A 72,089-nucleotide genomic window follows, 5' to 3' on the forward strand; every position below is an offset into this window, starting at 1 on the left:
ACTCCAAATCCTCATCCTATGGCTGGAGGGACTCTAAACCAACCTCCAAGTGGAAGGATTCCAAGGCCAAGGATACAGCAAGATTCACCCCTAAGGCCAAGGAGGAATCAAAGCCCAAGGGTGATGTTGGTAAGAAACTTGACTCTAAAACTTCTTCTATTGATAAAACCTCTTCTCTTCAATGTTTTAGATGTCATGGAAAGGGGCATATTGCTTCCAAATGTCCCAATAAGAGAGCCATCATTATCAAAGACAATGGTGAGTATGACAGTGAACATTCTAGTGATAAAAGTGATGATGACATGCCCTCTTTGGTGACTGACTCTGAATTGGAGATTGACGAAGCTGAACCTGTTGCGGGAGAAGCATTGGTGGCTAGAAGAGCCCTAAATATTCATGTAAAGGAAGATGATGAGAAAGAGCAGCGAGAGCTTATCTTCCACACTAGGTGTTTCATAAGGAATAAGGTATGCAACATGGTTATTGATAGGGGTAGTGTTACCAATGTTGCTAGTACCTTACTTGTTGAAAAGCTAGACTTGCCTACTATGAAGCATCCTAAACCTTATAAATTGCAATGGTTGAATGATAGTGCTGAGGCTAAAGTCACTAAGCAGGTTTTGGTTTCTTTTTCTATTGGGAACTATCATACTGAAGTTCTATGTGATGTGGTTCCAGTGCTTACTGGACATCTCTTACTCAGAAGGCCATGGCAATTTGATAGCAGAGCTCACCATGATTGTTACAAAAATTGTTATTCTATACCATTCAATGGAAAAATCATTGTATTGAAGCCTCTTAGGCCAAAAGAAGCTTATGAGGACCAAGTGAGAATTGAGCAGGATTGCAAAAGAATGAATGAGTTGAAAGAAAAAGAGAGTAGAAAAGAAAGAAACTAAAGAGAGAGAAAAGAAAAAGAAAGAACATGAGAAAAGTGAAAAAAAGATAGAGAGTTTAATTTCTGGAAAAAAGTGAGGTTAAGAGAGCACTGTTGAGTGAGCAAGTCTTGGTGCTTGTGTGTAAGGATGCTTATTTTTCCACTAACGATCTTAACCCCTCTTTGCCCTCTAGTGTTGTGTCTTCGTTGCAGGAATTTGGTGATTTATTCCCAAATGAGATACCTGATGGGCTTCCTCCCTTAAGAGGAATTGAGCCTAGGATTGATTTTATTTCTGGAGCTTTTCTACCTAATAGACCTGCTTATAGAGCCAATTCTGAGGAAACTAAAGAAATTCAACGCCAAGTAGATGAGCTTATGAGGAAAGGCTTTGTGAGAGAAAGCTTGAGCCCATGTGCTGTTCCAGTACTCTTAGTACCTAAGAAAGATGGTTCGTGGCAAATGTGCATTAATTGTAGAGCCATAAACAAAATAACAGTTAAGTATCGCTACCCCATTCCTAGATTAGATGACATGTTGGATGAGTTGCATGGTGCTACTTTATTCTCTAAAATTGATCTTAGGAGTGGTTATCATCAAATTCGCATGAAAGAGGGAGATGAATGGAAAACGGCATTTAAAACTAAATTTGGATTGTATGAATGGTTAGTTATGCCTTTTGGGTTAATTAATGCACCAAGTACTTTCATGAGCTTGATGAATAATGTTTTTTGTTCATTTATTGGGAAGTTTGTGGTTGTCTACTTTGATGATATTCTTGGGATATGAGGGGGGACGGACCGGCTAGAATCAAGTTGACAAACCAGATCTAATCACCTCATCATCACTACTATCTGCTTTGGATATCTTTAACTCTTCCATTTCCATCTTGAGTTTGAGAAACTCATCTCTCATAGCCTTCATGAATACTTTGATATCTGTGTTGAATTCTTCATTATTGGATTCTTTCCCGCTCATCTTTAACCTGAGATGTTAGTTGAAGCAAAAAGAAAAAAGAAATAGAAATAATGGACCTCAGCACTCTGCTCACGTGTTCCACTCAATCAATTTGGTGCCACTCGTGTTTCTCTCAACTTTGGCTTTTATATCAAAGTAAAACACTCTTGCCTTTTACCACTCGAGCTTGTCTCCTATAGTATTCTTGATTGAAACTCAACAAAAACCAAGAGACAATATTAGAAAGTGGTAACCTTCACAACCAGAAATTGTAAGAGCCAGCAACTATGTGAAAGAGGGGAAAAGATAAGAGATGAAAGAAGAAGGATAGGCCAAACGTGAGGATAGAACGAAAGGAGGGGAAAAATGAGGAGAGAAGAAGTTTATGATAAAAAAAATGGATAGGAAAAAAAAAACGTGAAAAAGGGAGGCTGAAATTGCAAAATGAAAATAAGGTTGTGAAAGTAAAGGAAAATAGGAAACAAAGTAATTAGGAAAGGTACTACCTTGAGACAACTTTAGGAAAGTGAGTACCTTGCAAGAAAAGAACTGAAATTAGGCAAGTAGTATGAAAAGGAAGGGAAAGGAATAGGAAACAAAAGAAAGAAGAAAACTTGAAGACGGAAAATAGGAAAGTAATATGAAAAGGAAAGGAATTCAAAATAGGAAACTAGATAAAACAAAGGAAAGTAGAAATAGGAAAGTAGGAGTCTTACCACCCAAGTATAAAGATTTAGGAAATTAATTGTGGCTTGCAATGGAAGCTCTTTCAAATTAGGAAACTTGCCTCTTATGGTGCAATCTACAAAATCTGAAACTCTTTCCCCCTTTTTTTTTTCTTTTTTTTTCAATTTTCGAATTTTTTTTCAGCAATTCTGAGCTCTTTTTTTTTGCTTTTTTTTTGTTTTCTTTTTGTTTCAACACAACAGCTCTTTTTTTTCTTTTTTTTCATGAATTTTTTTACTACTCAAAAGAACAAAGCAAGTCAAATGAACAAAAGGGTGGAAAGGAGATGAAAAGGGGAAAAAAACAAAAAAAAGGAATGGAAATAAGGAGGAAAGGAGGAACACAGAATGAGGAGAATGGAAACGAAAGGAAAATAGAAGCAACAAAGAAAGAAAAAAATTAAAACACCAAAAGATAAAACTTGAAATCTAGCAAACCTTATCTCTGATACCACTTGATATGAGGGGGGAACGGACCGGCTAAAATCAAGTAATGAACGGATGGTTGATCTAGGTAGGACCTTAAGAGAACCTGTCTCTTACAACCCTAGCCATGAAGACACCACAAGGTTGATCAATCCCTTGATACTGTCGAGTATTCTCATGAGAATACAAGGATGCAAGCAAAGCTCACACTGAGAGAAATAAACTCAATTCTCATTCATCTAAATCTTAAATTCAATTACAAAAACGTAGCCTATATATAGGCAACAATAGAACACTCTAGAATCAGCATCCTAAGACATAAATGCTAGGAATGATATCTCATTAATGATTATTTGACTATGGGAGGCACCATTTGTTAAGAAGCATGTGACATTTAAATGGGGTGAAACATAAGAAACAGCTTTTAATACCTTGAAAGAGAAATTAACCAATGCACCACTTTTGTGTTTACCTGATTTTAATAAAGTTTTTGAAGTTGCCTCCCATAGTTAAATAATCATTAATGAGGCATCATTCCTAGCATTTATGTCTTAGGATGCTGATTCTAGAGTGTTCTATTGTTGCTTATATATAGGCTACGTTTTTGTAATTGAATTAAGATTTAGATGAATGAGAATTGAGTTTATTTCTCTCAGTGTGAGCTTTGCTTGCATCCTTGTATTCTCATGAGAATACTCGACAGTATCAAGGGATTGATCAACCTTATGATGTCTTCATGGCTAGGGTTGTAAGAGACAGGTTCTCTTAAGGTCCTACCTAGATCAACCATATATTCATTACTTGATTCTAGCCGGTCCATTCCCCCCTCATATCACATGATGTTTGAATGTTGTTTTGACATGTATTAGCTACTATAATTACTATTTATGATGAGTAGATTATGTCTCCATGGCCATGCATCAAGAAGGTAGCTTTAGGTATGCTAATATGTCACTACCTAACAAGAGAACAAGCAAATTGCATGTAGTGCATTAGCATCCATCTAGCATGATTATGTGGTATTGTTTGGTACTGGGATTCCCCTGAATCTCACTCCTCCCTAACCAATTATTTAGGTCAATCAATGATGGACAGTAATGGCATGAGAAAGAAGGAGAAGAAAGTGGAGAATTATTGATGTTAATGAATGAGATTCATTTTCAATGTATAATTCTCCTATTTTTTAAATTATATTTATGGATGCCAATGATGTGATGTAATTAATTAGAATGTCTGTGGCATGAATGGAAATGTATGAGAATGAATGGAAAAGAGTAAGCCCAAGTTATACATGCCAAAGTAATAAAAAGAATTAAAGCAAGAATTGTTAAGGGATAAAACGTAGGTCCTGGAGCAGTCAGCTTTGAACTCCACTTTGACCTACCAAATGAATGAGTTAAGTCACAAAATTTGGCAGGCTTATAGTACACATCCTAAGCTTTAAAATGAGAGGTAGATCACCTCAATTGGATATGTACACAAGGAGATATGAATTTTGAAAATTGAGGTAAGAAATTTGGAAGTTCCAGAATTGACTAAATAAATAGTAAAGTTTAATGAATAAACTGTATGAATTGGCAAGAGATAAGCTGAATTTGATTTTTTTTTTTCCCCTTAAAGAGCATTGAAAAAGCTTTCTGTATAATTTTGAAACAACTTCATATGATTTTTCTAGAATTAGTTATGATTTTTCAAAATTGGACTTGTAATATGAAAAATGCATGGTGAACAGTGTTCCTATAAATCAACGTCCTAGTTATGTTTTTATGAGCTTAAGGCCATCCAAAGTGGTCAGAAATGGCTTTAATTGGACTCTAAGATATACTAGAAGTAAGGTGTAACACTTCTCCCTTGGTGGCCGAAACTCTCTCCCTTCCTTTTTTGTAAGATTTAAGGTTTTGATGATAACAAAGTAAGTAGTTAAGTTTCTCTGCATAATTGTTAAGCTGTTATTCAATCATCTATTGGATCATTGAGTTGATTGAATACGTGTTAGATAAATGACTGAATATTTGTAACTTTAAATACTGTTAAGCTTTATTGATAACATGTTACATAACTACTCTTCCAGACAACCTGTTAGATAAATGTATTGTTTAATCACCTTATCGATCATTGGTAAACTTGCTTGAGTATGGTTATTGTAAGGAAATTATCAATCACTTGATTGATAAATCAAATGATCGATAAGCTATCAGGTGAAAAGGATAAGTTTCTCTCTGTTGACAAGCTTTTATTGATAACCTTATGATGCGATACAACAAGCTAACTCCTCAACTTTTAATGATTCATTGAGTGGGCTAGTGCAAGAATTAAAAGAATTAAAAAATTTGTAATTCATACTAATCATCAATCTTTGAAGCACATTAAGGGTTAAGGTGAGCTGAACAAGAGACAGGCAAGGTGGCTAGAATTTATTGAGACATTTCCATATGTCATCAAATACAAGAAAGGTAAAGAAAATGTGGTGGTTGATGCATTGTCAAGAAGGTGATGATTCGAGGTCGAATCCTTTTCAGGAGAGAGGGAATGATGCGATACAGCAAGCTAACTCCTCAACTTTCAATGATCCATTACAAATCCCAACTGGACCAATCACAAGAGCAAGAGCTAAAAGAATTAAGCAAGCTTTGAGTGGGCTAGTGCAAGACACCTTGACAAAGCAAATGGTATTTGTTGGAGCATCAAATCTGGATGAAAATGCTGAGGACGTCACTGACATCATTTAGGCTGAAAATGGAGCTGCTGATCATATCTTGGGCTTGGAGACTTCAATTTAAGGAGCTTGGATCAAGTACAACACATGAGAAGCCTCACTTAGGCCTAATTAATCATATTTTGGGCTTGATATGCTGATTATATTTCATTAAATGCATTTGAGCGAAAATTCATAATTAGTTGGCAGATTTGACTTTTGAGTTTCCAAGTTACCTAAATCAAGTCCATATGATTCTATTTGAGTTAGTATTTTATATTTTGATTTTCTAGATTGCATTTAATGCTTTTTAGGTCAGATTTCTGAATGTATCCTCTATAAGATATTGTAACCCTCATTCTGGAGGTAGATTTGGAAGTTGAATGAAAAGGTTGTATTTTGCAATTTCTAACTTGAGAGGGATTCTCTCTAGGGTTCTTCATTGAACTAACAGACTTATTAAGGCTTGATCAACCTTGTGGCGTTTTTCAACACTTTGGGTCCTTGTTCTTCCGTGTTCAAGGGTTCAAGTGGATCACTAGACCTTTGTTTATGTTCTTGGGGTGTGTATATTCAGATTGGTTATGGGTTCATGGGATTTTCCCTTGTGGGTTCTCACCATCTTGGTATTAGAGCTTTGGATCTAAACTCAGGTCATATCTTTCTGTTAAGCTTGCCTTCATTTTCATTCTTAATTTGGTGCCTTTTCTTGTGTTTGTTCGTCTTCTATGTTTCTATCTGTCACTAAAATTGTCGTCCTTGTTCATTCACTTTTCCATTGAGTCTTGTGATGTTTAATAGCTCATTCATAGTTTGGAATCCCTTCTTTCTATTTGTTTTGGTTTTGTCTAAATTTGACTTTTCTAGGGCAAGTTATACCCATTTTGAAAGGACGCGTTTTCTAGAATTTCTAGGTTCAGATTGCTTGTTCTGTTCTGTTTATGGTATTTTTGTAATTTTCTTTGCATTATTCAGTGGAAAAAAACAAAACAAAAAAAGAGGAAAGACAAAAAGAAAAAAAAAAATAGTACAAAAAAAGAAGAAAAAATTTGTTGTGCTGGATGTGTTTTGAGCAAATCATCTTCATACCCAGAATTTGTTTTGGCTTTTGCAATATTTGTGTCAATTGAATTTCTGATTTTTCTTGTAAGTCCATATTCAATACTCTTGATTTCTCAAAGTTCTCAAGTGTTGGCTAATTCTGCATATTGTGATTGCTTTGTTTAAATTGCTTAGTTCTTTAAAGAGCCTCAAGAGGGATTCAAGAGTGGAAAAAGGCAAGAGTGACATAACTCAGTTTAAAAGCCAAGTTTGAGTGAAACACAAGTGTTGAGTGTCATTCTTGGGGGAAACACGTGAGGAAATTTGTGAGGAACTTTATTTCACTAACACAGCTATTTTTCTTGAAGTCACAATGTCTAATGCAGATGGAACATTTGGTAGTGGTGGAAATCCAATGAATATTGAAGACACCCTTAGGGCAATGTAGCAACATTTTCAACAGATGAATGTGGTTTATGGAGAGATAAGGGATAGAATGGATAGACAAGATGAAAGGATTGCAAATCTGCAAAGAGCTCGACCTAATCCTAGAAGGCATGAAAGACAAAAGGAGGTTTCTATGGATGACTTTGAATTTGAAAATAATGAAGTTGGTGGCAATGAGGGTGAATTTGATTCTGAATCTGAAGTTGAACTGGTAAGGAATAGGCGTAAAGGGGACATATATGGGAGAAGACATGGCAGAAATAACCCAGGGGAGAGAGATAGAGTAGATGGGAACCTTGGGAGCATCAAAATGAAGATACCATCTTTCCAAGGTAGAAATGACCCTGAAGCTTATTTGGAGTGGGAAAAGAAAATAGAAATGATTTTTGAGTGCCACAATTATTCTGAAGCTAAAAAGGTGGAGTTGGTAGCCATAGAATTCACTGAATATGCCCTTGTTTGGTGGGATAAATTGGGTCTTAATAGGAGGAATAATGGTGAGAGGCCTATAGTAAGTTGGAGAGAAATGAAAACTCTAGTGTGGAGGAGATTCATTCCAAGCCATCACTATAGAGAACTTTATCAAAAGTTACAGAGCCATACACAAGGCTTTAAGAGGGTGGATGAGTATTATAAGGACATGGAATTAGCTATGATGAGAGCTAATATGCAAGAAGATAGAGAGGCTACAATGGCTCGGTTTCTAAATACGCTGAACAAAGAGATTGCTAACATAGTGGAACTACATCATTATGTGGAGTTAGAAGACATGGTGCATATGGCAATCAAGGTGGAAAAGCAACTCAAGCATAAGGTACTTTAAAACTCTTTTCTAGCTCAAGCTCTTCAATAAAACAGAAATGGAAGAAAGAAGAAAAAACTATCCAAAAGGAGACTACTAAAGGCAAAGAAGAAGCTTCATCAAAGAGCAAAGGTAAATATGATTCCTAAACTTTTAGAAATAGAGATATAAAATGTTTCAAGTGTTTGGGTACAGGTCACATAGCTTCTCAATGCCCCAACAAGAGAGTCATGATTTTGAAAAATAATAAAATTGTGACTGAAAGTGAAAGTGAAAGTGATCATGATTCCATGCCCTTACTTGAAGATGATAGTGATGAAGGGGTTGAATATGCTGTGGAAGGAGAATGCCTTGTGGTTAGAAGAGCCTTGAATTGTCAAGTGAAGGAAGATGAGTTGAATGAGCAAAGGAAAAATATTTTCCATACTTGCTGCCTCATTAATAACAAGGTATGTAGTTTGATAATTGATGGTGGGAGTGTTACAAATGTTGTAAGCACTACAATGGTTAAGAAATTGAATTTGCCCACTGTTAGGCACCCTAGACCATACAAGCTGCAATGGTTGAATGAATGCGGAGAAATTAAAATTGCTAAGCAAGTTCTTGTTCCTTTTTCAATTGGGAAATATTGTGATGAAGTATTATGTGATGTTGTTCCCATGCATGCTGGACATATACTTTTGGGAAGACCTTGGGAATTTGATAGAAAGGTAAAGAAGGATGGGCTCACAAATAGATATTCTTTTGTAATGAATATCAGACCCATTACTCTTGTGTCATTGACCCCAAACTAAGTGTATAAGGATCAACTTAAGATGAAAAAAGAGAGTGATCTGAAAAATGAAAAAAATATCAGAGACATCAAAAGAAATGAGAGTGAAAAAGAGAGAAAAGCTGAGAGTTCAAAAACAGAAATTCAGAAAAAAAAAAATGAAGAGAGCAAAGAGAAGAAGAAATTGAGTTTTTATGCAAAAGCAAGTAAAGTGAGGAGTGCTTTCTTGGCTGAACAACATTTGCTTCTCCTTGTTTACAAGGAATCCTTTTTTAATACTAATGACATTAACTCTTCCTTTCCAAGTATTATTGGTTCTTTATTGCAGGAATATGATTATGTGTTCCCAGAAGCAATTCCACCTGGATTACCACCCATTAAGGGAATTGAACATCAAATTGATTTCATTCCAGGAGCAACAATTCCTAATAGGCTAGCCTATAGAAGCAATCCAGAAGAGACAAAGGAGCTTCAAAAGCAAGTGGAAGAGCTCATGGTAACAGGATATGTTAAAGAAAGCTTAAGTCCTTATGTTGTTCCAGTACTTTTGGTGCCAAAGAAAGATGGAACTTGGAGGATGTGCATTGATTGCAGAGCTGTGAATAATATCACTGTGAAGTATCGCCATCCCATTCCTAGATTAAATATATGCTTGATGAATTTCATGGTTCTATTGTCTTTTCCAAGATTGATTTGAAATCTGGATACCATCAAATTAGAATGAGAGAAGGGGATGAATGGAAAACTACTTTCAAAACAAAACATGGTTTGTATGAATGGTTATTATGCCATTTGGGTTAACTAATGCACCTAGCACTTTCATGGGATTAATGAATCATGTTTTGCATGCTTTCATTGGGAAATTTGTTGTGGTTTATTTTGATGACATTCTGATCTATAGCAAGAATCTTGATGAGCATTTGAATCAATTTGTATTGTGTGCTTGATGTTTTGAGAAAGGAGAAATTGTTTTCAAATATGAAAGAGTGTGATTTTTTATGGATAAAATTGTTTTTCTTGGCTTGTGGTGAGTGCTAAAGGAATAGAAGTTGATGAAAAAAAAGATCAGAGCTATAAAAGAATGGTCAACACCTAAAAGCACAACTGAGATGAGAAGTTTTCATGGTTTGTCTAGTTTTTATAGGCGTTTTGTTAAAGATTTTAGCACACTTGCTGCACCATTCATTGAACAAGATGTTGCCTAACTTTAACAAAACTTTTGAGATTGAATGTGATGTATCTGGAGTGTGAATAGGAGCTGTTTTGATGCAGGAAGGAAAGCCAATTGCTTGTTTTAGTGAAAAGTTAATGGAGCAGCCTTGAAGTATCCCACATATGACAAGGAGCTCTATGCACTTAAGAGAGCATTGGAGAATTGGCAACACTACCTTTGGCCTAAAAAATTTGTAATTCATACTAATCATCAATCTTTGAAGCACATTAAGGGTTAAGGTGAGCTGAACAAGAGACAGGCAAGGTGGCTAGAATTTATTGAGACATTTCCATATGTCATCAAATACAAGAAAGGTAAAGAAAATGTGGTGGTTGATGCATTGTCAAGAAGGTGATGATTCGAGGTCGAATCCTTTTCAGGAGAGAGGGAATGATGCGATACAGCAAGCTAACTCCTCAACTTTCAATGATCCATTACAAATCCCAACTGGACCAATCACAAGAGCAAGAGCTAAAAGAATTAAGCAAGCTTTGAGTGGGCTAGTGCAAGACACCTTGACAAAGCAAATGGTATTTGTTGGAGCATCAAATCTGGATGAAAATGCTGAGGACGTCACTGACATCATTTAGGCTGAAAATGGAGCTGCTGATCATATCTTGGGCTTGGAGACTTCAATTTAAGGAGCTTGGATCAAGTACAACACATGAGAAGCCTCACTTAGGCCTAATTAATCATATTTTGGGCTTGATATGCTGATTATATTTCATTAAATGCATTTGAGCGAAAATTCATAATTAGTTGGCAGATTTGACTTTTGAGTTTCCAAGTTACCTAAATCAAGTCCATATGATTCTATTTGAGTTAGTATTTTATATTTTGATTTTCTAGATTGCATTTAATGCTTTTTAGGTCAGATTTCTGAATGTATCCTCTATAAGATATTGTAACCCTCATTCTGGAGGTAGATTTGGAAGTTGAATGAAAAGGTTGTATTTTGCAATTTCTAACTTGAGAGGGATTCTCTCTAGGGTTCTTCATTGAACTAACAGACTTATTAAGGCTTGATCAACCTTGTGGCGTTTTTCAACACTTTGGGTCCTTGTTCTTCCGTGTTCAAGGGTTCAAGTGGATCACTAGACCTTTGTTTATGTTCTTGGGGTGTGTATATTCAGATTGGTTATGGGTTCATGGGATTTTCCCTTGTGGGTTCTCACCATCTTGGTATTAGAGCTTTGGATCTAAACTCAGGTCATATCTTTCTGTTAAGCTTGCCTTCATTTTCATTCTTAATTTGGTGCCTTTTCTTGTGTTTGTTCGTCTTCTATGTTTCTATCTGTCACTAAAATTGTCGTCCTTGTTCATTCACTTTTCCATTGAGTCTTGTGATGTTTAATAGCTCATTCATAGTTTGGAATCCCTTCTTTCTATTTGTTTTGGTTTTGTCTAAATTTGACTTTTCTAGGGCAAGTTATACCCATTTTGAAAGGACGCGTTTTCTAGAATTTCTAGGTTCAGATTGCTTGTTCTGTTCTGTTTATGGTATTTTTGTAATTTTCTTTGCATTATTCAGTGGAAAAAAACAAAACAAAAAAAGAGGAAAGACAAAAAGAAAAAAAAAATAGTACAAAAAAGAAGAAAAAATTTGTTGTGCTGGATGTGTTTTGAGCAAATCATCTTCATACCCAGAATTTGTTTTGGCTTTTGCAATATTTGTGTCAATTGAATTTCTGATTTTTCTTGTAAGTCCATATTCAATACTCTTGATTTCTCAAAGTTCTCAAGTGTTGGCTAATTCTGCATATTGTGATTGCTTTGTTTAAATTGCTTAGTTCTTTAAAGAGCCTCAAGAGGGATTCAAGAGTGGAAAAAGGCAAGAGTGACATAACTCAGTTTAAAAGCCAAGTTTGAGTGAAACACAAGTGTTGAGTGTCATTCTTGGGGGAAACACGTGAGGAAATTTGTGAGGAACTTTATTTCACTAACACAGCTATTTTTCTTGAAGTCACAATGTCTAATGCAGATGGAACATTTGGTAGTGGTGGAAATCCAATGAATATTGAAGACACCCTTAGGGCAATGTAGCAACATTTTCAACAGATGAATGTGGTTTATGGAGAGATAAGGGATAGAATGGATAGACAAGATGAAAGGATTGCAAATCTGCAAAGAGCTCGACCTAATCCTAGAAGGCATGAAAGACAAAAGGAGGTTTCTATGGATGACTTTGAATTTGAAAATAATGAAGTTGGTGGCAATGAGGGTGAATTTGATTCTGAATCTGAAGTTGAACTGGTAAGGAATAGGCGTAAAGGGGACATATATGGGAGAAGACATGGCAGAAATAACCCAAGGGAGAGAGATAGAGTAGATGGGAACCTTGGGAGCATCAAAATGAAGATACCATCTTTCCAAGGTAGAAATGACCCTGAAGCTTATTTGGAGTGGGAAAAGAAAATAGAAATGATTTTTGAGTGCCACAATTATTCTGAAGCTAAAAAGGTGGAGTTGGTAGCCATAGAATTCACTGAATATGCCCTTGTTTGGTGGGATAAATTGGGTCTTAATAGGAGGAATAATGGTGAGAGGCCTATAGTAAGTTGGAGAGAAATGAAAACTCTAGTGTGGAGGAGATTCATTCCAAGCCATCACTATAGAGAACTTTATCAAAAGTTACAGAGCCATACACAAGGCTTTAAGAGGGTGGATGAGTATTATAAGGACATGGAATTAGCTATGATGAGAGCTAATATGCAAGAAGATAGAGAGGCTACAATGGCTCGGTTTCTAAATACGCTGAACAAAGAGATTGCTAACATAGTGGAACTACATCATTATGTGGAGTTAGAAGACATGGTGCATATGGCAATCAAGGTGGAAAAGCAACTCAAGCATAAGGTACTTTAAAACTCTTTTCTAGCTCAAGCTCTTCAATAAAACAGAAATGGAAGAAAGAAGAAAAAACTATCCAAAAGGAGACTACTAAAGGCAAAGAAGAAGCTTCATCAAAGAGCAAAGGTAAATATGATTCCTAAACTTTTAGAAATAGAGATATAAAATGTTTCAAGTGTTTGGGTACAGGTCACATAGCTTCTCAATGCCCCAACAAGAGAGTCATGATTTTGAAAAATAATAAAATTGTGACTGAAAGTGAAAGTGAAAGTGATCATGATTCCATGCCCTTACTTGAAGATGATAGTGATGAAGGGGTTGAATATGCTGTGGAAGGAGAATGCCTTGTGGTTAGAAGAGCCTTGAATTGTCAAGTGAAGGAAGATGAGTTGAATGAGCAAAGGAAAAATATTTTCCATACTTGCTGCCTCATTAATAACAAGGTATGTAGTTTGATAATTGATGGTGGGAGTGTTACAAATGTTGTAAGCACTACAATGGTTAAGAAATTGAATTTGCCCACTGTTAGGCACCCTAGACCATACAAGCTGCAATGGTTGAATGAATGCGGAGAAATTAAAATTGCTAAGCAAGTTCTTGTTCCTTTTTCAATTGGGAAATATTGTGATGAAGTATTATGTGATGTTGTTCCCATGCATGCTGGACATATACTTTTGGGAAGACCTTGGGAATTTGATAGAAAGGTAAAGAAGGATGGGCTCACAAATAGATATTCTTTTGTAATGAATATCAGACCCATTACTCTTGTGTCATTGACCCCAAACTAAGTGTATAAGGATCAACTTAAGATGAAAAAAGAGAGTGATCTGAAAAATGAAAAAAATATCAGAGACATCAAAAGAAATGAGAGTGAAAAAGAGAGAAAAGCTGAGAGTTCAAAAACAGAAATTCAGAAAAAAAAAAATGAAGAGAGCAAAGAGAAGAAGAAATTGAGTTTTTATGCAAAAGCAAGTAAAGTGAGGAGTGCTTTCTTGGCTGAACAACATTTGCTTCTCCTTGTTTACAAGGAATCCTTTTTTAATACTAATGACATTAACTCTTCCTTTCCAAGTATTATTGGTTCTTTATTGCAGGAATATGATTATGTGTTCCCAGAAGCAATTCCACCTGGATTACCACCCATTAAGGGAATTGAACATCAAATTGATTTCATTCCAGGAGCAACAATTCCTAATAGGCTAGCCTATAGAAGCAATCCAGAAGAGACAAAGGAGCTTCAAAAGCAAGTGGAAGAGCTCATGGTAACAGGATATGTTAAAGAAAGCTTAAGTCCTTATGTTGTTCCAGTACTTTTGGTGCCAAAGAAAGATGGAACTTGGAGGATGTGCATTGATTGCAGAGCTGTGAATAATATCACTGTGAAGTATCGCCATCCCATTCCTAGATTAAATATATGCTTGATGAATTTCATGGTTCTATTGTCTTTTCCAAGATTGATTTGAAATCTGGATACCATCAAATTAGAATGAGAGAAGGGGATGAATGGAAAACTACTTTCAAAACAAAACATGGTTTGTATGAATGGTTATTATGCCATTTGGGTTAACTAATGCACCTAGCACTTTCATGGGATTAATGAATCATGTTTTGCATGCTTTCATTGGGAAATTTGTTGTGGTTTATTTTGATGACATTCTGATCTATAGCAAGAATCTTGATGAGCATTTGAATCAATTTGTATTGTGTGCTTGATGTTTTGAGAAAGGAGAAATTGTTTTCAAATATGAAAGAGTGTGATTTTTTATGGATAAAATTGTTTTTCTTGGCTTGTGGTGAGTGCTAAAGGAATAGAAGTTGATGAAAAAAAAGATCAGAGCTATAAAAGAATGGTCAACACCTAAAAGCACAACTGAGATGAGAAGTTTTCATGGTTTGTCTAGTTTTTATAGGCGTTTTGTTAAAGATTTTAGCACACTTGCTGCACCATTCATTGAACAAGATGTTGCCTAACTTTAACAAAACTTTTGAGATTGAATGTGATGTATCTGGAGTGTGAATAGGAGCTGTTTTGATGCAGGAAGGAAAGCCAATTGCTTGTTTTAGTGAAAAGTTAATGGAGCAGCCTTGAAGTATCCCACATATGACAAGGAGCTCTATGCACTTAAGAGAGCATTGGAGAATTGGCAACACTACCTTTGGCCTAAAAAATTTGTAATTCATACTAATCATCAATCTTTGAAGCACATTAAGGGTTAAGGTGAGCTGAACAAGAGACAGGCAAGGTGGCTAGAATTTATTGAGACATTTCCATATGTCATCAAATACAAGAAAGGTAAAGAAAATGTGGTGGTTGATGCATTGTCAAGAAGGTGATGATTCGAGGTCGAATCCTTTTCAGGAGAGAGGGAATGATGCGATACAGCAAGCTAACTCCTCAACTTTCAATGATCCATTACAAATCCCAACTGGACCAATCACAAGAGCAAGAGCTAAAAGAATTAAGCAAGCTTTGAGTGGGCTAGTGCAAGACACCTTGACAAAGCAAATGGTATTTGTTGGAGCATCAAATCTGGATGAAAATGCTGAGGACGTCACTGACATCATTTAGGCTGAAAATGGAGCTGCTGATCATATCTTGGGCTTGGAGACTTCAATTTAAGGAGCTTGGATCAAGTACAACACATGAGAAGCCTCACTTAGGCCTAATTAATCATATTTTGGGCTTGATATGCTGATTATATTTCATTAAATGCATTTGAGCGAAAATTCATAATTAGTTGGCAGATTTGACTTTTGAGTTTCCAAGTTACCTAAATCAAGTCCATATGATTCTATTTGAGTTAGTATTTTATATTTTGATTTTCTAGATTGCATTTAATGCTTTTTAGGTCAGATTTCTGAATGTATCCTCTATAAGATATTGTAACCCTCATTCTGGAGGTAGATTTGGAAGTTGAATGAAAAGGTTGTATTTTGCAATTTCTAACTTGAGAGGGATTCTCTCTAGGGTTCTTCATTGAACTAACAGACTTATTAAGGCTTGATCAACCTTGTGGCGTTTTTCAACACTTTGGGTCCTTGTTCTTCCGTGTTCAAGGGTTCAAGTGGATCACTAGACCTTTGTTTATGTTCTTGGGGTGTGTATATTCAGATTGGTTATGGGTTCATGGGATTTTCCCTTGTGGGTTCTCACCATCTTGGTATTAGAGCTTTGGATCTAAACTCAGGTCATATCTTTCTGTTAAGCTTGCCTTCATTTTCATTCTTAATTTGGTGCCTTTTCTTGTGTTTGTTCGTCTTCTATGTTTCTATCTGTCACTAAAATTGTCGTCCTTGTTCATTCACTTTTCCATTGAGTCTTGTGATGTTTAATAGCTCATTCATAGTTTGGAATCCCTTCTTTCTATTTGTTTTGGTTTTGTCTAAATTTGACTTTTCTAGGGCAAGTTATACCCATTTTGAAAGGACGCGTTTTCTAGAATTTCTAGGTTCAGATTGCTTGTTCTGTTCTGTTTATGGTATTTTTGTAATTTTCTTTGCATTATTCAGTGGAAAAAAACAAAACAAAAAAAGAGGAAAGACAAAAAGAAAAAAAAAATAGTACAAAAAAGAAGAAAAAATTTGTTGTGCTGGATGTGTTTTGAGCAAATCATCTTCATACCCAGAATTTGTTTTGGCTTTTGCAATATTTGTGTCAATTGAATTTCTGATTTTTCTTGTAAGTCCATATTCAATACTCTTGATTTCTCAAAGTTCTCAAGTGTTGGCTAATTCTGCATATTGTGATTGCTTTGTTTAAATTGCTTAGTTCTTTAAAGAGCCTCAAGAGGGATTCAAGAGTGGAAAAAGGCAAGAGTGACATAACTCAGTTTAAAAGCCAAGTTTGAGTGAAACACAAGTGTTGAGTGTCATTCTTGGGGGAAACACGTGAGGAAATTTGTGAGGAACTTTATTTCACTAACACAGCTATTTTTCTTGAAGTCACAATGTCTAATGCAGATGGAACATTTGGTAGTGGTGGAAATCCAATGAATATTGAAGACACCCTTAGGGCAATGTAGCAACATTTTCAACAGATGAATGTGGTTTATGGAGAGATAAGGGATAGAATGGATAGACAAGATGAAAGGATTGCAAATCTGCAAAGAGCTCGACCTAATCCTAGAAGGCATGAAAGACAAAAGGAGGTTTCTATGGATGACTTTGAATTTGAAAATAATGAAGTTGGTGGCAATGAGGGTGAATTTGATTCTGAATCTGAAGTTGAACTGGTAAGGAATAGGCGTAAAGGGGACATATATGGGAGAAGACATGGCAGAAATAACCCAAGGGAGAGAGATAGAGTAGATGGGAACCTTGGGAGCATCAAAATGAAGATACCATCTTTCCAAGGTAGAAATGACCCTGAAGCTTATTTGGAGTGGGAAAAGAAAATAGAAATGATTTTTGAGTGCCACAATTATTCTGAAGCTAAAAAGGTGGAGTTGGTAGCCATAGAATTCACTGAATATGCCCTTGTTTGGTGGGATAAATTGGGTCTTAATAGGAGGAATAATGGTGAGAGGCCTATAGTAAGTTGGAGAGAAATGAAAACTCTAGTGTGGAGGAGATTCATTCCAAGCCATCACTATAGAGAACTTTATCAAAAGTTACAGAGCCATACACAAGGCTTTAAGAGGGTGGATGAGTATTATAAGGACATGGAATTAGCTATGATGAGAGCTAATATGCAAGAAGATAGAGAGGCTACAATGGCTCGGTTTCTAAATACGCTGAACAAAGAGATTGCTAACATAGTGGAACTACATCATTATGTGGAGTTAGAAGACATGGTGCATATGGCAATCAAGGTGGAAAAGCAACTCAAGCATAAGGTACTTTAAAACTCTTTTCTAGCTCAAGCTCTTCAATAAAACAGAAATGGAAGAAAGAAGAAAAAACTATCCAAAAGGAGACTACTAAAGGCAAAGAAGAAGCTTCATCAAAGAGCAAAGGTAAATATGATTCCTAAACTTTTAGAAATAGAGATATAAAATGTTTCAAGTGTTTGGGTACAGGTCACATAGCTTCTCAATGCCCCAACAAGAGAGTCATGATTTTGAAAAATAATAAAATTGTGACTGAAAGTGAAAGTGAAAGTGATCATGATTCCATGCCCTTACTTGAAGATGATAGTGATGAAGGGGTTGAATATGCTGTGGAAGGAGAATGCCTTGTGGTTAGAAGAGCCTTGAATTGTCAAGTGAAGGAAGATGAGTTGAATGAGCAAAGGAAAAATATTTTCCATACTTGCTGCCTCATTAATAACAAGGTATGTAGTTTGATAATTGATGGTGGGAGTGTTACAAATGTTGTAAGCACTACAATGGTTAAGAAATTGAATTTGCCCACTGTTAGGCACCCTAGACCATACAAGCTGCAATGGTTGAATGAATGCGGAGAAATTAAAATTGCTAAGCAAGTTCTTGTTCCTTTTTCAATTGGGAAATATTGTGATGAAGTATTATGTGATGTTGTTCCCATGCATGCTGGACATATACTTTTGGGAAGACCTTGGGAATTTGATAGAAAGGTAAAGAAGGATGGGCTCACAAATAGATATTCTTTTGTAATGAATATCAGACCCATTACTCTTGTGTCATTGACCCCAAACTAAGTGTATAAGGATCAACTTAAGATGAAAAAAGAGAGTGATCTGAAAAATGAAAAAAATATCAGAGACATCAAAAGAAATGAGAGTGAAAAAGAGAGAAAAGCTGAGAGTTCAAAAACAGAAATTCAGAAAAAAAAAAATGAAGAGAGCAAAGAGAAGAAGAAATTGAGTTTTTATGCAAAAGCAAGTAAAGTGAGGAGTGCTTTCTTGGCTGAACAACATTTGCTTCTCCTTGTTTACAAGGAATCCTTTTTTAATACTAATGACATTAACTCTTCCTTTCCAAGTATTATTGGTTCTTTATTGCAGGAATATGATTATGTGTTCCCAGAAGCAATTCCACCTGGATTACCACCCATTAAGGGAATTGAACATCAAATTGATTTCATTCCAGGAGCAACAATTCCTAATAGGCTAGCCTATAGAAGCAATCCAGAAGAGACAAAGGAGCTTCAAAAGCAAGTGGAAGAGCTCATGGTAACAGGATATGTTAAAGAAAGCTTAAGTCCTTATGTTGTTCCAGTACTTTTGGTGCCAAAGAAAGATGGAACTTGGAGGATGTGCATTGATTGCAGAGCTGTGAATAATATCACTGTGAAGTATCGCCATCCCATTCCTAGATTAAATATATGCTTGATGAATTTCATGGTTCTATTGTCTTTTCCAAGATTGATTTGAAATCTGGATACCATCAAATTAGAATGAGAGAAGGGGATGAATGGAAAACTACTTTCAAAACAAAACATGGTTTGTATGAATGGTTATTATGCCATTTGGGTTAACTAATGCACCTAGCACTTTCATGGGATTAATGAATCATGTTTTGCATGCTTTCATTGGGAAATTTGTTGTGGTTTATTTTGATGACATTCTGATCTATAGCAAGAATCTTGATGAGCATTTGAATCAATTTGTATTGTGTGCTTGATGTTTTGAGAAAGGAGAAATTGTTTTCAAATATGAAAGAGTGTGATTTTTTATGGATAAAATTGTTTTTCTTGGCTTGTGGTGAGTGCTAAAGGAATAGAAGTTGATGAAAAAAAAGATCAGAGCTATAAAAGAATGGTCAACACCTAAAAGCACAACTGAGATGAGAAGTTTTCATGGTTTGTCTAGTTTTTATAGGCGTTTTGTTAAAGATTTTAGCACACTTGCTGCACCATTCATTGAACAAGATGTTGCCTAACTTTAACAAAACTTTTGAGATTGAATGTGATGTATCTGGAGTGTGAATAGGAGCTGTTTTGATGCAGGAAGGAAAGCCAATTGCTTGTTTTAGTGAAAAGTTAATGGAGCAGCCTTGAAGTATCCCACATATGACAAGGAGCTCTATGCACTTAAGAGAGCATTGGAGAATTGGCAACACTACCTTTGGCCTAAAAAATTTGTAATTCATACTAATCATCAATCTTTGAAGCACATTAAGGGTTAAGGTGAGCTGAACAAGAGACAGGCAAGGTGGCTAGAATTTATTGAGACATTTCCATATGTCATCAAATACAAGAAAGGTAAAGAAAATGTGGTGGTTGATGCATTGTCAAGAAGGTGATGATTCGAGGTCGAATCCTTTTCAGGAGAGAGGGAATGATGCGATACAGCAAGCTAACTCCTCAACTTTCAATGATCCATTACAAATCCCAACTGGACCAATCACAAGAGCAAGAGCTAAAAGAATTAAGCAAGCTTTGAGTGGGCTAGTGCAAGACACCTTGACAAAGCAAATGGTATTTGTTGGAGCATCAAATCTGGATGAAAATGCTGAGGACGTCACTGACATCATTTAGGCTGAAAATGGAGCTGCTGATCATATCTTGGGCTTGGAGACTTCAATTTAAGGAGCTTGGATCAAGTACAACACATGAGAAGCCTCACTTAGGCCTAATTAATCATATTTTGGGCTTGATATGCTGATTATATTTCATTAAATGCATTTGAGCGAAAATTCATAATTAGTTGGCAGATTTGACTTTTGAGTTTCCAAGTTACCTAAATCAAGTCCATATGATTCTATTTGAGTTAGTATTTTATATTTTGATTTTCTAGATTGCATTTAATGCTTTTTAGGTCAGATTTCTGAATGTATCCTCTATAAGATATTGTAACCCTCATTCTGGAGGTAGATTTGGAAGTTGAATGAAAAGGTTGTATTTTGCAATTTCTAACTTGAGAGGGATTCTCTCTAGGGTTCTTCATTGAACTAACAGACTTATTAAGGCTTGATCAACCTTGTGGCGTTTTTCAACACTTTGGGTCCTTGTTCTTCCGTGTTCAAGGGTTCAAGTGGATCACTAGACCTTTGTTTATGTTCTTGGGGTGTGTATATTCAGATTGGTTATGGGTTCATGGGATTTTCCCTTGTGGGTTCTCACCATCTTGGTATTAGAGCTTTGGATCTAAACTCAGGTCATATCTTTCTGTTAAGCTTGCCTTCATTTTCATTCTTAATTTGGTGCCTTTTCTTGTGTTTGTTCGTCTTCTATGTTTCTATCTGTCACTAAAATTGTCGTCCTTGTTCATTCACTTTTCCATTGAGTCTTGTGATGTTTAATAGCTCATTCATAGTTTGGAATCCCTTCTTTCTATTTGTTTTGGTTTTGTCTAAATTTGACTTTTCTAGGGCAAGTTATACCCATTTTGAAAGGACGCGTTTTCTAGAATTTCTAGGTTCAGATTGCTTGTTCTGTTCTGTTTATGGTATTTTTGTAATTTTCTTTGCATTATTCAGTGGAAAAAAACAAAACAAAAAAAGAGGAAAGACAAAAAGAAAAAAAAAATAGTACAAAAAAAGAAGAAAAAATTTGTTGTGCTGGATGTGTTTTGAGCAAATCATCTTCATACCCAGAATTTGTTTTGGCTTTTGCAATATTTGTGTCAATTGAATTTCTGATTTTTCTTGTAAGTCCATATTCAATACTCTTGATTTCTCAAAGTTCTCAAGTGTTGGCTAATTCTGCATATTGTGATTGCTTTGTTTAAATTGCTTAGTTCTTTAAAGAGCCTCAAGAGGGATTCAAGAGTGGAAAAAGGCAAGAGTGACATAACTCAGTTTAAAAGCCAAGTTTGAGTGAAACACAAGTGTTGAGTGTCATTCTTGGGGGAAACACGTGAGGAAATTTGTGAGGAACTTTATTTCACTAACACAGCTATTTTTCTTGAAGTCACAATGTCTAATGCAGATGGAACATTTGGTAGTGGTGGAAATCCAATGAATATTGAAGACACCCTTAGGGCAATGTAGCAACATTTTCAACAGATGAATGTGGTTTATGGAGAGATAAGGGATAGAATGGATAGACAAGATGAAAGGATTGCAAATCTGCAAAGAGCTCGACCTAATCCTAGAAGGCATGAAAGACAAAAGGAGGTTTCTATGGATGACTTTGAATTTGAAAATAATGAAGTTGGTGGCAATGAGGGTGAATTTGATTCTGAATCTGAAGTTGAACTGGTAAGGAATAGGCGTAAAGGGGACATATATGGGAGAAGACATGGCAGAAATAACCCAAGGGAGAGAGATAGAGTAGATGGGAACCTTGGGAGCATCAAAATGAAGATACCATCTTTCCAAGGTAGAAATGACCCTGAAGCTTATTTGGAGTGGGAAAAGAAAATAGAAATGATTTTTGAGTGCCACAATTATTCTGAAGCTAAAAAGGTGGAGTTGGTAGCCATAGAATTCACTGAATATGCCCTTGTTTGGTGGGATAAATTGGGTCTTAATAGGAGGAATAATGGTGAGAGGCCTATAGTAAGTTGGAGAGAAATGAAAACTCTAGTGTGGAGGAGATTCATTCCAAGCCATCACTATAGAGAACTTTATCAAAAGTTACAGAGCCATACACAAGGCTTTAAGAGGGTGGATGAGTATTATAAGGACATGGAATTAGCTATGATGAGAGCTAATATGCAAGAAGATAGAGAGGCTACAATGGCTCGGTTTCTAAATACGCTGAACAAAGAGATTGCTAACATAGTGGAACTACATCATTATGTGGAGTTAGAAGACATGGTGCATATGGCAATCAAGGTGGAAAAGCAACTCAAGCATAAGGTACTTTAAAACTCTTTTCTAGCTCAAGCTCTTCAATAAAACAGAAATGGAAGAAAGAAGAAAAAACTATCCAAAAGGAGACTACTAAAGGCAAAGAAGAAGCTTCATCAAAGAGCAAAGGTAAATATGATTCCTAAACTTTTAGAAATAGAGATATAAAATGTTTCAAGTGTTTGGGTACAGGTCACATAGCTTCTCAATGCCCCAACAAGAGAGTCATGATTTTGAAAAATAATAAAATTGTGACTGAAAGTGAAAGTGAAAGTGATCATGATTCCATGCCCTTACTTGAAGATGATAGTGATGAAGGGGTTGAATATGCTGTGGAAGGAGAATGCCTTGTGGTTAGAAGAGCCTTGAATTGTCAAGTGAAGGAAGATGAGTTGAATGAGCAAAGGAAAAATATTTTCCATACTTGCTGCCTCATTAATAACAAGGTATGTAGTTTGATAATTGATGGTGGGAGTGTTACAAATGTTGTAAGCACTACAATGGTTAAGAAATTGAATTTGCCCACTGTTAGGCACCCTAGACCATACAAGCTGCAATGGTTGAATGAATGCGGAGAAATTAAAATTGCTAAGCAAGTTCTTGTTCCTTTTTCAATTGGGAAATATTGTGATGAAGTATTATGTGATGTTGTTCCCATGCATGCTGGACATATACTTTTGGGAAGACCTTGGGAATTTGATAGAAAGGTAAAGAAGGATGGGCTCACAAATAGATATTCTTTTGTAATGAATATCAGACCCATTACTCTTGTGTCATTGACCCCAAACTAAGTGTATAAGGATCAACTTAAGATGAAAAAAGAGAGTGATCTGAAAAATGAAAAAAATATCAGAGACATCAAAAGAAATGAGAGTGAAAAAGAGAGAAAAGCTGAGAGTTCAAAAACAGAAATTCAGAAAAAAAAAAATGAAGAGAGCAAAGAGAAGAAGAAATTGAGTTTTTATGCAAAAGCAAGTAAAGTGAGGAGTGCTTTCTTGGCTGAACAACATTTGCTTCTCCTTGTTTACAAGGAATCCTTTTTTAATACTAATGACATTAACTCTTCCTTTCCAAGTATTATTGGTTCTTTATTGCAGGAATATGATTATGTGTTCCCAGAAGCAATTCCACCTGGATTACCACCCATTAAGGGAATTGAACATCAAATTGATTTCATTCCAGGAGCAACAATTCCTAATAGGCTAGCCTATAGAAGCAATCCAGAAGAGACAAAGGAGCTTCAAAAGCAAGTGGAAGAGCTCATGGTAACAGGATATGTTAAAGAAAGCTTAAGTCCTTATGTTGTTCCAGTACTTTTGGTGCCAAAGAAAGATGGAACTTGGAGGATGTGCATTGATTGCAGAGCTGTGAATAATATCACTGTGAAGTATCGCCATCCCATTCCTAGATTAAATATATGCTTGATGAATTTCATGGTTCTATTGTCTTTTCCAAGATTGATTTGAAATCTGGATACCATCAAATTAGAATGAGAGAAGGGGATGAATGGAAAACTACTTTCAAAACAAAACATGGTTTGTATGAATGGTTATTATGCCATTTGGGTTAACTAATGCACCTAGCACTTTCATGGGATTAATGAATCATGTTTTGCATGCTTTCATTGGGAAATTTGTTGTGGTTTATTTTGATGACATTCTGATCTATAGCAAGAATCTTGATGAGCATTTGAATCAATTTGTATTGTGTGCTTGATGTTTTGAGAAAGGAGAAATTGTTTTCAAATATGAAAGAGTGTGATTTTTTATGGATAAAATTGTTTTTCTTGGCTTGTGGTGAGTGCTAAAGGAATAGAAGTTGATGAAAAAAAAGATCAGAGCTATAAAAGAATGGTCAACACCTAAAAGCACAACTGAGATGAGAAGTTTTCATGGTTTGTCTAGTTTTTATAGGCGTTTTGTTAAAGATTTTAGCACACTTGCTGCACCATTCATTGAACAAGATGTTGCCTAACTTTAACAAAACTTTTGAGATTGAATGTGATGTATCTGGAGTGTGAATAGGAGCTGTTTTGATGCAGGAAGGAAAGCCAATTGCTTGTTTTAGTGAAAAGTTAATGGAGCAGCCTTGAAGTATCCCACATATGACAAGGAGCTCTATGCACTTAAGAGAGCATTGGAGAATTGGCAACACTACCTTTGGCCTAAAAAATTTGTAATTCATACTAATCATCAATCTTTGAAGCACATTAAGGGTTAAGGTGAGCTGAACAAGAGACAGGCAAGGTGGCTAGAATTTATTGAGACATTTCCATATGTCATCAAATACAAGAAAGGTAAAGAAAATGTGGTGGTTGATGCATTGTCAAGAAGGTGATGATTCGAGGTCGAATCCTTTTCAGGAGAGAGGGAATGATGCGATACAGCAAGCTAACTCCTCAACTTTCAATGATCCATTACAAATCCCAACTGGACCAATCACAAGAGCAAGAGCTAAAAGAATTAAGCAAGCTTTGAGTGGGCTAGTGCAAGACACCTTGACAAAGCAAATGGTATTTGTTGGAGCATCAAATCTGGATGAAAATGCTGAGGACGTCACTGACATCATTTAGGCTGAAAATGGAGCTGCTGATCATATCTTGGGCTTGGAGACTTCAATTTAAGGAGCTTGGATCAAGTACAACACATGAGAAGCCTCACTTAGGCCTAATTAATCATATTTTGGGCTTGATATGCTGATTATATTTCATTAAATGCATTTGAGCGAAAATTCATAATTAGTTGGCAGATTTGACTTTTGAGTTTCCAAGTTACCTAAATCAAGTCCATATGATTCTATTTGAGTTAGTATTTTATATTTTGATTTTCTAGATTGCATTTAATGCTTTTTAGGTCAGATTTCTGAATGTATCCTCTATAAGATATTGTAACCCTCATTCTGGAGGTAGATTTGGAAGTTGAATGAAAAGGTTGTATTTTGCAATTTCTAACTTGAGAGGGATTCTCTCTAGGGTTCTTCATTGAACTAACAGACTTATTAAGGCTTGATCAACCTTGTGGCGTTTTTCAACACTTTGGGTCCTTGTTCTTCCGTGTTCAAGGGTTCAAGTGGATCACTAGACCTTTGTTTATGTTCTTGGGGTGTGTATATTCAGATTGGTTATGGGTTCATGGGATTTTCCCTTGTGGGTTCTCACCATCTTGGTATTAGAGCTTTGGATCTAAACTCAGGTCATATCTTTCTGTTAAGCTTGCCTTCATTTTCATTCTTAATTTGGTGCCTTTTCTTGTGTTTGTTCGTCTTCTATGTTTCTATCTGTCACTAAAATTGTCGTCCTTGTTCATTCACTTTTCCATTGAGTCTTGTGATGTTTAATAGCTCATTCATAGTTTGGAATCCCTTCTTTCTATTTGTTTTGGTTTTGTCTAAATTTGACTTTTCTAGGGCAAGTTATACCCATTTTGAAAGGACGCGTTTTCTAGAATTTCTAGGTTCAGATTGCTTGTTCTGTTCTGTTTATGGTATTTTTGTAATTTTCTTTGCATTATTCAGTGGAAAAAAACAAAACAAAAAAAGAGGAAAGACAAAAAGAAAAAAAAAATAGTACAAAAAAAGAAGAAAAAATTTGTTGTGCTGGATGTGTTTTGAGCAAATCATCTTCATACCCAGAATTTGTTTTGGCTTTTGCAATATTTGTGTCAATTGAATTTCTGATTTTTCTTGTAAGTCCATATTCAATACTCTTGATTTCTCAAAGTTCTCAAGTGTTGGCTAATTCTGCATATTGTGATTGCTTTGTTTAAATTGCTTAGTTCTTTAAAGAGCCTCAAGAGGGATTCAAGAGTGGAAAAAGGCAAGAGTGACATAACTCAGTTTAAAAGCCAAGTTTGAGTGAAACACAAGTGTTGAGTGTCATTCTTGGGGGAAACACGTGAGGAAATTTGTGAGGAACTTTATTTCACTAACACAGCTATTTTTCTTGAAGTCACAATGTCTAATGCAGATGGAACATTTGGTAGTGGTGGAAATCCAATGAATATTGAAGACACCCTTAGGGCAATGTAGCAACATTTTCAACAGATGAATGTGGTTTATGGAGAGATAAGGGATAGAATGGATAGACAAGATGAAAGGATTGCAAATCTGCAAAGAGCTCGACCTAATCCTAGAAGGCATGAAAGACAAAAGGAGGTTTCTATGGATGACTTTGAATTTGAAAATAATGAAGTTGGTGGCAATGAGGGTGAATTTGATTCTGAATCTGAAGTTGAACTGGTAAGGAATAGGCGTAAAGGGGACATATATGGGAGAAGACATGGCAGAAATAACCCAAGGGAGAGAGATAGAGTAGATGGGAACCTTGGGAGCATCAAAATGAAGATACCATCTTTCCAAGGTAGAAATGACCCTGAAGCTTATTTGGAGTGGGAAAAGAAAATAGAAATGATTTTTGAGTGCCACAATTATTCTGAAGCTAAAAAGGTGGAGTTGGTAGCCATAGAATTCACTGAATATGCCCTTGTTTGGTGGGATAAATTGGGTCTTAATAGGAGGAATAATGGTGAGAGGCCTATAGTAAGTTGGAGAGAAATGAAAACTCTAGTGTGGAGGAGATTCATTCCAAGCCATCACTATAGAGAACTTTATCAAAAGTTACAGAGCCATACACAAGGCTTTAAGAGGGTGGATGAGTATTATAAGGACATGGAATTAGCTATGATGAGAGCTAATATGCAAGAAGATAGAGAGGCTACAATGGCTCGGTTTCTAAATACGCTGAACAAAGAGATTGCTAACATAGTGGAACTACATCATTATGTGGAGTTAGAAGACATGGTGCATATGGCAATCAAGGTGGAAAAGCAACTCAAGCATAAGGTACTTTAAAACTCTTTTCTAGCTCAAGCTCTTCAATAAAACAGAAATGGAAGAAAGAAGAAAAAACTATCCAAAAGGAGACTACTAAAGGCAAAGAAGAAGCTTCATCAAAGAGCAAAGGTAAATATGATTCCTAAACTTTTAGAAATAGAGATATAAAATGTTTCAAGTGTTTGGGTACAGGTCACATAGCTTCTCAATGCCCCAACAAGAGAGTCATGATTTTGAAAAATAATAAAATTGTGACTGAAAGTGAAAGTGAAAGTGATCATGATTCCATGCCCTTACTTGAAGATGATAGTGATGAAGGGGTTGAATATGCTGTGGAAGGAGAATGCCTTGTGGTTAGAAGAGCCTTGAATTGTCAAGTGAAGGAAGATGAGTTGAATGAGCAAAGGAAAAATATTTTCCATACTTGCTGCCTCATTAATAACAAGGTATGTAGTTTGATAATTGATGGTGGGAGTGTTACAAATGTTGTAAGCACTACAATGGTTAAGAAATTGAATTTGCCCACTGTTAGGCACCCTAGACCATACAAGCTGCAATGGTTGAATGAATGCGGAGAAATTAAAATTGCTAAGCAAGTTCTTGTTCCTTTTTCAATTGGGAAATATTGTGATGAAGTATTATGTGATGTTGTTCCCATGCATGCTGGACATATACTTTTGGGAAGACCTTGGGAATTTGATAGAAAGGTAAAGAAGGATGGGCTCACAAATAGATATTCTTTTGTAATGAATATCAGACCCATTACTCTTGTGTCATTGACCCCAAACTAAGTGTATAAGGATCAACTTAAGATGAAAAAAGAGAGTGATCTGAAAAATGAAAAAAATATCAGAGACATCAAAAGAAATGAGAGTGAAAAAGAGAGAAAAGCTGAGAGTTCAAAAACAGAAATTCAGAAAAAAAAAAAATGAAGAGAGCAAAGAGAAGAAGAAATTGAGTTTTTATGCAAAAGCAAGTAAAGTGAGGAGTGCTTTCTTGGCTGAACAACATTTGCTTCTCCTTGTTTACAAGGAATCCTTTTTTAATACTAATGACATTAACTCTTCCTTTCCAAGTATTATTGGTTCTTTATTGCAGGAATATGATTATGTGTTCCCAGAAGCAATTCCACCTGGATTACCACCCATTAAGGGAATTGAACATCAAATTGATTTCATTCCAGGAGCAACAATTCCTAATAGGCTAGCCTATAGAAGCAATCCAGAAGAGACAAAGGAGCTTCAAAAGCAAGTGGAAGAGCTCATGGTAACAGGATATGTTAAAGAAAGCTTAAGTCCTTATGTTGTTCCAGTACTTTTGGTGCCAAAGAAAGATGGAACTTGGAGGATGTGCATTGATTGCAGAGCTGTGAATAATATCACTGTGAAGTATCGCCATCCCATTCCTAGATTAAATATATGCTTGATGAATTTCATGGTTCTATTGTCTTTTCCAAGATTGATTTGAAATCTGGATACCATCAAATTAGAATGAGAGAAGGGGATGAATGGAAAACTACTTTCAAAACAAAACATGGTTTGTATGAATGGTTATTATGCCATTTGGGTTAACTAATGCACCTAGCACTTTCATGGGATTAATGAATCATGTTTTGCATGCTTTCATTGGGAAATTTGTTGTGGTTTATTTTGATGACATTCTGATCTATAGCAAGAATCTTGATGAGCATTTGAATCAATTTGTATTGTGTGCTTGATGTTTTGAGAAAGGAGAAATTGTTTTCAAATATGAAAGAGTGTGATTTTTTATGGATAAAATTGTTTTTCTTGGCTTGTGGTGAGTGCTAAAGGAATAGAAGTTGATGAAAAAAAAGATCAGAGCTATAAAAGAATGGTCAACACCTAAAAGCACAACTGAGATGAGAAGTTTTCATGGTTTGTCTAGTTTTTATAGGCGTTTTGTTAAAGATTTTAGCACACTTGCTGCACCATTCATTGAACAAGATGTTGCCTAACTTTAACAAAACTTTTGAGATTGAATGTGATGTATCTGGAGTGTGAATAGGAGCTGTTTTGATGCAGGAAGGAAAGCCAATTGCTTGTTTTAGTGAAAAGTTAATGGAGCAGCCTTGAAGTATCCCACATATGACAAGGAGCTCTATGCACTTAAGAGAGCATTGGAGAATTGGCAACACTACCTTTGGCCTAAAAAATTTGTAATTCATACTAATCATCAATCTTTGAAGCACATTAAGGGTTAAGGTGAGCTGAACAAGAGACAGGCAAGGTGGCTAGAATTTATTGAGACATTTCCATATGTCATCAAATACAAGAAAGGTAAAGAAAATGTGGTGGTTGATGCATTGTCAAGAAGGTGATGATTCGAGGTCGAATCCTTTTCAGGAGAGAGGGAATGATGCGATACAGCAAGCTAACTCCTCAACTTTCAATGATCCATTACAAATCCCAACTGGACCAATCACAAGAGCAAGAGCTAAAAGAATTAAGCAAGCTTTGAGTGGGCTAGTGCAAGACACCTTGACAAAGCAAATGGTATTTGTTGGAGCATCAAATCTGGATGAAAATGCTGAGGACGTCACTGACATCATTTAGGCTGAAAATGGAGCTGCTGATCATATCTTGGGCTTGGAGACTTCAATTTAAGGAGCTTGGATCAAGTACAACACATGAGAAGCCTCACTTAGGCCTAATTAATCATATTTTGGGCTTGATATGCTGATTATATTTCATTAAATGCATTTGAGCGAAAATTCATAATTAGTTGGCAGATTTGACTTTTGAGTTTCCAAGTTACCTAAATCAAGTCCATATGATTCTATTTGAGTTAGTATTTTATATTTTGATTTTCTAGATTGCATTTAATGCTTTTTAGGTCAGATTTCTGAATGTATCCTCTATAAGATATTGTAACCCTCATTCTGGAGGTAGATTTGGAAGTTGAATGAAAAGGTTGTATTTTGCAATTTCTAACTTGAGAGGGATTCTCTCTAGGGTTCTTCATTGAACTAACAGACTTATTAAGGCTTGATCAACCTTGTGGCGTTTTTCAACACTTTGGGTCCTTGTTCTTCCGTGTTCAAGGGTTCAAGTGGATCACTAGACCTTTGTTTATGTTCTTGGGGTGTGTATATTCAGATTGGTTATGGGTTCATGGGATTTTCCCTTGTGGGTTCTCACCATCTTGGTATTAGAGCTTTGGATCTAAACTCAGGTCATATCTTTCTGTTAAGCTTGCCTTCATTTTCATTCTTAATTTGGTGCCTTTTCTTGTGTTTGTTCGTCTTCTATGTTTCTATCTGTCACTAAAATTGTCGTCCTTGTTCATTCACTTTTCCATTGAGTCTTGTGATGTTTAATAGCTCATTCATAGTTTGGAATCCCTTCTTTCTATTTGTTTTGGTTTTGTCTAAATTTGACTTTTCTAGGGCAAGTTATACCCATTTTGAAAGGACGCGTTTTCTAGAATTTCTAGGTTCAGATTGCTTGTTCTGTTCTGTTTATGGTATTTTTGTAATTTTCTTTGCATTATTCAGTGGAAAAAAACAAAACAAAAAAAGAGGAAAGACAAAAAGAAAAAAAAAAATAGTACAAAAAAAGAAGAAAAAATTTGTTGTGCTGGATGTGTTTTGAGCAAATCATCTTCATACCCAGAATTTGTTTTGGCTTTTGCAATATTTGTGTCAATTGAATTTCTGATTTTTCTTGTAAGTCCATATTCAATACTCTTGATTTCTCAAAGTTCTCAAGTGTTGGCTAATTCTGCATATTGTGATTGCTTTGTTTAAATTGCTTAGTTCTTTAAAGAGCCTCAAGAGGGATTCAAGAGTGGAAAAAGGCAAGAGTGACATAACTCAGTTTAAAAGCCAAGTTTGAGTGAAACACAAGTGTTGAGTGTCATTCTTGGGGGAAACACGTGAGGAAATTTGTGAGGAACTTTATTTCACTAACACAGCTATTTTTCTTGAAGTCACAATGTCTAATGCAGATGGAACATTTGGTAGTGGTGGAAATCCAATGAATATTGAAGACACCCTTAGGGCAATGTAGCAACATTTTCAACAGATGAATGTGGTTTATGGAGAGATAAGGGATAGAATGGATAGACAAGATGAAAGGATTGCAAATCTGCAAAGAGCTCGACCTAATCCTAGAAGGCATGAAAGACAAAAGGAGGTTTCTATGGATGACTTTGAATTTGAAAATAATGAAGTTGGTGGCAATGAGGGTGAATTTGATTCTGAATCTGAAGTTGAACTGGTAAGGAATAGGCGTAAAGGGGACATATATGGGAGAAGACATGGCAGAAATAACCCAAGGGAGAGAGATAGAGTAGATGGGAACCTTGGGAGCATCAAAATGAAGATACCATCTTTCCAAGGTAGAAATGACCCTGAAGCTTATTTGGAGTGGGAAAAGAAAATAGAAATGATTTTTGAGTGCCACAATTATTCTGAAGCTAAAAAGGTGGAGTTGGTAGCCATAGAATTCACTGAATATGCCCTTGTTTGGTGGGATAAATTGGGTCTTAATAGGAGGAATAATGGTGAGAGGCCTATAGTAAGTTGGAGAGAAATGAAAACTCTAGTGTGGAGGAGATTCATTCCAAGCCATCACTATAGAGAACTTTATCAAAAGTTACAGAGCCATACACAAGGCTTTAAGAGGGTGGATGAGTATTATAAGGACATGGAATTAGCTATGATGAGAGCTAATATGCAAGAAGATAGAGAGGCTACAATGGCTCGGTTTCTAAATACGCTGAACAAAGAGATTGCTAACATAGTGGAACTACATCATTATGTGGAGTTAGAAGACATGGTGCATATGGCAATCAAGGTGGAAAAGCAACTCAAGCATAAGGTACTTTAAAACTCTTTTCTAGCTCAAGCTCTTCAATAAAACAGAAATGGAAGAAAGAAGAAAAAACTATCCAAAAGGAGACTACTAAAGGCAAAGAAGAAGCTTCATCAAAGAGCAAAGGTAAATATGATTCCTAAACTTTTAGAAATAGAGATATAAAATGTTTCAAGTGTTTGGGTACAGGTCACATAGCTTCTCAATGCCCCAACAAGAGAGTCATGATTTTGAAAAATAATAAAATTGTGACTGAAAGTGAAAGTGAAAGTGATCATGATTCCATGCCCTTACTTGAAGATGATAGTGATGAAGGGGTTGAATATGCTGTGGAAGGAGAATGCCTTGTGGTTAGAAGAGCCTTGAATTGTCAAGTGAAGGAAGATGAGTTGAATGAGCAAAGGAAAAATATTTTCCATACTTGCTGCCTCATTAATAACAAGGTATGTAGTTTGATAATTGATGGTGGGAGTGTTACAAATGTTGTAAGCACTACAATGGTTAAGAAATTGAATTTGCCCACTGTTAGGCACCCTAGACCATACAAGCTGCAATGGTTGAATGAATGCGGAGAAATTAAAATTGCTAAGCAAGTTCTTGTTCCTTTTTCAATTGGGAAATATTGTGATGAAGTATTATGTGATGTTGTTCCCATGCATGCTGGACATATACTTTTGGGAAGACCTTGGGAATTTGATAGAAAGGTAAAGAAGGATGGGCTCACAAATAGATATTCTTTTGTAATGAATATCAGACCCATTACTCTTGTGTCATTGACCCCAAACTAAGTGTATAAGGATCAACTTAAGATGAAAAAAGAGAGTGATCTGAAAAATGAAAAAAATATCAGAGACATCAAAAGAAATGAGAGTGAAAAAGAGAGAAAAGCTGAGAGTTCAAAAACAGAAATTCAGAAAAAAAAAAATGAAGAGAGCAAAGAGAAGAAGAAATTGAGTTTTTATGCAAAAGCAAGTAAAGTGAGGAGTGCTTTCTTGGCTGAACAACATTTGCTTCTCCTTGTTTACAAGGAATCCTTTTTTAATACTAATGACATTAACTCTTCCTTTCCAAGTATTATTGGTTCTTTATTGCAGGAATATGATTATGTGTTCCCAGAAGCAATTCCACCTGGATTACCACCCATTAAGGGAATTGAACATCAAATTGATTTCATTCCAGGAGCAACAATTCCTAATAGGCTAGCCTATAGAAGCAATCCAGAAGAGACAAAGGAGCTTCAAAAGCAAGTGGAAGAGCTCATGGTAACAGGATATGTTAAAGAAAGCTTAAGTCCTTATGTTGTTCCAGTACTTTTGGTGCCAAAGAAAGATGGAACTTGGAGGATGTGCATTGATTGCAGAGCTGTGAATAATATCACTGTGAAGTATCGCCATCCCATTCCTAGATTAAATATATGCTTGATGAATTTCATGGTTCTATTGTCTTTTCCAAGATTGATTTGAAATCTGGATACCATCAAATTAGAATGAGAGAAGGGGATGAATGGAAAACTACTTTCAAAACAAAACATGGTTTGTATGAATGGTTATTATGCCATTTGGGTTAACTAATGCACCTAGCACTTTCATGGGATTAATGAATCATGTTTTGCATGCTTTCATTGGGAAATTTGTTGTGGTTTATTTTGATGACATTCTGATCTATAGCAAGAATCTTGATGAGCATTTGAATCAATTTGTATTGTGTGCTTGATGTTTTGAGAAAGGAGAAATTGTTTTCAAATATGAAAGAGTGTGATTTTTTATGGATAAAATTGTTTTTCTTGGCTTGTGGTGAGTGCTAAAGGAATAGAAGTTGATGAAAAAAAAGATCAGAGCTATAAAAGAATGGTCAACACCTAAAAGCACAACTGAGATGAGAAGTTTTCATGGTTTGTCTAGTTTTTATAGGCGTTTTGTTAAAGATTTTAGCACACTTGCTGCACCATTCATTGAACAAGATGTTGCCTAACTTTAACAAAACTTTTGAGATTGAATGTGATGTATCTGGAGTGTGAATAGGAGCTGTTTTGATGCAGGAAGGAAAGCCAATTGCTTGTTTTAGTGAAAAGTTAATGGAGCAGCCTTGAAGTATCCCACATATGACAAGGAGCTCTATGCACTTAAGAGAGCATTGGAGAATTGGCAACACTACCTTTGGCCTAAAAAATTTGTAATTCATACTAATCATCAATCTTTGAAGCACATTAAGGGTTAAGGTGAGCTGAACAAGAGACAGGCAAGGTGGCTAGAATTTATTGAGACATTTCCATATGTCATCAAATACAAGAAAGGTAAAGAAAATGTGGTGGTTGATGCATTGTCAAGAAGGTGATGATTCGAGGTCGAATCCTTTTCAGGAGAGAGGGAATGATGCGATACAGCAAGCTAACTCCTCAACTTTCAATGATCCATTACAAATCCCAACTGGACCAATCACAAGAGCAAGAGCTAAAAGAATTAAGCAAGCTTTGAGTGGGCTAGTGCAAGACACCTTGACAAAGCAAATGGTATTTGTTGGAGCATCAAATCTGGATGAAAATGCTGAGGACGTCACTGACATCATTTAGGCTGAAAATGGAGCTGCTGATCATATCTTGGGCTTGGAGACTTCAATTTAAGGAGCTTGGATCAAGTACAACACATGAGAAGCCTCACTTAGGCCTAATTAATCATATTTTGGGCTTGATATGCTGATTATATTTCATTAAATGCATTTGAGCGAAAATTCATAATTAGTTGGCAGATTTGACTTTTGAGTTTCCAAGTTACCTAAATCAAGTCCATATGATTCTATTTGAGTTAGTATTTTATATTTTGATTTTCTAGATTGCATTTAATGCTTTTTAGGTCAGATTTCTGAATGTATCCTCTATAAGATATTGTAACCCTCATTCTGGAGGTAGATTTGGAAGTTGAATGAAAAGGTTGTATTTTGCAATTTCTAACTTGAGAGGGATTCTCTCTAGGGTTCTTCATTGAACTAACAGACTTATTAAGGCTTGATCAACCTTGTGGCGTTTTTCAACACTTTGGGTCCTTGTTCTTCTTCTGTGTTCAAGGATTCAAGTAGATCACCAAACCTTCGTTTACGTTCTTGGGGTGCGTATGTTCGGATTGGTTGTGGGTTCTTGGGATTTTCCCTTGTGGACTCGCACCAGAATTTAATTCTAATCCATGCTAAATCTCTGAAATAAAATGGCTTTCAGTTCATGGCCTAATTGGTCAAGTTACCCAAAGCTATTCACCGGCAAAAGCATTATGAAAAATCATGAGTTTTTTTTGTGAAGCCATGCCAAATTTCGAGGTAATGAGAGAATTTCTTTCTTATCCACCATAAATCCCTGAAATAAAATGGCCCTGAACTGACAGCCATTTTGTTTCAGTGATTTCGCGCACATGAGATTGAAATTCACACATTGCCTCGGAATTCGGCGTGGCTTCACAAAAAAAACACATGTCTTCGTGTAAGGATTCTAGAATAGTGAATGGCTTTAGGAAATTCCACTATTTGGGCCATGAACTAACAGCCATTTTATTTCAGTGATTTCGCTCGTGAGAGAATGAAATTCTCACATTGCCTAGGAATTTGGTGTCGCTTCATAAAAAAACACATGATTTCACACAAGGGATGAGAATGAAATTCACACATTGCCTTAGAATTCAGTGTGGCTTGACAAAAAAACACACGATTCACTCAAGGATACTGGAATGGTGAATGGCTTTGGGAAATTCCACCATTTGGGCCACGAAGTGACAACCATTTCATTTTAGTGATTTCACAGGCACGAGAATGAAATTTGCACATTGCCTCAGAATTCGGCGTGGCATCACAAACTCATGTTTTTACATAAGGATTCTAGAATGGTGAATGGCTTTGGGAAATTCCACCTTTTCGGCCATGCATTGACAGCCATTTCATTTTAGTGATTTCGCACGCATTAGAATAAAATTCTCACATTGCCTCGGAATGCGGCGTGGCTTGACAAAAAAACACACGATTCGCTCAAGGATTCTAGAATGGTGAATGGCTTTAGGAAATTCCACCATTTGGACCATGAAGTGACAACCATTTCATTTCAGTGATTTCGTGTGAATGAGATCACATTGCCTCAGAATTCGGCGTGGCATCACAAAAAAATTCACGTTTTCGCGTAAGGATTCTAGAATGGTGAATGGCTTTAGGAAATTCCACCATTTGGGCCATGAAGTGACATCCATTTCATTTCAGTGATTTCGCATGCATGAGAATGAAATCATTACATTGCCTCAGAATTCGATGTGGCTTCACAAAAAAACTCATGATTTTGTTCAAGGATTCTAGAATGGTGAATGGCGTTGGGAAATTTCACCATTTCGGCCATGAACTGACAGCTATTTCATTTCTGTGATTTCGCGTGCATAAGAATGAAATTCTCATATTGTCTCGTAATTTAGCATGGCTTCAAAAAAAAAACTCACAATTTTGCTCAAGGATTCTAGAATGATGAATGGGTTTGGGAAAGTTCACCATTTGGGCCATGAACTGACAGCCATTTCATTTCAGTGATTTAGGACACATGAGAATGAAATTCTCACGTTGCCTCAGAATTCGGTGTGGCTTCACAAAAAAACTCACAATTTTGGTCAAGGATTCTAGAATGGTGAATGGCCTTGGGAAATTTCACCATTTCGGCCATGAACTAACAGCCATTTCATTTCTGTGATTTCGCGCACAGGAGAATGAAATTCACACATTGCCTCAGAATTCGGCGTGGCGTCACAAAAAACTCTCGATTTTGCTCAAGGATTCTAGAATGATGAATGGGTTTAGGAAATTTCACCATTTGGGCCATGAACTAACAGCAATTTCATTTCAGTGATTTAGGGCACATGAGAATGAAATCTCATATTGCCTCAGAATTCGGTGTGGCTTCACAAAAAAACTCACGATTTCACTGAATGATTGTAGAATAGTGAAAGGCATTGTGAAATTTCACCATTTGGGTCATGAATCGACAGCCATTTCATATGAGTGATTTCACATGCTTGAGAATGAAATTCTCACATTGTCTCAGAATTCGGCGTAGCATCACAAAAAAACTCACGTTTTCGCGCAAGTATTCTAGAATGGTGAATGGCTTTAGGAAATTCCACCATTTGGGCCATGAAGTGACAGCCATTTCATTTCAGTGATTTAGGACACATGAGAATGAAATTCTCACGTTGCCTCAGAATTCGGTGTGGCTTCACAAAAAAACTCACAATTTTGGTCAAGGATTCTAGAATGGTGAATGGCCTTGGGAAATTTCACCATTTCGGCCATGAACTGACAGCCATTTCATTTCTGTGATTTCGCACGCATAAGAATGAAATTCTCATATTGTCTCGTAATTTGGCATGGCTTCACATAAAAAAAACTCACAATTTTGCTCAAGGATTCTAGAATGGTGAATGGGTTTAGGAAATTTCACCATTTGGGTCATGAACTGACAGCCATTTCATTTCAGTGATTTAGGGCACATGAGAATGAAATTCTCACGTTGCCTCAGAATTCGGTGTGGCTTCACAAAAAAAAAACTCACGATTTTGCTCAAGGATTCTAGAATGGTGAATGGCTTTGGGAAATTTCACCAATTGGGCCATGAACTGACAGCCATTTCATTTATGTGATTTCACGCACATAAGAATGAAATTCTCAAATTGCCTCAGAATTTGGCATGGCTTCATAGAAAAACTCACGATTTCGCTCAAGGATTGTATAATGGTGAATGGCTTTGTGAAATTCTTGGGCCTTGAACTGACCGCCATTTCATTTGGTTGATTTCGCACGCACAAAAATGAAATTCTCATATTGCCTTGGAATTCAGCGCAGCATCACAAAAAAACTCATGTTTTCACATAAGGATTTTAGAATGGTGAATGGCTTTGGGAAATTCCACCTTTTCGGCCATGAACTAACAGCAATTTCATTTCAGTGATTTAGGGCACATGAGAATGAAATTCTCACATTGCCTTAGAATTCGGTGTGGCTTCACAAAAACACTCACGATTTTGCTCAAGGATTCTAGAATGGTGAATGGTCTTGGGAAATTCCACCATTTGGGCCATGAAACGACAGCTATTTCATTTCTGTGATTTCGCATGCATAAGAATGGAATTCTCGTATTGCCTCGTAATTCGTCGTGGCTTCACAAAAAAACCACGATTTTTCTCAAGGATTCTAGAATGGTGAATGGCTTTGGAAAATTTCACCTTTTCGGCCATGACCTGACAGCTATTTAATTTCTGTGATTTCACGTGCATGAGAATGAAATTCGCACATTGCCTCGGAATTCAGTGTGGCTTCACAAAAAAACTCATGATTTTGCTCAAGGATTCTATAATGGTGAATGGCTTTGTTAACTTCTACTATTTGGGCCATGAACTGACCACCATTTCATTAAGGCTATTCACCATTCTATAATCCTTGTGCAAGATCGCGAGTTTTTTTTTTTGGTGAAGCCATGCTGAATTCCGAGGCAATGAGAGAATTTTGTTTCTCAACCGTTTGATATCTCTGAAGTAAAATGGTTTTCAGTTTATGGCCTCGTTTTTTTGTGGAATTACCTAAAGCTATTATCCACCATTCCATAAGCCTTATGCTAAACCGTGTGGTTTTTTTGTATAGCCGCTCCGATATCTGAGGCAATGAGAGAATTTCATTCTTACGCATGCAAAATCTCTAAAATAAAATGGCTTTCTGTTCATGGCTGATTTGGTGGAATTTCCAAAAGCGATTCACGGCTCTAGAAACTTTATGCAAAATCATGAGATTTTTGGTGAATCCACACCTTGTAACGAGGCAATGAGAGAATTTCATTCTCATGCAGCCGAAATCTCTTTAACAGAACGGCATTCAGTTCATGGCCCAAATGGTGGAATTTTCGAAAGAAATTCACCATTCTATGAAACTTATGCCTGATCGTGAGTTTTTTTTTTAGTGAAGCCACGATGAATTCCGTGGCAATGAGAGAATTTCGTTCTCATTTGCGCGAAACCTCTGAAATAAAATGGCCTTCAGCTCGTGGCCTAATTTGTGGAATTACCCAAAGCTATTCACCATCTAGAAGCCTTATGACAAATCGTGAGATTTTTGGTGAAGCCATTCCACATTCCAAGGCACTGAGAGCATTTGATTCTCAGTGGCGTGAAATCTCTGAGATGAAATGGCATTCAGTTCATGGCCCAGTTGGTGGGATTACCCAAAGCTGTTACTCACTACTCTGAAGCCATATATGCAAAATCATTAGATTTTTTGTGAAGCCATGCCATATTCCAAGGCAACGAGAGCATTCGATTCTCAGTAGCGTGAAATCTCTGAGATGAAATGGCATTCAGTTCATGGGATTACCCAAAGCTATTATTCACTACTCTGAAGCCATATATGCAAAATCATGAGATTTTTTGTGAAGCCATGCCATATTCCAAGGCAACGAGAGCATTCGATTCTCAGTAGCGTGAAATCTCTGAAATAAGATGGCATTCAGTTCATGTCCCAATTGGTGGGATATCCTAAGGCTATTCAACATTCTATAATCCTTGTGCAAGATCGCGAGTTTTTTTTTTTGTGAAGCCATGCTGAATTCCGAGGCAATGAGAGAATTTTGTTTCTCAACCGCTTGATATCTCTGAAGTAAGATGGTTTTCAGTTTATGGCCTTGTTTTTTTGTGGAATTACCTAAAGCTATTATCCACCATTCCATAAGCCTTATGCGAAACCGTGAGGTTCTTTTGTGTAGCCGCGCTGAAATCTGAGGCAGTGAGAGAGTTCCATTCTTACGCATGCAAAATCTCTAAAATAAAATGGCTTTCTGTTCATGGCCCAATTGGTGGAATTTCCCAAGCCTATGCACCATTCTATAATCCTTATACCTGATCGTGAGTTTTTTTTTGTGACGCCACGATGAATTCCGTGGCAATGAGAGAATTTCATTCTCATTTGCGTGAAACCTCTGAAATAAAATGGATTTCGGCTCGTGGCCTAATTTGTGGAATTACCCAAAGCTATTCACCATCTAGAAGCCTTATGACAAATCGTGAGATTTTTGGTGAAGCCATGCCATGTTCCAAGGCAATGGAGCATTTGATTCTCAGTAGCGTGAAATCTCCGGGATCACATGGCATTCAGTTCATGTCCTAATTGGTGGAATTACCCAAAGCTATTCACCACGCTAGAAACCTTATAAGAAATCATGAGTTATTTGGTGAAGCCACACCAAAATCTGAGGCAATGAGAGAATTTTATTCCCATGCACGTCAAATCACAGAAATAAAATGGCATTTAGTTCATGGCCCAATTGGTGGAATTTCCCAAGGCTATTCACCATTCTATAATCCTTATGCCTGATCGTGAGTTTTTTTTTGTGACGCCACGATGAATTCCGTGGCAATGAGAGAATTTCATTCTCATTTGCGTGAAACCTCTGAAATAAAATGGATTTCGGCTCGTGGCCTAATTTGTGGAATTACCCAAAGCTATTCACCATCTAGAAGCCTTATGACAAATCGTGAGATTTTTGGTGAAGCCATGCCATGTTCCAAGGCAATGGGAGCATTTGATTCTCAGTAGCGTGAAATCTCCGGGATCACATGGCATTCAGTTCATGTCCTAATTGGTGGAATTACCCAAAGCTATTCACCACGCTAGAAACCTTATAAGAAATCATGAGTTATTTGGTGAAGCCACACCAAAATCTGAGGCAATGAGAGAATTTTATTCCCATGCACGTCAAATCACAGAAATAAAATGGCATTTAGTTCATGACCCAATTGGTGGAATTTCCCAAGGCTATTCACCATTCTATAATCCTTATGCCTGATCGTGAGTTTTTTTTTGTGACGCCACGATGAATTCCGTGGCAATGAGAGAATTTCATTCTCATTTGCGTGAAACCTCTGAAATAAAATGGATTTCGGCTCGTGGCCTAATTTGTGGAATTACCCAAAGCTATTCACCATCTAGAAGCCTTATGACAAATCGTGAGATTTTTGGTGAAGCCATGCCATGTTCCAAGGCAATGGGAGCATTTGATTCTCAGTAGCGTGAAATCTCCGGGATCACATGGCATTCAGTTCATGTCCTAATTGGTGGAATTACCCAAAGCTATTCACCACGCTAGAAACCTTATGAGAAATCATGAGTTATTTGGTGAAGCCACACCAAAATCTGAGGCAATGAGAGAATTTTATTCCCATTCACGTGAAATCACAGAAATAAAATGGCATTTAGTACATGGCCCAATTGGTGGAATTTCCCAAGGCTATTCACCATTCTATAATCCTTATGCTTGATCGTGAGTTTTTTTTGTGACGCCACGATGAATTCCGTGCCAACGAGAGAATTTCATTCTCATTTCCGTGAAACCTCTGAAATAAAATGGCTTTCGGCTCGTGGCCTAATTTTTGGAATTACCCAAAGCTATTCACCATCTAGAAGCCTTATGACAAATCGTGAGATTTTTGGTGAAGCCATGCCATATTCCAAGGCAATGCGAGCATTTGATTCTCAGTAGCGTGAAATCTCCAGGATAAAATGGCATCCAGTTCATGTCCTTATTGGTGGAATTACCCAAAGCTGTTCACCACTCAAGAAACCTTATGAGAAATCATGAGATGTTTGGTGAAGCCACACCAAAATCTGAGGCAATGAGAGAATTTTATTCCCATGCACGTGAAATCACAGAAATAAAATGGCATTTAGTTCATGGCCCAATTGGTGGAATTTCCCAAGCCTATGCACCATTCTATAATCCTTATGCCTGATCGTGAGTTTTTTTTTGTGACGCCACGTTGAATTCCGTGGCAATGAGAGAATTTCATTCTCATTTCCTTGAAACCTCTGAAATAAAATGGATTTCGGCTCGTGGCCTAATTTGTGGAATTACCCAAAGCTATTCACCATCTGGAAGCCTTATGACAAATCGTGAGATTTTTGTGAAGCCATGCCATATTCCAAGGCAATGAGAGCATTTGATTCTAAGTAGCGTGAAATCTCTCGGATAAAATGGCATTCAGTTCATGTCCTAATTGGTGGAATTACCCAAAGCTATTCACCACTCTAGAAACGTTATGAGAAATAATGAGATGTTTGGTGAAGCCACACCAAAATCTGAGGCAATGAGAGAATTTTATTCCCATGCACGTGAAATCACAGAAATAAAATGGCATTTAGTTCATGGCCCAATTAGTGGAATTTCCCAAGGTTATTCACCATTCTATAATCCTTATGCCTGATCGTGAGTTTTTTTTTGTGACGCCACGTTGAATTCCGTGGCAATGAGAGAATTTCATTCTCATTTCCGTGAAACCTCTGAAATAAAATGGATTTCGGCTCGTGGCCTAATTTGTGGAATTACCCAAAGCTATTCACCATCTGGAAGCCTTATGACAAATCGTGAGATTTTTGTGAAGCCATGCCATATTCCAAGGCAATGAGAGCATTTTGATTCTAAGTAGCGTGAAATCTCGCGGATAAAATGGCATTCAGTTTATGTCCTAATTGCTGGAATTACCCAAAGTTATTCACCACTCTAGAAACCTTATGAGAAATCATGAGATATTTGGTGAAGCCACACCAAAATCTGAGGCAATTGGTGGAATTTCCCAAGGCTATTCACCATTCTATAATCCTTATGCCTGATCGTGAGTTCCTTTTTGTGACGCCACGATGAATTCCGTGGCAATGAGAGAATTTCATTCTCATTTGCGTGAAACCTCTGAAATAAAATGGATTTCGGCTCGTGGGCTAATTTGTGGAATTACCCAAAGCTATTCACCATCTAGAAGCCTTCTGACAAATCGTGAGATTTTTGGTGAAGCCATGCCATGTTCCAAGGCAATGGGAGCATTTGATTCTCAGTAGCGTGAAATCTCCGAGATCACATGGCATTCAGTTCATGTCCTAATTGGTGGAATTACCCAAAGCTATTCACCACGCTAGAAACCTTATGAGAAATCATGAGTTATTTGGTGAAGCCACACCAAAATCTGAGGCAATGAGAGAATTTTATTCCCATTCACGTGAAATCACAGAAATAAAATGGCATTTAGTACATGGCCCAATTGGTGGAATTTCCCAAGGCTATTCACCATTCTATAATCCTTATGCTTGATCGTGAGTTTTTTTTTGTGACGCCACGATGAATTCCGTGCCAACGAGAGAATTTCATTCTCATTTCCGTGAAACCTCTGAAATAAAATGGCTTTCGGCTCGTGGCCTAATTTGTTGAATTACCCAAAGCTATTCACAATCTAGAAGCCTTATGACAAATCGTGAGATTTTTGGTGAGGCCATCCCATATTCCAAGGAAATGCGAGCATTTGATTCTCAGTAGCGTGAAATCTCCGGGATAAAATGGCATTCAGTTCATGTCGTAATTGGTGGAATTACCCAAAGCTATTCACCACTCTAGAAACGTTATGAGAAATCATGAGATGTTTGGTGAAGCCACACCAAAATCTGAGGCAATGCGAGAATTTTATTCCCATGCACGTCCAATCACAGAAATAAAATGGCATTCTGTTCATGGCCCAATTGGTGGAATTTCCCAAGGCTATTCACCATTCCATAATCCTTATGCCTGATCGGGAGTTGTTTTTTGTGAAGCCACGATGAATTCCGTGGCGATGAGAGAATTTCATTCTCATTCGCGTGAAACCTCTGAAATAAAATGGCTTTCGGCTCGTGGCCTAATTTGTGGAATTACCCAAAGCTATTCACCATCTGGAAGCCTTGTGACAAATCGTGAGATTTTTGGTGAAGCCATTCCATATTCCAAGGCAATGAGAGCATTTGATTACTAGTAGCGTGAAATCTCTGGGATAAAATGGCATTCAGGTCATGTCCTAATTGGCGGAATTACCCAAAGATATTCACCACTCTAGAAACCTTATGAAAAATCATGAGATTTTTGGTGAAGCCACACCAAAATCGGGGGCAATGAGAGAATTTTATTCTCATGCACGTGGAATCACAGACATAAAATGGCATTTAGTTCATGGCCCAATTGGTTGAATTTCCGAAGGCTATTCCCCATTCTATAATCCTTGTGCGAAATCGCGAGTTTTTTTTTTGTGAAGCCATGCTGAATTCCGAAGCAATGAGAGAATTTGTTTCTCATCCGCTTGATATCTCTGAAGTAAAATGGTTTTTAGTTTATGGCCTAGTTTGTGCAATTACCTAAAGCTATTATTCACCATTCCATAAGCCTTATGCGAAACCGTGAGGTTTTTTTGTGTAGCCGCGCCGAAATCTGAGGCAATGAGAGAATTTCATTCTTACGCATGCAAAATCTCTAAAATAAAACGGCTTTCTGTTTATGGCTGATTGGGTGGAATTTCCAAAAGCGATTCACCACTCTAGAAACTTTATGCAAAATCATGAGATTTTTGGTGAATCCACACCTCGTAACGAGGCAATGAGAGAATTTCATTCTCGTGCAGCCGAAATCTCTTTAATAGAACGGCATTCAGTTCATGGCCCAAATGGTGGAATTTTCAAAGGCTATTCACCATTCTATAATCCTTATGCCTGATCGTGAGTTTTTTTTTGTGACGCCACGATGAATTCCGTGGCGATGAGAGAATTTCATTCTCATTCGCGTGAAACCTCTGAAATAAAATGGCTTTCGGCTCGTGGCCTAATTTGTGGAATTACCCAAAGCTATTCACCATCTAGAAGCCCGATGACAAATCGTGAGATTTTGGAAGCCATTCCATATTCCAAGGCAATGAGAGCATTTGATTCTCAGTAGCGTGAAATCTCTCGGATAAAATGGCCTTCAGTTGATGTCCTAATTGGTGGAATTACCCAAAGCTATCACCACTCTAGAAACCTTAGGAGAAATCATGAGATTTTTGGTGAACCCACACCAAGATCTGAGGCAATGAGAGAATTTTATTCTCATGCACGTGAAATCACAGAAATAAATTGGCATTCTGTTCATGGCCCAATTGGTGGAATTTCCCAAGGCTATTCACCGTTCTATAATCCTTATGCCTGATCGGGAGTTGTTTTTTGTGAAGCCACGATGAATTCCGTGGCGATGAGAGAATTTCATTCTCATTCGCGTGAAACCTCTGAAATAAAATGGCTTTCGGCTCGTGGCCTAATTTGTGGAATTACCCAAAGCTATTCACCATCTAGAAGCCTGATGACAAATCATGAGATTTTTGTGCCCATGCCAAATTCCACGGCAATGAGAGGGTTTGATTCGAAGTAGCGTGAAATCTCTCGGATAAAATGGCCTTCAGTTGATGTCCTAATTGGTGGAATTACCCAAAGCTATCAACCACTCTAGAAACCTTAGGAGAAATCATGAGATTTTTGGTGAACCCACACCAAGATCTGAGGCAATGAGAGAATTTTATTCTCATGCACGTGAAATCACAGAAATAAATTGGCATTCTGTTCATGGCCCAGTTGGTGGAATTTCCCAAGGCTATTCACCATTCTATAATCCTTATGCCTGATCGGGAGTTGTTTTTTTGTGAAGCCACGATGAATTCCGTGGCGATGAGAGAATTTCATTCTCATTCGCGTGAAACCTCTGAAATAAAATGGCTTTCGGCTCGTGGCCTAATTTGTGGAATTACCCAAAGCTATTCACCATCTGGAAGCCTTATGACAAATCGTGAGATTTTTGTGAAGCCATGCCATATTCCAAGGCAATGAGAGCATTTGATTCTAAGTAGCGTGAAATCTCTCGGATAAAATGGCCTTCAGTTGATGTCCTAATTGGCGGTATTACCCAAAGCTATCAACCCACTCTAGAAACCTTATGAGAAATCTTGAGATTTTTGGTGAATCTACACCGAAATCTGAGGCAATGATAGAATTTTATTCTCATGCATGTGAAATCACAGACATAAAATGGCATTCTGTTCATGGCCCCATTGGTGGAATTTCCCAAGGCTATTCACCATTCCATAATCCTTATGCCTGATCGGGAGTTGTTTTTTGTGAAGCCACGATGAATTCCGTGGCAATGAGAGAATGTCATTCTCATTCGTGTGAAACCTCTGAAATAAAATGGCTTTCGGCTCGTGGCCTAATATGTGGAAGTACCCAAAGCTATTCACCATCTGGAAGCCTTATGAGAAATCGTGAGATTTTTGTGAAGCCATGTCATATTCCAAGGCAATGAGAGCATTTGATTCTAAGTAGCGTGAAATCTCTCGGATAAAATGGCCTTCAGTTGATGTCCTAATTGGCGGTATTACCCAAAGCTATTCACCGCTCTAGAAACCTTATGAGAAATCATGAGATTTTTGGTGAAGCCACACCAAAATCTGAGGCAATGAGAGAATTTTATTCCCATGCACGTGAAATCACAGAAATAAATTGGCATTCTGTTCATGGCCCAATTGGTGGAATTTCCCAAGGCTATTCACCATTCTATAATCCTTATGCCTCATCGGGAGTTGTTTTTTGTGAAGCCACGATGAATTCCGTGGCGATGAGAGAATTTCATTCTCATTCGCGTGAAACCTCTGAAATAAAATGGCTTTCGGCTCGTGGCCTAATTTGTGGAATTACCCAAAGCTATTCACCATCTGGAAGCCTGATGACAAATCGTGAGATTTTTGTGAAGCCATGCCATATTCCAAGGCAATGAGAGCATTTGATTCTAAGTAGTGTGAAATCTCTCGGATAAAATGGCCTTCAGTTGATGTCCTAATTGGTGGAATTACCCAAAGCTATTCACCACTCTAGAAACCTTATGAAAAATCATGAGATTTTTGGTGAATCTACACCGAAATCATAGGCAATGATAGAATTTTATTCTCATGCATGTGAAATCACGGACATAAAATGGCATTCTGTTCATGGCCCAATTGGTGGAATTTCCCTAGGCTATTCACCATTCCATAATCCTTATGCCTGATCGTGAGTTTTTTTTTTGTGAAGCCACGATGAATTCCGTGGCGATGAGAGAATTTCGTTCTCATTTGCGTGAAACCTCTGAAATAAAATGGCTTTCGGCTCGTGGCCTAATTTGTGGAATTACCCAAAGCTATTCACCATCTAGAAGCCTTATGACAGATCGTGAGATTTTTGTGAAGCCATGCCATATTCCAAGGCAATGAGAGCATTTGATTCTAAGTAGTGTGAAATCTCTCGGATAAAATGGCCTTCAGTTGATGTCCTAATTGGTGGAATTACCCAAAGCTATTCACCACTCTAGAAACCTTATGAGAAATCATGAGATTTTTGGTGAAGCCACACCAAGATCTTAGTTAATGAGAGAATTTTATTCACATGCACGTGAAATCACAGAAATAAAATGGCATTCTGTTCATGGCCCAATTGGTGGAATTTCCCAAGGCTATTCACCATTCTATAATCCTTATGCCTGATCGTGAGTTTTTTTTTTGTGAAGCCACGATGAATTCCGTGGCAAAAAGAGAATTTCATTCTCATTTGCGTGAAACCTCTGAAATAAAATGGCTTTCGGCTCGTGGCCTAATTTGTGGAATTACCCAAAACTATTCACCATCTAGAAGCCTCATGACAAATCGTGAGATTTTTGGTGAAGCCATACCATATTCCAAGGCAATGAGAGCATTTGATTCTAAGTAGCATGAAATCTCTGGGATAAAATGGCATTCAGTTCATGTCCTAATTGGGGGAATTACCCAAAGCTATTCATCACTCTAGAAACCTTATGAAAAATCATGAGATTTTTGGTGAAGCCACACCAAGATCTGAGTTAATGAGAGAATTTTATTCACATGCACGTGAAATCACAGAAATAAAATGGCATTCTGTTCATGGCCCCATTGGTGGAATTTCCCAAGGCTATTCACCATTCTATAATCCTTGTGCCTGATCGTGAGTTTTTTTTTTGTGAAGCCACGATGAATTCCGTGGCAAAAAGAGAATTTCATTCTCATATGCGTGAAACCTCTGAAATAAAATGGATTTCGGCTCGTGGCCTAATTTGTGGAATTACCCAAAGCTGTTTACCATCTAGAAGCCTTATGAGAAATAGTGAGATTTTTGTGAAGCCAAGCCATACTCCAAGGCAATGAGAGCATTTGATTCTAAGTAGCATGAAATCTCTGGGATAAAATGGCATTCAGTTCATGTCCTAATTGGTGGAATTAGCCAAAGCTATTCACCACTCTAGAAACCTTATGAAAAATCATGAGATTTTTGGTGAAGCCACACCGAAATCTGAGGCAATGAGAGAATTTTATTCTCATGCACGTGAAATCAAAGAAATATAATGGCATTCTGTTCATGACCCAATTGGTGGAATTTCCTAAGGCTATTCCCCATTCTATAATCCTTATGCCTGATCGTGAGTTGTTTTTTGTGAAGCCACGTTGAATTCCGTGGCAATGAGAGAATTTCATTCTCATTTGCGTGAAACCTCTGAAATAAAATGGATTTCGGCTCGTGGCCTAATTTGTGGAATTACCCAAAGCTATTCACCATCTAGAAGCCTCATGACAAATCGTGAGATTTTTGTGAAGCCATGCCATATTCCAAGGCAATGAGAGCATTTGATTCTAAGTAGAGTGAAATCTCTGGGATAAAATGGCATTCAGTTCATGTCCTAATTGGCGGAATTACCCAAAGCTATTCACCACTCTAGAAACCTTATGAAAAATCATGAGATTTTTGGTGAAGCCACACCGAAATCTGAGGCAATGAGAGAATTTTATTCTCATGCACGTGAAATCACAGAAATAAAATGGCATTTAGTTCATGGCCCAATTGGTGGAATTCCCCAAGGCTATTCCCCATTCTATAATCCTCATGCCTGATCGTGAGTTGTTTTTTGTGAAGCCACGATGAATTCCGTGGCAATGAGGAATTTCATTCTCATTTGCGTGAAACCTCTGAAATAAAATGGCTTTCGGCTCGTGGCCTAATATGTGGAAGTACCCAAAGCTATTCACCATCTCGAAGCCTTATGAGAAATCGTGAGATTTTTGTGAAGCCATGCCATATTCCAAGGCAATGAGAGCATTTGATTCTAAGTAGAGTGAAATCTCTGGGATAAAATGGCATTCAGTTCATGTCCTAATTGGCGGAATTACCCAAAGCTATTCACCACTCTAGAAACCTTATGACAAATCATGAGCTTCTTGGTGAAGCCACACCAAAATCTGAGGCAATGAGAGAATTTTATTCTCATGCACGTCAAATCATAGAAATAAAATGGAATTCAGTTCATGGCCCAATTGGTGGAATTTCCCAAGGCTATTCACCATTCTATAATCCTTATGCCTGATCGTGAGTTTTTTTTTGTGAAGCCACGATGAATTCCGTGGCAATGAGAGAATTTCATTCTCATTCGCGTGAAACCTCTGAAATAAAATGGCTTTCGGCTCGTGGCCTAATTTGTGGAATTACCCAAAGCTATTCACCATCTGGAAGCCTTATGACAAATCGTGAGATTTTTGTGAAGCCATGCCATATTCCAAGGCAATGAGAGCATTTGATTCTAAGTAGCGTGAAATCTCTCGGATAAAATGGCCTTCAGTTGATGTCCTAATTGGCGGTATTACCCAAAGCTATCAACCCACTCTAGAAACCTTATGAGAAATCTTGAGATTTTTGGTGAATCTACACCGAAATCTGAGGCAATGATAGAATTTTATTCTCATGCATGTGAAATCACAGACATAAAATGGCATTCTGTTCATGGCCCCATTGGTGGAATTTCCCAAGGCTATTCACCATTCCATAATCCTTATGCCTGATCGGGAGTTGTTTTTTGTGAAGCCACGATGAATTCCGTGGCAATGAGAGAATGTCATTCTCATTCGTGTGAAACCTCTGAAATAAAATGGCTTTCGGCTCGTGGCCTAATATGTGGAAGTACCCAAAGCTATTCACCATCTGGAAGCCTTATGAGAAATCGTGAGATTTTTGTGAAGCCATGTCATATTCCAAGGCAATGAGAGCATTTGATTCTAAGTAGCGTGAAATCTCTCGGATAAAATGGCCTTCAGTTGATGTCCTAATTGGCGGTATTACCCAAAGCTATTCACCGCTCTAGAAACCTTATGAGAAATCATGAGATTTTTGGTGAAGCCACACCAAAATCTGAGGCAATGAGAGAATTTTATTCCCATGCACGTGAAATCACAGAAATAAATTGGCATTCTGTTCATGGCCCAATTGGTGGAATTTCCCAAGGCTATTCACCATTCTATAATCCTTATGCCTCATCGGGAGTTGTTTTTTGTGAAGCCACGATGAATTCCGTGGCGATGAGAGAATTTCATTCTCATTCGCGTGAAACCTCTGAAATAAAATGGCTTTCGGCTCGTGGCCTAATTTGTGGAATTACCCAAAGCTATTCACCATCTGGAAGCCTGATGACAAATCGTGAGATTTTTGTGAAGCCATGCCATATTCCAAGGCAATGAGAGCATTTGATTCTAAGTAGTGTGAAATCTCTCGGATAAAATGGCCTTCAGTTGATGTCCTAATTGGTGGAATTACCCAAAGCTATTCACCACTCTAGAAACCTTATGAAAAATCATGAGATTTTTGGTGAATCTACACCGAAATCATAGGCAATGATAGAATTTTATTCTCATGCATGTGAAATCACGGACATAAAATGGCATTCTGTTCATGGCCCAATTGGTGGAATTTCCCTAGGCTATTCACCATTCCATAATCCTTATGCCTGATCGTGAGTTTTTTTTTTGTGAAGCCACGATGAATTCCGTGGCGATGAGAGAATTTCGTTCTCATTTGCGTGAAACCTCTGAAATAAAATGGCTTTCGGCTCGTGGCCTAATTTGTGGAATTACCCAAAGCTATTCACCATCTAGAAGCCTTATGACAGATCGTGAGATTTTTGTGAAGCCATGCCATATTCCAAGGCAATGAGAGCATTTGATTCTAAGTAGTGTGAAATCTCTCGGATAAAATGGCCTTCAGTTGATGTCCTAATTGGTGGAATTACCCAAAGCTATTCACCACTCTAGAAACCTTATGAGAAATCATGAGATTTTTGGTGAAGCCACACCAAGATCTTAGTTAATGAGAGAATTTTATTCACATGCACGTGAAATCACAGAAATAAAATGGCATTCTGTTCATGGCCCAATTGGTGGAATTTCCCAAGGCTATTCACCATTCTATAATCCTTATGCCTGATCGTGAGTTTTTTTTTTGTGAAGCCACGATGAATTCCGTGGCAAAAAGAGAATTTCATTCTCATTTGCGTGAAACCTCTGAAATAAAATGGCTTTCGGCTCGTGGCCTAATTTGTGGAATTACCCAAAACTATTCACCATCTAGAAGCCTCATGACAAATCGTGAGATTTTTGGTGAAGCCATACCATATTCCAAGGCAATGAGAGCATTTGATTCTAAGTAGCATGAAATCTCTGGGATAAAATGGCATTCAGTTCATGTCCTAATTGGGGGAATTACCCAAAGCTATTCATCACTCTAGAAACCTTATGAAAAATCATGAGATTTTTGGTGAAGCCACACCAAGATCTGAGTTAATGAGAGAATTTTATTCACATGCACGTGAAATCACAGAAATAAAATGGCATTCTGTTCATGGCCCCATTGGTGGAATTTCCCAAGGCTATTCACCATTCTATAATCCTTGTGCCTGATCGTGAGTTTTTTTTTTGTGAAGCCACGATGAATTCCGTGGCAAAAAGAGAATTTCATTCTCATATGCGTGAAACCTCTGAAATAAAATGGATTTCGGCTCGTGGCCTAATTTGTGGAATTACCCAAAGCTGTTTACCATCTAGAAGCCTTATGAGAAATAGTGAGATTTTTGTGAAGCCAAGCCATACTCCAAGGCAATGAGAGCATTTGATTCTAAGTAGCATGAAATCTCTGGGATAAAATGGCATTCAGTTCATGTCCTAATTGGTGGAATTAGCCAAAGCTATTCACCACTCTAGAAACCTTATGAAAAATCATGAGATTTTTGGTGAAGCCACACCGAAATCTGAGGCAATGAGAGAATTTTATTCTCATGCACGTGAAATCAAAGAAATATAATGGCATTCTGTTCATGACCCAATTGGTGGAATTTCCTAAGGCTATTCCCCATTCTATAATCCTTATGCCTGATCGTGAGTTGTTTTTTGTGAAGCCACGTTGAATTCCGTGGCAATGAGAGAATTTCATTCTCATTTGCGTGAAACCTCTGAAATAAAATGGATTTCGGCTCGTGGCCTAATTTGTGGAATTACCCAAAGCTATTCACCATCTAGAAGCCTCATGACAAATCGTGAGATTTTTGTGAAGCCATGCCATATTCCAAGGCAATGAGAGCATTTGATTCTAAGTAGAGTGAAATCTCTGGGATAAAATGGCATTCAGTTCATGTCCTAATTGGCGGAATTACCCAAAGCTATTCACCACTCTAGATACCTTATGAAAAATCATGAGATTTTTGGTGAAGCCACACCGAAATCTGAGGCAATGAGAGAATTTTATTCTCATGCACGTGAAATCACAGAAATAAAATGGCATTTAGTTCATGGCCCAATTGGTGGAATTCCCCAAGGCTATTCCCCATTCTATAATCCTCATGCCTGATCGTGAGTTGTTTTTTGTGAAGCCACGATGAATTCCGTGGCAATGAGGGAATTTCATTCTCATTTGCGTGAAACCTCTGAAATAAAATGGCTTTCGGCTCGTGGCCTAATATGTGGAAGTACCCAAAGCTATTCACCATCTCGAAGCCTTATGAGAAATCGTGAGATTTTTGTGAAGCCATGCCATATTCCAAGGCAATGAGAGCATTTGATTCTAAGTAGAGTGAAATCTCTGGGATAAAATGGCATTCAGTTCATGTCCTAATTGGCGGAATTACCCAAAGCTATTCACCACTCTAGAAACCTTATGACAAATCATGAGCTTCTTGGTGAAGCCACACCAAAATCTGAGGCAATGAGAGAATTTTATTCTCATGCACGTCAAATCATAGAAATAAAATGGAATTCAGTTCATGGCCCAATTGGTGGAATTTCCCAAGGCTATTCACCATTCTATAATCCTTATGCCTGATCGTGAGTTTTTTTTTGTGAAGCCACGATGAATTCTGTGGCAATGAGAGAATTTCATTCTCATTCGCGTGAAACCTCTGAAATAAAATGGCTTTCGGCTCGTGGCCTAATTTGTGGAATTACCCAAAGCTATTCACCATCTGGAAGCCTTATGACAAATCGTGAGATTTTTGTGAAGCCATGCCATATTCCAAGGCAATGAGAGCATTTGATTCTAAGTAGCGTGAAATCTCTCGGATAAAATGGCCTTCAGTTGATGTCCTAATTGGCGGTATTACCCAAAGCTATCAACCCACTCTAGAAACCTTATGAGAAATCTTGAGATTTTTGGTGAATCTACACCGAAATCTGAGGCAATGATAGAATTTTATTCTCATGCATGTGAAATCACAGACATAAAATGGCATTCTGTTCATGGCCCCATTGGTGGAATTTCCCAAGGCTATTCACCATTCCATAATCCTTATGCCTGATCGGGAGTTGTTTTTTGTGAAGCCACGATGAATTCCGTGGCAATGAGAGAATGTCATTCTCATTCGTGTGAAACCTCTGAAATAAAATGGCTTTCGGCTCGTGGCCTAATATGTGGAAGTACCCAAAGCTATTCACCATCTGGAAGCCTTATGAGAAATCGTGAGATTTTTGTGAAGCCATGTCATATTCCAAGGCAATGAGAGCATTTGATTCTAAGTAGCGTGAAATCTCTCGGATAAAATGGCCTTCAGTTGATGTCCTAATTGGCGGTATTACCCAAAGCTATTCACCGCTCTAGAAACCTTATGAGAAATCATGAGATTTTTGGTGAAGCCACACCAAAATCTGAGGCAATGAGAGAATTTTATTCCCATGCACGTGAAATCACAGAAATAAATTGGCATTCTGTTCATGGCCCAATTGGTGGAATTTCCCAAGGCTATTCACCATTCTATAATCCTTATGCCTCATCGGGAGTTGTTTTTTGTGAAGCCACGATGAATTCCGTGGCGATGAGAGAATTTCATTCTCATTCGCGTGAAACCTCTGAAATAAAATGGCTTTCGGCTCGTGGCCTAATTTGTGGAATTACCCAAAGCTATTCACCATCTGGAAGCCTGATGACAAATCGTGAGATTTTTGTGAAGCCATGCCATATTCCAAGGCAATGAGAGCATTTGATTCTAAGTAGTGTGAAATCTCTCGGATAAAATGGCCTTCAGTTGATGTCCTAATTGGTGGAATTACCCAAAGCTATTCACCACTCTAGAAACCTTATGAAAAATCATGAGATTTTTGGTGAATCTACACCGAAATCATAGGCAATGATAGAATTTTATTCTCATGCATGTGAAATCACGGACATAAAATGGCATTCTGTTCATGGCCCAATTGGTGGAATTTCCCTAGGCTATTCACCATTCCATAATCCTTATGCCTGATCGTGAGTTTTTTTTTTGTGAAGCCACGATGAATTCCGTGGCGATGAGAGAATTTCGTTCTCATTTGCGTGAAACCTCTGAAATAAAATGGCTTTCGGCTCGTGGCCTAATTTGTGGAATTACCCAAAGCTATTCACCATCTAGAAGCCTTATGACAGATCGTGAGATTTTTGTGAAGCCATGCCATATTCCAAGGCAATGAGAGCATTTGATTCTAAGTAGTGTGAAATCTCTCGGATAAAATGGCCTTCAGTTGATGTCCTAATTGGTGGAATTACCCAAAGCTATTCACCACTCTAGAAACCTTATGAGAAATCATGAGATTTTTGGTGAAGCCACACCAAGATCTTAGTTAATGAGAGAATTTTATTCACATGCACGTGAAATCACAGAAATAAAATGGCATTCTGTTCATGGCCCAATTGGTGGAATTTCCCAAGGCTATTCACCATTCTATAATCCTTATGCCTGATCGTGAGTTTTTTTTTTGTGAAGCCACGATGAATTCCGTGGCAAAAAGAGAATTTCATTCTCATTTGCGTGAAACCTCTGAAATAAAATGGCTTTCGGCTCGTGGCCTAATTTGTGGAATTACCCAAAACTATTCACCATCTAGAAGCCTCATGACAAATCGTGAGATTTTTGGTGAAGCCATACCATATTCCAAGGCAATGAGAGCATTTGATTCTAAGTAGCATGAAATCTCTGGGATAAAATGGCATTCAGTTCATGTCCTAATTGGGGGAATTACCCAAAGCTATTCATCACTCTAGAAACCTTATGAAAAATCATGAGATTTTTGGTGAAGCCACACCAAGATCTGAGTTAATGAGAGAATTTTATTCACATGCACGTGAAATCACAGAAATAAAATGGCATTCTGTTCATGGCCCCATTGGTGGAATTTCCCAAGGCTATTCACCATTCTATAATCCTTGTGCCTGATCGTGAGTTTTTTTTTTTGTGAAGCCACGATGAATTCCGTGGCAAAAAGAGAATTTCATTCTCATATGCGTGAAACCTCTGAAATAAAATGGATTTCGGCTCGTGGCCTAATTTGTGGAATTACCCAAAGCTGTTTACCATCTAGAAGCCTTATGAGAAATAGTGAGATTTTTGTGAAGCCAAGCCATACTCCAAGGCAATGAGAGCATTTGATTCTAAGTAGCATGAAATCTCTGGGATAAAATGGCATTCAGTTCATGTCCTAATTGGTGGAATTAGCCAAAGCTATTCACCACTCTAGAAACCTTATGAAAAATCATGAGATTTTTGGTGAAGCCACACCGAAATCTGAGGCAATGAGAGAATTTTATTCTCATGCACGTGAAATCAAAGAAATATAATGGCATTCTGTTCATGACCCAATTGGTGGAATTTCCTAAGGCTATTCCCCATTCTATAATCCTTATGCCTGATCGTGAGTTGTTTTTTGTGAAGCCACGTTGAATTCCGTGGCAATGAGAGAATTTCATTCTCATTTGCGTGAAACCTCTGAAATAAAATGGATTTCGGCTCGTGGCCTAATTTGTGGAATTACCCAAAGCTATTCACCATCTAGAAGCCTCATGACAAATCGTGAGATTTTTGTGAAGCCATGCCATATTCCAAGGCAATGAGAGCATTTGATTCTAAGTAGAGTGAAATCTCTGGGATAAAATGGCATTCAGTTCATGTCCTAATTGGCGGAATTACCCAAAGCTATTCACCACTCTAGATACCTTATGAAAAATCATGAGATTTTTGGTGAAGCCACACCGAAATCTGAGGCAATGAGAGAATTTTATTCTCATGCACGTGAAATCACAGAAATAAAATGGCATTTAGTTCATGGCCCAATTGGTGGAATTCCCCAAGGCTATTCCCCATTCTATAATCCTCATGCCTGATCGTGAGTTGTTTTTTGTGAAGCCACGATGAATTCCGTGGCAATGAGGGAATTTCATTCTCATTTGCGTGAAACCTCTGAAATAAAATGGCTTTCGGCTCGTGGCCTAATATGTGGAAGTACCCAAAGCTATTCACCATCTCGAAGCCTTATGAGAAATCGTGAGATTTTTGTGAAGCCATGCCATATTCCAAGGCAATGAGAGCATTTGATTCTAAGTAGAGTGAAATCTCTGGGATAAAATGGCATTCAGTTCATGTCCTAATTGGCGGAATTACCCAAAGCTATTCACCACTCTAGAAACCTTATGACAAATCATGAGCTTCTTGGTGAAGCCACACCAAAATCTGAGGCAATGAGAGAATTTTATTCTCATGCACGTCAAATCATAGAAATAAAATGGAATTCAGTTCATGGCCCAATTGGTGGAATTTCCCAAGGCTATTCACCATTCTATAATCCTTATGCCTGATCGTGAGTTTTTTTTTGTGAAGCCACGATGAATTCTGTGGCAATGAGAGAATTTCATTCTCATTCGCGTGAAACCTCTGAAATAAAATGGCTTTCGGCTCGTGGCCTAATTTGTGGAATTACCCAAAGCTATTCACCATCTGGAAGCCTTATGACAAATCGTGAGATTTTTGTGAAGCCATGCCATATTCCAAGGCAATGAGAGCATTTGATTCTAAGTAGCGTGAAATCTCTCGGATAAAATGGCCTTCAGTTGATGTCCTAATTGGCGGTATTACCCAAAGCTATCACCACTCTAGAAACCTTATGAGAAATCTTGAGATTTTTGGTGAATCTACACCGAAATCTGAGGCAATGATAGAATTTTATTCTCATGCATGTGAAATCACAGACATAAAATGGCATTCTGTTCATGGCCCCATTGGTGGAATTTCCCAAGGCTATTCACCATTCCATAATCCTTATGCCTGATCGGGAGTTGTTTTTTGTGAAGCCACGATGAATTCCGTGGCAATGAGAGAATGTCATTCTCATTCGCGTGAAACCTCTGAAATAAAATGGCTTTCGGCTCGTGGCCTAATTTGTGGAATTACCCAAAGCTATTCACCATCTGGAAGCCTTATGACAAATCGTGAGATTTTTGTGAAGCCATGCCATATTCCAAGGCAATGAGAGCATTTGATTCTAAGTAGCGTGAAATCTCTCGGATAAAATGGCCTTCAGTTGATGTCCTAATTGGCGGTATTACCCAAAGCTATTCACCACTCTAGAAACCTTATGAGAAATCATGAGATTTTTGGTGAATCTACACCGAAATCTGAGGCAATGATAGAATTTTATTCTCATGCATGTGAAATCACAGACATAAAATGGCATTCTGTTCATGGCCCCATTGGTGGAATTTCCCAAGGCTATTCACCATTCCATAATCCTTATGCCTGATCGGGAGTTGTTTTTTGTGAAGCCACGATGAATTCCGTGGCAATGAGAGAATTTCATTCTCATTTGCGTGAAACCTCTGAAATAAAATGGTTTTCGGCTCGTGGCCTAATTTGTGGAATTACCCAAAGCTATTCACCATCTAGAAGCCTTATGACAATCGTGAGATTTTTGGTGAAGCCATTCAGTATTCCAAGGCAATGAGAGAGCATTTGATTCTCAGTAGCGCGAAATCTATCAGATGAAATGGCATTCAGTTCAAGGCCCAACTGGTGGGATTACCCAAAGCTATTCACTACTCTGAAGCCATATGCAAAATCATTAGATTTTTTGTGAAGCCATGCAATATTCCAAGGCAATGGGAGCATTTGATTCTCAGTAGTGTGAAATCTCTGGGATAAAATGGCCTTCAGTTGATGTCCTAATTGGTGGAATTACCCAAAGCTATTCACCACTCTAGAAAAATCATGAGATTTTTGGTGAAGCCACACCAAAATCTAAGGCAATGAGAGAATTTTATTCTCATGCACGTGAACTCACAGAAATAAAATGGCATTTAGTTCATGGCCCAATTGGTGGAATTTCCTAAAGCTATTCACCATTCTATAATCTTTGTGCAAAATCGTGAGTTTTTTTTTTGTGAAGCCCTCCTGAATTCCGAGGCAATGAGAGAATTTGTTTCTCATCCTCTTGATATCTCTGAAGTAAAATGGTTTTCAGTTTGTGGAATTACCTAAAGCTATTATTCTCCATTCCATAAGCCTTATGCGAAACCGTGAGGTTTTTTTGTGTAGCCGCGCCGAAATCTGAGGCAATGAGAGAATTTCATTCTTACGCATGCAAAATCTCTAAAATAAAACGGCTTTCTGTTCATGGCTGATTGGGTGGAATTTCCAAAAGCGATTCACCACTCTAGAAACTTTATGCAAAATCATGAGATTTTTGGTGAATCCACACCTCGTAACGAGGCAATGAGAGAATTTCATTCTCGTGCAGCCGAAATCTCTTTAATAGAACGGCATTCAGTTCATGGCCCAAGTGGTGGAATTTTCAAAAGCAATTCACCATTCTATAATCCTTATGCCTGATCGTGAGTTTTTTTTTGTGAAGCCACGATGAATTCCGTGGCAATGAGAGAATTTCATTCTCATTTGCGTGAAATCTCTGAAATAAAATGGCTTTCGCCTCATGGGCAAATTTGTGGAATTACGCAATGCTATTCACCATGTAGAAGCCTTATGACAAATCGTGAGATTTTTGGTGAAGCCATTCCATATTCCAACGCAATGAGAGCATTTGATTCTCAGTAGCGTGAAATCTCTGAAATAAAATGGCATTCACTTCATGGCCCAATTGGTGAGACTACCCAAAGCTATTCACTACTCTGAAGCAGTATGCAAAATCATTAGATTTTTTGTGAAGCGATGCCATATTCCAAGGCAATGAGAGAATTCGATTCTCAACCACGTGAAATCTCTGGGATAAAATGGCCTTCAGTTCATGTCCTAATTGGCGAAATTACCCAAAGCTATTCACCACTCTAGAAACCTTATGAAAAATCATGAGCTTTTTGGTGAAGCCACACCAAAATCAAAGGCAATGAGAGAATTTTATTCTCATGCACGCGGAATCACAGAAATAAAATGACATTCAGTTCATGGCCCAATTGGTGGAATTTCCTAACGCTATTGACCATTCTATAATCCTTGTGCAAAATCGTGAGCTTTTTTTTTTTTTTTGTGAAGCCATGATGAATTCCGAGGCAATGAGACAATGTGTTTCTCATCCGCTTGAAATCTCTGAAGTAACATGGTTTTCAGTTTATGGCCTAATTTGTGGAATTACCTAAAGCTATTGTTCACCATTCAGTAAGCCTTATGCGAAACCGTGAGTTTTTTGTGTAGCCGCGCCGAAATCTGAGGCAACGAGAGAATTTCATTCTTACGCATGCAAAATCTCTAAAACAAAATGGCTTTCTCTTCATGGCTGAATTGGTGGAATTTCCAAAAGCAATTCACCATTCTAGAAACTTTATGTAAAATCATGAGATTTTTGGTGAATGGACCTTGTGACAAGGCACTAAGAGAATTTCATTCTCATGCAGCCGAAATCTCTTTAATAGAACGGCATTCAGTTCATGGCCCAAATGGTGGAATTTTCAAAAGCAATTCACCATTCTATAATCCTTATGCCTAATTGTGAGTTTTTTTTATTTGAAGCCGCGATGAATTTCGTGGCAATGAGAGAATTTCATTCTCATTTGGGTGAAATCTCTGAAGTAAAATGGCTTTCGGCTCGTGGCCTAATTTGTGGAATTACCCAAAGCTATTCACCATCTAGAAGCCTTATGACAAATCGTGAGATTTTTGGTGAAGCCGTTCCATATTCCAACGCAATGAGAGCATTTGATTCTCAGTAGCGTGAAATCTCTGAAATAAAATGGCATTCAGTTCATGGCCCAATTGGTGAGACTACCTAAAGCTATTCACTACTCTGAAGCCATATGCACAATCATTAGATTTTTTTGTGAAGCCATGCCATATTCTAAGGCAATGAGAGAATTCGATTCTCAACCACGTGAAATCTCTGGGATAAAATGGCCTTCAGTTCATGTCCTAATTGGTGGAATTACCCAAAGCTATTCACCACTCTAGAAACCTTATGAAAAATCATGAGTTTTTGCTGAAGCCACACCAAAATCTGAGGCAGTGAGAGAATTTTATTCTCATGCACGTGAAGTCACAGAAACAAAATGGCATTTAGTTCATGGCCCGATTGGTGCAATTTCCTAAAGCTATTCACCATTCTATAATCCTTGTGCAAAATCGTGAGTTTTTTTTTTTGTGAAGCCATGCTGAATTCCAAGGCAATAAGAGAATTTGTTTCTCATCCGCTTGAAATCTCTGAAGTAACATGGTTTTCAGTTTATGGCCTAATTTGTGGAATTACCTAAAGCTATTGTTCACCATTCCGTAAGCCTTATGCGAAACCGTGAGTTTTTTTGTGTAGCCGCGCCGAAATCTGAGGCAACGAGAGAATTTCATTCTTACGCATGCAAAATCTCTAAAACAAAGTGGCTTTCTCTTCATGGCTGAATTGGTGGAATTTCCAAAAGCAATTCACCATTCTAGAAACTTTATGCAAAATCATGAAATTTTTGGTGAATGGACCTTGTAACGAGGCAATGAGAGAATTTCATTCTCATGCAGCCGAAATCTCTTTAATAGAACGGCATTCAGTTCATGGCCCAAATAGTGGAATTTTCGAAAGCAATTCACCATTCTATAATCCTTATGCCTAATCATGAGTTTTTTTTTATTTGAAGCCACGATGAATTTCGTGGCAATGAGAGAATTTCATGCTCATTTGCGTGAAATCTCTGAACTAAAATGGCTTTCGGCTCGTGGCCTAATTTGTGGAATTACCCAAAGCTATTCACCATCTAGAAGCCTTATGACAAATCGTGAGATATTTGGTGAAGCCATTCCATATTCCAACGCAATGAGAGCATTTGATTCTCAGTAGCGTGAAATCTCTGAAATAAAATGGCATTCAGTTCATGGCCCAATTGGTGAGACTACCCAAAGCTATTCACTACTCTGAAGCAGTATGCAAAATCAATAGATTTTTTGTGAAGCGATGCCATATTCCAAGGCAATGAGAGAATTCGATTCTCAACCACGTGAAATCTCTGGGATAAAATGGCCTTCAGTTCATGTCCTAATTGGCGAAATTACCCAAAGCTATTCACCACTCTAGAAACCTTATGAAAAATCATGAGCTTTTTGGTGAAGCCACACCAAAATCAAAGGCAATGAGAGAATTTTATTCTCATGCACGCGGAATCACAGAAATAAAATGGCATTCAGTTCATGGCCCAATTGGTGGAATTTCCTAACGCTATTCACCATTCTATAATCCTTGTGCAAAATCGTGAGCTTTTTTTTTTGTTTTTTTGTGAAGCCATGATGAATTCCGAGGCAATGAGACAATGTGTTTCTCATCCGCTTGAAATCTCTGAAGTAACATGGTTTTCAGTTTATGGCCTAATTTGTGGAATTACGTAAAGCTATTGTTCACCATTCCGTAGCCTTATGCGAAACCGTTAATTATTTTGTGTAGCCGTGCTGAAATCTGAGGCAACGAGAGAATTTCATTCTTACGCATGCAAAATCTCTAAAACAAAGTGGCTTTCTCTTCATGGCTGAATTGGTGGAATTTCCAAAAGCAATTCACCATTCTAGAAACTTTATACAAAATCATGAGATTTTTGGTGAATGGACCTTGCGACGAGGCACTGAGAGAATTTCATTCTCATGCAGCCGAAATCTCTTTAATAGAACGGCATTCAGTTCATGGCCCAAATGGTGGAATTTTCAAAAGCAATTCACCATTCTATAATCCTTATGCCTAATCGTGAGTTTTTTTTATTTGAAGCCGCGATGAATTTCGTGGCAATGAGAGAATTTCATTCTCATTTGGGTGAAATCTCTGAAGTAAAATGGCTTTCGGCTCGTGGCCTAATTTGTGGAATTACCCAAAGCTATTCACCATCTAGAAGCCTCATGACAAATCGTGAGATTTTTGGTGAAGCCATTCCATATTCCAAGGCAATGAGAGCATTTGATTCTCAGTAGCGTGAAATCTCTGAAATAAAATGACATTCAGTTCATGGCCCAATTGGTGAGACTACCTAAAGCTATTCACTACTCTGAAGCCATATGCAAAATCATTAGATTTTTTGTGAAGCCATCCATATTCTAAGGCAATGAGAGAATTCGATTCTCAACCACGTGAAATCTCTGGGATAAAATGGCCTTCAGTTCATGTCCTAATTGGCGAAATTACCCAAAGCTATTCACCACTCTAGAAACCTTATGAAAAATCATGAGTTTTTGCTGAAGCCACACCAAAATCTGAGGCAGTGAGAGAATTTTATTCTCTTGCACGTGAAGTCACAGAAACAAAATGGCATTTAGTTCATGGCCCGATTGGTGCAATTTCCTAAAGCTATTCACCATTCTATAATCCTTGTGCAAAATCGTGAGTTTTTTTTTTTTGTGAAGCCATGCTGAATTCCGAGGCAATAAGAGAATTTGTTTCTCATCCGCTTGAAATCTCTGAAGTAACATGGTTTTCAGTTTATGGCCTAATTTGTGGAATTACCTAAAGCTATTGTTCACCATTCAGTAAGCCTTATGCGAAACCGTGAGTTTTTTTGTGTAGCCGCGCCGAAATCTGAGGCAACGAGAGAATTTCATTCTTACACATGCAAAATCTCTAAAACAAAATGGCTTTCTCTTCATGACTGAATTGGTGGAATTTCCAAAAGCAATTCACCATTCTAGAAACTTTATGCAAAATCATGAGATTTTTGGTGAATGGACCTTGTAACGAGGCAATGAGAGAATTTCATTCTCATGCAGCCGAAATCTCTTTAATAGAACGGCATTCAGTTCATGGCCCAAATAGTGGAATTTTCGAAAGCAATTCACCATTCTATAATCCTTATGCCTAATCATGAGTTTTTTTTGTATTTGAAGCCACGATGAATTTCGTGGCAATGAGAGAATTTCATTCTCATTTGCGTGAAATCTCTGAACTAAAATGGCTTTCGGCTCGTGGCCTAATTTGTGGAATTACCCAAAACTATTCACCATCTAGAAGCCTTATGACAAATCGTGAGATTTTTGGTGAAGCCATTCCATATTCCAAGGCAATGAGAGCATTTGATTCTCAGTAGCGTGAAATCTCTGAAATAAAATGGCATTCAGTTCATGGCCCAATTGGTGAGACTACCCAAAGCTATTCACTACTCTGAAGCCATAACTGGCTTCGAGTAGCATCTAATAATGGCTTTTCATTTCTTCATTTCTTCTAATGATTTTACTGAATAACATGTTTGAGTAGCATATTGCTCGAGAGCTTAATCGGTCAATGTAGAACTTCTGGTCTTTGCCTCAATAAATTCTAATTCTAATTCAAGCAAAACGAAGGTCAACTTTGAGTCTAATTTCTAATGCAATAGGAAGTACCCGAAAATTCATTGTAGTCACAAAGTTATCTTCATCACAGTGACTAAAGGTTGGAATAAAGGTGTTAAACCCAACTGCAATGTTTTGAGCAACATCTCCCTCATATGAAACTCTTTGAAGCTGATTTTGGTGTCCATGAACCATGTTCTGAGTCTAGTTTCATATGATCAAGTTTCACCTCAAACGGATTTGTGGTTTAAGAGATATTAGAGAAATACTGAATCTATGTCGGAGCTGAACGAAGAACAGAGCATAACAAAGTATATGTTTTATCAATAAATTGATCGATAAGTGGCTGATCGAATAATTAATCAATAAATGCCCTTGAAAATCACCTCTGAAGCTTATTTTCAATATTTATATGAAGGGTGACTCAATATATGATGATATAACTTTCGGTTTGTGCATTTTAGCTTCCGATTGAGCCATACAAACTTCTAATCGAGCATAGCAACTTCCAATATCAAATCTATGAATTTGAATCTTGATATTTTCATTTGATCTTGCAAATTCTTCTTTTCTCAATCTCTCCTTTTCTTCTTCCTCTTGATCATTTTCCATAATTCAAAGTTTAACATAATAACTCATTTCTTTTCGTGAAGAAACTACACAAGATATTAAGTACAGTAGTTAGTTAAAGTATGAGACAAATAATTTATGCAAACTTTTTGCTCTATTATTTGGCATCATCAAAACTAATCATATCTAACATCTTAATTAACCAAAATTCTCTAAAATTGCATAAAATTTTAAAATAAGTCATTTGTACATTGTTTTCACCTTCTGGGCCTTAAACCCTGTTCTACACTTTTTCTATTATATTTTCTATGATTTTTCAAGGATTTTTTTAAAATTTTTGACATAATTTCTAAGTCTGTCATTTCTTAACTAAATATTTTAAAAATAACAATCCGGTTCCTGCTCAGCTTTCAATTTAAGAGTTGTTTTGTCTATCTGTCTACTATACCCCTTAGCCCACTGTTTATTTTATATTTCTCATTTTCAGGATTAAAATTAACAGGATGTGACATTTAACATGGGTGTCACTCCTAAATCTACCATTCAAAATCTATTTTAACCACTGTAAAAGACCTTTTCTATGATAGTAAGTGTTGTTATAATCGTATTTCAACTCGTGAAATCACACAATTTTCTAATGTTACATATTATATTCTATTTAACTTGAACTAAGAAACAGAAATCGACAAACTTGCATAAAACTGATTTGAAATTGCGGCTTCTTTGTAAACGCAAGTTTTCTAACTGACTTTATGAGTTCGTATACAAATTGAATGTAATCAACTATTTTTAAGAGCTATTTATTGATAGAGTTAAACTCTTAGGAATAATTATATTTTATAATAGTTAATTTTTTTCAATAAATATTTTTCACTAATTATATAAAATTTAATAATTTAAGATTTACAATTTAAAATTTATTGCATTCATAGTTAATTTTATATTACAAAATATTTTATAAACATAAAAATTATGATATCAATAGTAATATTAATGTATGAAAATTATTGTTCCATAATAATTGTCAAAATAATCCATGTGAATTTTCAATAATATATCATACAAAAATAAAAAGTAAATATACAATATAATATAGAAAAATCCCAAAAAAATAACTGTTAAATTTTAAAATTCCAAATCAGTATTAGCTACTACACTCGTAAAAAAAATGACTATACTCAAACAGCAAATCACAACGCATTTTTCTGGTAATTCCTAATTTAAAATTTTTATATTCAACAGTCATTTTTTTAGGATTTTTCCTATAATATAATACATTAATATATATACATATATAAATTATATAGTTGATTAATTTTAATTAAAAACAAAAAAAATTTCAAGACTCGCTAAAACCTATAACTATAAGAAAATTGATTTAGGATGCAAAATTTAAAATTTGCCTACTTTGAAATTAAGTTTTTATTGAAAATTATAAATTAATTAGCAATGCAAATATACAAAAATTATTTTTTAATTATAACAATTAAAATTAAAACTGTCATTTAATCATTTTTTAAAATATTATATATATAAACAGATATATATATTTAATTATTATGTAATATAATATTATATATATAATTTTGTCTTTGAAAGCCATTATTGCTCAATTGACTAAGGTTTTGTTGCGCTCATTCCCAAACACAACGCTCCCACACTTTCCCCAAACCATATGGGAATTTGATCCGCGACCTTCCTCAACAAGAATGCCAAGAGCTAAGCCTCGTTGGCATAAATAACGTTATTTTTAATTGGGCCTTCCACCTTGATAGTTATCTTATGCTTCTTAGGTTCTCAATATAAGATCTAATTAGAAGATTGATCTTGATCTTAAATATAAAATTTATTTTTATATTACCAATTCTTTCTTAAATTACCCCTATTAAATAATTAAATACTATAATAATACTTATTACTCATTAATAATACACCTATATATTTTATAAAGTGGGTGAGTACTTATTACTTATCAATTCCACCCATACATCAATTCTACTGCCTTATATTTTTAATAAAATAATTTTTAAAAAAATTTCATACAAATACCCATTCAACGTGATTGGATTTCTTACCTCCAAAGAATAACATAATAAAATATTAATCATATTATCTATTTTCTTTATGGCTAGAAAAACATAATCTTCTATTTATAACCCAATCAAATAGAAAAAATTCCTCCCAAAAGAAAAACAAATTAATTCTTTTCTTAATAAACAAGGAAATTAAAAAAGGATGGTGCTTAAGCCAAAAGAAGTTGGATGACATCAGATTGGAACGTCATAAGCGAATTCACCAGAGTCTAAGGGGGTGTTTGGATATAACCAAACCATGGTTTGGAGAATAGCTTCTGGAGAATAGATTCTTGGGAGAATAGATTTTTTGAAGAATAGATTTTGTGAAAAAGTGATTCTGAGAAGTGAGAGTGTTTGAATAGTTGTTACCAGAAGCACTTTTTACATGTACAAATTACTAAAAAAGGCATAAGTTAATATGGTAATTACAGAAAAAATATATTTTATGATATATTTTAATTTGAAGGAATAAAATTGTTAATAATATATTTTTTATTAACATAATTAATAATACATAAGATAATATAATTAATAAATAATTAATATATATATTTATAAGATATAAGATTAAATATATTTATAAAAAAAATATGTTTATAAAAAAAACAACAAGATATATATCCTATAGGCTCTCACACTCTCCCTTTTTTTTCCAAAAGCAAAAAATTTTTGCTTTTCCCAAAACCATGGTTTTGACTTTATTAAGGGTGTTTGGGTGATTTTTTCCCAAACCATGGTTTGGGTTGCAACCCAAACACCCCCTAAATTTTTCTGAAATATCAGTTTTTTAATGAAGTTTTAACGGAGGGTATTTTGAAAAAAATATGCCATATTTATGATTCTTACATAACTTAACTAACTTTTTTAATTTAATCAAAATACTTAAATAGGTTTTATATTAAATACCAGAGGAGTACTACCTCTAACTTTTAATATAAGAGTTAGATAATTTATTAGGGGATATTATAAAAATTAGTTAAATTAGTTATTTATGATAAATATATATTGATTTTTCTATATTATCCCCACTCAATCATGCATATTAAAAATACACTTAAGTGGAAATACATTACGATCAATAGAAATATTTTTTAAAAAACATTATAAATTTGAGAAACAAAGTGAATTAAAGTCTTATATTTGGAACAGAAGATAGTAATTTATTTTGTAATATTTAATAAATGGGTTTGGTGGCTCGTACTAGGGCTGTGCATTGGGAGGGCTGGGCAAGGCAAGCCCCTTGCCCGAAAGATGGCAGCCCGCTGCCCGGCCCTGCCCAATAGAAGCCCTAACCATTTTGGGCAGGGCAAGGGCGGGCTGGGCCGGGTAGGGCCAGCTTAATGACACCATGCCCTATATCATATGTAGTAAAAAATTCAATTATCGTGTTTTGAGACAAGTGAGAGGAAAAAAAATTATCACGAATGAGTCTATCACTCATATATATATTTATATATATAAGGCCTATGTAGTCTTGTTCTTCAGCTTTTGATTTCTTATAGGAGGTAAAAATATATATATTTAATAATTAGAAGATTTAATAATTAAGCTAAATCAATAATTCAATTCCTCAATTTATTCACATAGATGGCGGATTCTTATGATCATGTGAAAGCACAAAATTTGAAAGGTGGTCTTATTTTTCTTTTTTTTAAAAAAAAATTGGATGTAAAAGAAAAAGAAGAAAATTTGACTTGGAGTAATTTAGCATATTGAATCTTATATTTTGATATTTAGCTCTTTTATATAATTATAATTTTTATGTTTCATTCATTTTTTTCTAATTTTACCTAATTTTTTTAGCCAAAATAAAAAAGATAATTGTTGAAAATAATATTATCTTATATATATAATTATATATTTTTTCGGATAGGACCAAATGGACAGGGCAACATACCCTGCCCGCGACCTTGCCCTGACCGTGAATCAGCCCGACCCGAAGATGTTCATTTTTGCTTGGGTAACTTTTTACTGGGTTGGGCTGAGCGTTTTTCTTGCGGGCTCGGACGGGCTTATTGGGCATGTGGGCCTTATGCACACCCCTAGCTCGTACTAAATTTGCCCATCTTGGCAACAAAAAATAGTTGCTAGCTACTACGCTCACAGTGAGTAGAACTCTTTTTTTTTAAAAGGATAATATTATAAATTTACAAGCATTTTAAAATGATAATTAATTTAGAATTTTGCAAATTGAAATAATATTTCTTAGTTTTTGAAATTCAAATGTTATTCTTATGAAAAGTTTCCTGTCATAAACATGCAAATGAGCAGAGACAAGCGGCGTCACTTAAGAAGTAAAATTTTTGTCGGTGGAACTATAATTGACATTATGTCTCCACTCACTTTGTGGACCGAAATACTCCTCCGATCCTTATTATAAGATCCCATTTAACTTTTTATTTAGTCCTAATTATAAGACCCCAATCCATTTTGTCTCTTATATTTATACATTTTTTCCAAGATAATCCTTCTAATAATGATAGTTTTAGCCAATATACTTAATTAGCAAGGATATTTTAGGAATGACAACACTTATTTATTATAAATAACCAACTTAACTTACTTCTTTAATCTCCTCAAATAAGTCAATTGGGTCTTATAATTAGGACCGGAGGAGTAGTATTTTTAATGTCCATCAAATCGTTTTGGCCCAACAAAGTCTAGATCAAATATTCAGAATTTCAGGCCAAAAAAAAAAGATAAAAAATCTTCAGAATTATATATAAACCCCAACCAATAGGGATTGGGTTTAACAGAATAGGCTAATCTCCCACAACATTCGAATCTCTATTGGGAGATATATCCACATTTAGTGCCTGACAATACCTCGAATAGGATTGCCTCTAATAAGAGGATACCTATGCTTTAACCAAAAAAAAAACCCAAAAAAGACTACGTCCAATCTTCAAAGTCTGGAGAGAGGAGAGTTGCTGGGGATTGTCTCTTTTGGTGTTTTTTCCCAAATTCTTTTCTTTATGATTACTATGATAATGTAACGCCTGGAATATATCAAGATACAGGCTAAATTGTACAAAAGTCCTCTGAATTTTGACACGATTGCATATAACTTTCTTAACGTCTCAAGGTTTAAATTTAACTAGCTTGATCTCTTACTTTTTTATTATGGACCCTTTACCATTAACTTACCATTATTTTTTTAACGGAATTTGCAATGCCAGATCAATATAAAACATTTTGCATCCTATGTGGCATCTAACTTGCCTAATATTTCAATACTAAACTCCCTTCTATTAATTTTATCCTATTTAATGTTTATCAAAACCAACTCTTTTCTTTCACGGTAATATATTACGATATTATGATCTTATTTTACAATCTTAATAAATTTATTATGATTTTGACAATCATTTATTAATTAAAATAGCAATTTTGTATGGCAAAACATAGAAGAAAAATGTTATTTAAAAATTTATATTGACAAAAAAATATAAGAATAAAAATGAGTAAGAGTTTTTTTAATGATAAAATGACATTGTAATCCTTATATAAAAATGATATAATTACTATAAAATAATTATATTAGATAGGATGCCACATAAGATACAAAGTGTCTTATATTGATTTGATATGACAAATTTCATTAAAAAAATGACCGTAAGTTAACAGCAGAGTATCTATAATAAAAAGAATAAAGGTCAATTTTGCCTTAAAAATTTTCACAAAAAAGCACTGAGCAATAGCATCAAGAAGTTTTTTTTTTTTTGAAGCAATGTTATTTTGAAAGTAATAAAAACGAAGCAATGTCGCCCTCCGTTAGCAAGCCCTAATGGTCAACCATTAGTTGACTAAATTATGTTGATACAACTTGCCACGTGGCATAATATGCCACCTATTATTCCACATAATATGCCATGTCATCAAACAGAATGGAATAACAAATCATATCTAAAATTTTTTTTTTAAAAAAAGAAAACATAAAATACCCAGATTTAAAGGGATGGGGATGAACACGATCTGAGGATGAAACTCATCGAGCTATTGAGCCTCAGATCGTGATCTACTTTGCTCCCAATCCCACAAGCGTAGAAATTGGTTTGCACGATCGTCATGTCTTTGTCCAAGAACTCAAAGTCTCGACGAAGATGAACCCAGTGGAGGAGGTTCACAGCAATCAGTGATGATAAAGATGAGGGCGATGGCGAAGTGGAGAAGGTGAGAGAAAAAGAGATAAACCAGCATACGTAAAGTGAAAGAGAGAACAAGAGAGGGGAGAAGCTCGAGAGTTTCATTGGCCGATGAGGGAGAGATTGAGCCAACAGGGATCACATAACAGAGACGCAGGGGACATGATCAATGTTGTCATCGGCGTCGCAGGTGGCGGAGAGCAACGTGGTTGGTTGGGATGGCGTCGCGAGTGGAGGGGGTGTCGTGGGTGGTGGGGACGACGCCGCGGGTAGTGGGGGCGATGACACAGGTGGAGGGGATGTCACAGTTGGTGGGGACGGAGTTGCCGCAGGGGATGAAGAATTGATGCTTGGAAGAATTAAGGTAGTTCTCTCGATTGTTCCTGAATGCTTTGGTTAGAAGTTAAGGACATGTTTGGCATTTCATATTTTTTGATTTAATTTTGATGATTTGGTGTCCTAGTTTAGTCAGCTAACAGTTGACCGTTAAAGCTTACTAACAGATCGAACGCGACATTGCTACATTTTTTTATTACTTTCGGGATAACATTGTTCCAAAAAAAACTTCCTATACCCAATGCTCTTTTGTGGAAACTTTTGAGACAAAAATGACCTTTATCCCATAATAAAATAATAAAAGATTAAGGGGTTGAATTTAAATTTTAAAATGTCAAGAAGGTTATATGCAATTGACTTATAATTCATAAGAGTTTATTGTAATTTAGCGTAAGATATATATAGACTCAAAATTTCCATGGGATAAAGCGATTTATTAGATGGAGAGCATTCCAAGCAATGTATAATGCTTGTGGTCTTGTGGACCCATTGAACAAAATAAAATATGAAGGCAATAATATAATGTGCAGCATTTTTTGGAAAATTATATTTTAGGGCTAAAATCATATATTTTTGGGTTGAAATAATACTGCTATGTTATTTTTTTTTCCTGATAAATTTATGAAAATTGAATTGCAAATAACGATTTAAATAACAACAAATTAGAAATTTGAAAATTTCAATTGCAAATAAGGCAATTAATTTTCAAATGCAACTGTCGATTTGTAAATAAGATTAATGTTTACAACCATATAAATGATATTTACCACTTATTTTTCAAGGAAAAAATCGGCGACCTAGCTCTTATTAATATGTCATATTTTGGGACTTAAATTACATTCCCTATAAAATTAAATCGCAAGCACACCCTTGCACTCACAACATTATAGCTTACCAAAAGAAAAAATAAACACTCAGTAGTTTAACTCAGTCTTATCTTTGATTGGCAACTGAGGGATGCTCTGTTCATGTCTAAAGAAATTACCTGGGTCGACCTTAGATTTCACCTTCGCCAACCTTATAAAATTATCCTTAAAATACTTAAATCCCCAAGCGCTTGACCTCAATAAGCTTGTCTCATTAAATCGGTTCATCCCCAGATCAA

The 72,089-nt window shown here is 36.6% G+C and overlaps 1 pseudogene; it reads right to left on the minus strand.

The window, feature by feature from the left end:
* Positions 1-71,898: 71,898 nt before the first annotated feature.
* LOC114745565 (berberine bridge enzyme-like 15) overlaps positions 71,899-72,089 on the minus strand; it is a 2,854-nt pseudogene continuing 2,663 nt past the window's right edge.

The sequence above is a fragment of the Neltuma alba genome, unplaced genomic scaffold (assembly GCF_004799145.2).
Source record: "Neltuma alba isolate B1F8T4 unplaced genomic scaffold, ASM479914v2 tig00000112_pilon, whole genome shotgun sequence".
In the NCBI taxonomy this organism is placed as follows: Eukaryota; Viridiplantae; Streptophyta; class Magnoliopsida; order Fabales; family Fabaceae; genus Neltuma; species Neltuma alba.